At 30.0% G+C, this 61,519-nt stretch overlaps 1 protein-coding gene across 1 annotated transcript; it reads left to right on the top strand.

Moving 5' to 3' along the window:
- Window positions 1-10,414: 10,414 nt before the first annotated feature.
- On the top strand, window positions 10,415-52,807 carry LOC129918163 (sialin). Its single transcript, XM_055998540.1, has 9 exons — window positions 10,415-10,915; window positions 18,046-18,096; window positions 39,710-40,141; window positions 40,208-40,291; window positions 40,366-40,452; window positions 44,858-45,141; window positions 46,035-46,167; window positions 51,735-51,976; window positions 52,040-52,807. Exons 2-9 carry the CDS (start codon window positions 18,057-18,059, stop codon window positions 52,223-52,225), a joined length of 1,488 nt encoding a protein of 495 aa, XP_055854515.1. The 5' UTR covers window positions 10,415-10,915; window positions 18,046-18,056; the 3' UTR covers window positions 52,226-52,807.
- Window positions 52,808-61,519: the final 8,712 nt, after the last annotated feature.

Raw genomic sequence — 61,519 nt, 5'->3', positions numbered from 1 at the left:
GTTATGACGTACCTAACAAACAAAAAAAAAAAATACAAATCATACCATTAAAATACTTTCTATCTATGTTTTCCGCTAGACAAATCACTGCAATCCAATTCAGGTCGGGAGACTTATTAATTCAACACATCAACACCACCAAAACAGCGATACATTCATTCATATATATTTGCAATTGATACTTACAATTAACTGTTCAGTGCTATTCTAGTGTAAACAGGTTAGTTTCCACAAACAATTATCAACCAAAGAACATATAAATCAATATTTATTTGAATCTTGTTCTAACTAAATTATTGCAGTTGTAATTTTCTTCATTTCAGTTATTATATTTAAATAAAGTATTTAAATTAAGAAAAAATTTATTTACCACCATTTTCGTGTCGTGTCAATAACATTTTCCTTGAAGAAAAAGTCACACCCAAAAATTTTGATTTCATTTTCAATGGTTTAAATATGGGCGTACATTAATTTAATCACGTAGGTATGTAATTTATAAAAAGAGAAAATTACTGTGTGAGTTCTTAAGACACTTTATTTAATTTTCACTTTCCATATAATTTCAATTTCTGAAAACACAAGTGGGCACAGTGTTTATTACGTTGAAGGATATTTAAATTTGTTTTCATTATCAATAATGCCATTCGAATGTTAATTTAGTTTATTTACATTTTAAATTGTCAGAATAAGGACAATCACTGCCAGGTTAATTCGTAATGTAAAGTGCTTACAGTTATACAGTTACAATGTAAGTGGAACATGATATTTCTTTTGTCATAAAGGTATTAATTGGATAGGTGTAATTCCATGACAATTACATATATGAAGGTTAAATTTTCGAATTCTTACTTATTATTAACAATTTATGTAAAAATATCGTCAAGTGCCATAATATAATAGTACGGTAAATAAATATATCACAACAAATATAAAATTATAAAATGATAAATTTTGGTAATTTTTTTTTTTTGTAGGTTGATTGAAGAATTCAATTATGTACCTTTAAGTTCTTAAGAACTAAGTTGAATATTATTTCTCTCTTATGAGATTTTAATGTTTTTGTAGCCCTCTCTACATACAGAAATAGTTAATTTTATTTGATTTTTTGTTTTACTTTTTTCTAAGCTAAAGCCCTAAAGCCTCTAAAGCCCTTTTTTTCTCCTAATTCATATTTTGTAGGTATCTATTGTAATTAACTTGTAATGTTTTAATTTCAACCGGTTTAACTTTTCTGCATTAATTCAAAAATTAACAAAAAAAAAGTTACGTATACACCCCGGTGACCACTTTCAAATGGTCAATATTCTCAATGGGGAAAAAATGAAATATGGTTACATAATCCAGTTACTTTTTGCTGCATTGTATGCCCAAAACAGTGATATTAAGAACAAATAAAAAAAAAGTTCATTGATTAGTGCGTACAAATCCAACGATTTTTTTTTAGACTAATATTGTATTTTTATTTTCTCAAAATTTTATTTATTTTTGGGAATGAAATTAACGGTACCTACTTTACTTATTACATATATGACTGAAATGGAAAAGGCTCTGACGATTTTGTTTTAAAAAATACATGTACTTTGGCAAACAAAGCTCTTCTTTTGAAATAAAAAAATTTGTTGAGGATTTATTAAATGTAGATACCTGGCCATAGAACAGTTTTCTGGATTTTTTTAACTCTTTCATAAACGACTTACCCGATTTCAATGAAACATTTTATGTAAAAGCGTGTAATTAGCCTTATTATTGAAATATCAAAAAAAAACTTCAATTTTTTGAAAACGAGTTGATAATATTTTTTTTTTTTAATTTTCATTTTGAACGTCAAATAATAATTTGTTAAGAATAGCATGCTAAATTTCTATAAAATTGTTTATAAAAAAAAACAAAATTTTCAAAAAAGCTGTCTATACAATGTTTGCAAAAAAAAATCCAAAATTTGTTTGTTAACAAGAAATTTATTAGCATACTCAGTTTTTAGATTTAAACCATCTAAAAGAGTTTTTTCAATTGTGCAGCCCATACATTTCCTCACAGAATAATTTTGTTTTTTGTGTTTCCTGAACAATTTTAGAAATGTTGCTTAATATATTCTTACGGGAAGGTATCGATTTTATTTTAAATCGATTTATTTAATTTTCTATAGATGATAGATATACAAAATGCGAAAGCCAAAAATATAAAAATAAAATAAAATTTAGATAGTACTTTGTACTGATTTTAAATTGTGCTTGTCAGAAAGTGAAGTTGCTTATAGTACAGGTAAAATAAGCATTTAAAAAAAAAATTGTTATACAAAAAAGTTGGGTGGAAGGGTGTTTTTTCGCGGACAAGTGAGGGAGTGGGTGAAGGTAAAAAATAAAGTGAACAAAATTGTTTATAGAAAATCATCATATGACACATTAAGGTATTTTTTTATGCATCAAATGACATAAAAGTAAAGTCAATACGATTGCTCTAAGAAAAGTTATAGCCGATTAAAAACAAGGGTGCTTGTTTTTTGACTTCAACAACAGCTAAAACATAACCGAAACCCATGTGAAATACATGCTCCACTGATGAAACTCGAGATAAAGGTTTAAGATAAAGTAGGGACAAAGAATTCATAAAGTTCTTAAAAATATTTTTGGTGAAAGGGTGTTTTTTTGATGGCTTGAGTTGTGTGTGAGAAAGATGTTTTTTTTTAAATTCTTTAAACTTGGTGAAAAAGTTATGTATGTCTGTTTTAAGAACTTAGAATCAACAGAATCTACAAAATTATCTTGAGTGAAAGGGTGTTTTTTTTTTAATAAATGATAAAATTTGGAATTAGTACCACAAAAACTGGGACAAAATTGTTACACCAATGAAAATTGGTACAAATCTTTCATTTATAACAGAAACCAAGAATCTAAGTAGTCTATAAAAATATTTTAGGTGAAAGGGTGTTTTTTTTTTGTTAAATATGGAAATCCGCGATAAGTCCGATAACATCAAAGGTATAAAAGTTACCCGTACGAAATCTATTAAAAATGTAGTCTTTCCCATGGGAATCACCAATAAAATGAAACTAAACATTTTTTTCATGTGAAAGGGTGTTTTTTTTAGGTGAAGAGAAAATATGAGTATATTTGAAAAAGCGTGTAATACTAGAGTAATAATAGCGGTACCCTATTGAAATTCAGCAATTATGTTACTTTTGAGATAAGAAACAAGAATCTAAAGTCTCTATAAGAATATCATTGTCAAAAGTGTTTTTTTGAGTGAAAAAAAAAAATGATGGACCACCCTAATGGACTCTGCTGAAAACATTCAATTTGGGATATAAAGTGGGAACAAAGAGTTTTCATAAAAAAAAATTTAGTTGAAAGGTGTTTTTTCGAAGAGACAGTAAAATATGTAGGTAATGGGAGAAATCAAGAGAACCCTGTCAAAAAGGCAATAATTTTAGGATAAAAAATAGTTTTATTATTTTAAACACTGTCTTAGATTGCTCAAAAAACCTAAGATTAAAATGTATGATATTATGCTAATCTAAACTCTTTACAAATACAATCTCAAGTAGCACACTGGTGTATAAATTGGTGTAAATTCATTAATTTTGGTGTAAATTGAGAAAATTGAAAAAATATGGTGTATTTGTCAAATTAAGTGGTATAAAAATTATACCACTGTGTTTTTTTGTACAAAATTTTAACATTTTTTCAAGATTCTGTGCAAAAAATACACCGATACTCGGTTGTTTTTATAATATACCATTAATGGTGCATAAAATTAATCGATTCTGAAATCAACCAAAAAGGTATATTTTGTACTCTCTATGGTGTAGGAAGTTCACCCTGTGGACATAAAATTCACCAGACTGCATAAGTGGGAGACACCATATTTTTCAATGGCCGCCATTTAAAAAAATTTTTAAAAATGAAGACAGCGATTAATTATTTTACTATAATGGACCTAATAACCCCGCATTCTTAGTTTTTTCGATTCGTTTATATGTATTATATTATAAAAGAACTCTTCAAAAAATGTAAAACGAAAAAAAATTAAAATTTTTGAAAAACTGATTTTTTAAATCGAAAAAAAAAAATCAATTCATTGAAATTTTTTAGGCGCTCGATTTTTAGACGGGGTAGTATCTAAAATCATTAGACAAAATATGTTACGTTCTTAAATTAGGCACTCAAATTCATATTTAATCATTAGTTTCTTATTATTGTGATGGTGAATAAGAATTAATTTTCACTTCAAACTGTTTGAGGCAGAAAAATAAACTTTGGTTCAAATTATAAATCAGAATAATTTAAATGGTGTATTTTATCCATAGATTTATTGTGTATTTTTTCAATTTCAAAGAAATAATAATCACCAAAAACCAGATCATTTTTTATACCACTAGCGCTATTTATATACCATAATTGGTGTAATTTTTTAACCAGTGGTGTTTTTTATATACGAGAAAATGGTATATTTTGTATATTCAAAATGTATATCACGAAAGTGCAAAAAATACTCCAAATATTTTGGTGTATTTTAGACTTTTGTGCTACTTGAGATAACAAACTCCATAATAATAGCAAAGAACATATACAAAATTTATCAGCTGAAATTTAATCATATTCATATCGTAGGTAATATACTATAGGTCTGGTATTATTTGAATATAAATTTTTAAACCAGCCATAACGACAACAGCTTACCCCAATCTACAAATAAGTTCACAGAAAACATGTGCTTTTAATTGACATCGCACCTAGGTGTAAAGTAATCTCTTAATTAATCCCAATATCTTAAGTCAAGCCAATTTAGTAAAATGGCATATAAGATAAGATAAAATATTTTTACGCAGCAAATATTAAAAAAAAATGTAATCCACACACAAAGCTGTCTGTAATAGATAAGCCAGCCAACACCGACTAAAGATTATTTTATAGAACACGCTTATAGCTGGTTTGATTCATTAAAAAAATAAAAAAAACTATAATAACCATGTTCAAACTGTCTAGGTTTTTTTTTTGGATTTAAGACTTGACGTAAAGTTTGATAAGAAAACAAATACAATTATGTTTATTTGAAAAACAAAACAATACTGTAATGGTCAAGTTCAGGAAATGGACTTTGTCTGGCAAACCAGCTGTTTTGTAAAAATCTGAATAATAGATTCAAAGTACTTTCCTGCTAACTATTTTTAGATCTTTTTTTTCTTAAACCTATTAAATAAACTGATAAACAAATAAATAACTTCAATCATTGACGAGTATAAACTAAACTCAATGTAATTTTTATTTAATGATGCAAATAAAATGTATATATTTTCGCTTTTGCTGATGAAATTGATATCGTGCCTCCTTTATGCAGTTTCCAGTTTTATATATCTTTAATGTAACTTGCAAAATCTACTAAAATGGGCAATATAAAAAACTTTAATAACTCTCATATATATTTTTTGTTTAAACTGAGTTTATTTATTTTGTAGCAAAGACAAAAAAAGGAAACTCAATTGACAGAGAGCGACACCCACAAATTGTGCCACACCACAGAAAATTATTATGACTCACAATCACAACGACCGTCATATTATTATTGACGTTGCGTTGCGTTGCCTTTAATACCTAGTTCCAATCCAAACCCACTCAAAAATCGGTTTATACCGGTATCTCTGTGATGAATATGCACAAGTCAAGCCCCATGTGTATAAATAAATACACGCAGACTCCACTCAACATTATTACTATGTAATCCAGTCAAATAAGGGTTTAACCTCGGAATGAATGTTAGTAGACATTTTTTTTGCTCAATATCTTCCTTTTGCCATTCTATAACATATCTCAAAAGTCTAGAAAAATCTCATGTCCGCTTGTCGCGATTTCAAGGTCAAATCGCGAAATGGAGATTTTCAAAATTAGCAAAAATAGGCTATGGTATTATATACACATATGATACATAATTTCAAGGTATTTTTTAATGCTGATTCCAAAAAATCTAAAATCAAGACAATCTGACGTCTCTGGAAAAAGTTATACCTGTTTTTCATCTGTCAACTCATATTATTATAACAGTTGCAAACTTACTGCCGAAAAACCCTTAAAAGTTATGGTAGATGAACCAAATTTGGCATGAAGATTTTAGAATCCATCATAATTAAAAATCAAAACAATCCATTACAAAAAATATATATACCTACGAAATAATCGTATTTTTTGATGGAGGGGCAAATTTTAGGATATGCACTAAAGAAGATTCTTGTTCATCTTAGGAATTAAAACTAATAGGCTAATTGGCTCATTTTAATCTTTGTTTGGATATTCTTTAACTACCCTCAAAAATCTAAAAAAATCTCATGTCCGCAAGTCCTAATTTTCTTAGTTTGAAGATAAGGTACAGATTTAAAAAAATTGAAAAACTACACTTCAGATATTTGTGTCAGATCAACATGAATAAGGTGCATTACTTTTCAGGGATGGTCAGGTTAACTTGTTTGTGAGTTTTGTTGCAATAAGTGTTAAAAAATACCTTTAAATCATGTCGCTTATGTTGGTATACATAGAAAAATTTAAACTTTTCTTATTAATTTTTTAAAATCTGCATCTTATTTTCAAACCAAGAAAATTAGGACTTGCGGACATGAGATTTTTTTAGATTTTTGAGGGTAGTTAAAGAATATCCAAACAAAGATTAAAATGAAAAAATTAGCCTATTAGCACTTATTCCTTAGATGAACAAGAATCTTCTTTATTGCATATCCTAAAATTTGCCGCTCCATCAAAAAATACCATTATTTCGTAGGTGTATATATTTTTTGTAATGGATTGTTTTGATTTTTAATAATGATGAATTCTAAAATCTTCATGCAAAATTTGTTTCATCTACCATAACTTTTAAGGGTTTTTCGGCAGTAAGTTTGCAACTGTTATAATAATATGAGTTGACAGATGAAAAACAGGTATAACTTTTTCCAGAGACGTCAGATTGTCTTGATTTTAGATTTTTTGGAATCAGCATTAAAAAATACCTTGAAATCATGTATCATATGTGTATATAATACCATAGCCTATTTTTGCTAATTTTGAAAATCTCCATTTCGCGATTTGACCTTGAAATCGCGACAAGCGAACATGAGATTTTTCTAGACTTTTGAGATGTGTTATAGAATGGCAAAAGGAAGATATTGAGCAAAAAAAATTTCTACTAACATTCATTCCGAGATTTACCCCTTTTTTCTCCTTATTTTACTGTATTAATGCCCCAAGTCCCCAATCTATAGAATAACAATCAGACAAACAGAAAACCAATACAATTTCAAATTGAAAAGTATCACACAACACAACTAACAAGACTCACAAGTACTACTTGCAATAAAAATTCATTTAGCATCTTACGTTTTCATCGAATAGAAATTCAAACTTCGATATATACAAAATTTAAAACCGTCAATAAAATCATAAAAACAGGGTTACCAATGGGAAGTGTTCATAGTGGGTTCCATTAAAAAAAGTTTGAACTTTTAAAGCTTTTTTGACATTATATACATAATTGGAGATATATTTTTTCCTTTCAAGGTTTTCAAAGGCCTTACTTAAGCTGTCCGTCTCCAGGAAGCTGTCTCGATACGAAGGTTCTGCTTCCTACAATTCTCCGAAAGATTCCTTATCTGGTGTAAGGGATTTCAAAGGTCTCTTCTTTAATTTTTTTAAGAGCTTTCTGGATATACACATACACAGTTTCGAAGATTGAGTTCTGAAAGGTTCGTTCCTGAGGTGATGAGCAGTACAAAAAATTAAAAAAATCCAGTTGAACGTAATTTTAGGTATAGTATATTCGAGTCAGTATTATTCGAAAATAGAGTTTTTCAATTTAATCACTAGTTTTGTATCTTTGACTTGCTTGACGCCGACAACAAGTTTTGAGTAAGGATTTTGCCTGAAAACTAAATAAATGGTTTTTATAAAACTTATCCAGTTTTTGCTAATTAAACCGCTTCGTTTCAAGAAAATTCTAAGAATGTTTTTAAAGCCATTTTTTAAATTTAAGTGTTTTATAAAGTAAAACCCGGATACGACAAACAAATTTAGAAAAAAGCATCTAACGGCTACGTTGTTGAAATGTGCGTTTACAGCTTGCCGAAGCCCTAGCTTAGTCTAAATCCGATGTAATAGACATCCAGAATTTTTGATGACATGAAAGGGACGTAAAGACTTCAACTTGTACTATGGAAAATATCAACTCATTATGAAGGATGACATATACATATATGAGTTTGGATTTACGTCAATTAACAAAAAATTTGATCTCGCAGTTATAGTGAAAGATTTTCCCTAATCCAATCCCTAATACCACTTTCCATAAAAAGATGACGATTTAAACCATAGTTTTCTTAAAGCGAGGTTTGCAAAAAGAATAAATGCAGCTCATTAAGCTAATTTTCAATAACTTTGAAAATTTTTAATTGCTTTGCAGCGACAAAATAAAAACCAAGTGATAAACTTTTTTCTTTCTTGATTGTGCTGAACGAAAACGTAAGATGATGAAATTAAGAATAGGTACGAAAACGTAAGATGGTGAAATTAAAAACCCTCCGAATCTCCGTTTTTTTGTATATTCTATTAGCATCAAAGTAAACGGATGCAAAATTAGTCCCTCTTTCTAGTCTAAACGTTCTTTACGCTTGTACGGTAAATGATTTAATTTATCATTTTTTAACCTTTAGGAAAACTCCTACTTTCTTAACTGGGATTTATAAAAATTTTAAATGAATTAGTGTTTGTAGGAAAATGTCCGAGAAAACAAAACAACCGAGTTAAATTCAACGAGATTTTTAATTAGGAAAAAAAGATAATGTTATAAAGTAATATTTCTAATAACTGAACATCAAAATGATTTAAGTATGAGCTTTAATAGGATTGACATTATGTATGCATTGTTAAAGATTATGTAATTGAATTAAATATTCAAGTATGTAAGTATTAATGAGAGAAAGAAAAAAGAAATATGTTTACATAATATAAGAGAATAGACAGTTAATTTTCAACAGTGTTAAATGGTTGAATAGAATGAAAATTCGCTTTTAGCAAAGAAAAACGCGGTGGTACAAGATGTCAAATAAAATCGCTAAAAATGTAGAAAAGATGAACAGAATGGGTACGTTGAGACACCTATCGAATAGGCTATTTGGGATACCCGTATCTGAAATATCTTTTTAAACAAAGAGCTATCCAGATAGCTTGCCCAAGCAGCTACTAAAAAAATATGTAAAATATTTCTTTTGAGCAAATTACATTTTTTTTATTGTTGAATTGTACTTGCACAATAGCTTTGACTTTATTTCTTGCACTTTTTTTTTATTTTCAAGCTGAATGATCACCCGATAAGTAATAAAATTTAAAAAAAGGCCAAATGTCTATCAGCTGATCACTCGGATACCTGAGGTATACCAGAAATTTTCGGATACCTTCAGATTATTTTTTGACAGAAAATGGTTCGTTTCCTTCCTAATTTTTAACATTGTTTACAACAGCAAAAAGCTATCCGATAGCTTTATGTTAGCTCTTTGAACGTGCCCAATATGTGGCGCACTTTCATACTTTTTAACTTTGACAGCGCCACAACCCTACTAACAATGTGGCTTCTATAATGCTTTACAGAAGCAACCATATTGCATCTATAGAGCTTCATAGAACCAAAATTGTTTGTCGGGAAGACACGGCCACAGCTACATCATTCTGTTCCACCAGTTAATGCAAATTCTCTGTAAATAGGTACAAAAACATATAAAGTTGACACGTGCTAGTATAATAGCAGTGGTTATCCCCGATAAGCACAATAATGTAATAAAAAATCACTTTTTGAAAGAACTCGACTTGTCATGTTTTGAAAGATTCAACTAATTTTGTTATTATGTTGAAAATACAGTCTAATCTAATGAATTCCTTTCAAGTCAAACTTTCATGGTTCGAATTACATTCAAGGAAATTCGAGTTAGAGAGGTGGTGCGAGCAGCGGTAGTGCGGCGAAATACGTTTTTACTCGGGATATTTAAAATATCTTAAAACTATATAAACTAATATAAACTATAGAGTTCAATAAAGAATTCAAGAAGAAGGAATTTCATATAAATTATAAAATTCGTATTCTTTGTATTTGCAAAAATATCTGAAATTTAACTATGTCACACGCATTTTCTAACTTCTGAAAAACTCTTAATTTTTTTCTTCAAAACTCGTGTATTACAAAAAAATTTATTTTCAACCCTTAATTAAATCAGCACAACGACAACCCTATTTTAAAAATTGATTATAACAAACAACACAATTCTATCATGAGATACATTTAATACCCTCAAAAGTCACAAAAGTATGACGGTAGCAACTATCACACTTCTTTCAAGCAATTTCATGATAGAAAAAGGCAAAGCAACGTTGGTAAAAGATTCAGTTGAATTCGTGGTTTCGTGGCGGCTACAACATCACTTCCTAAAAATAGTGTTTTCCGTCAATTTTATATATGAAAAAAGAGAAATATAACGAAGGAATACATAATTTAAAATTTTTTATAACCGTTTTATGGTGTTTTGTATTTTATATCAAATAATATTTAATTTTTGAATATTTTTTGTGCAACAAATATCAGAAAAGTGATATAAAACGTGCCAAGTGTTTGCCAAAATAAAGAACAAATTTGGCATTTGTTTAACAATTTTTTTTAAGATTTGAAAAAAAAAAAATCAGTATTCTAATATTTAGAATAAAATTAAATAGTAATTTAATTATAGTTTAAATAAAACTATAATTTATTCTAGCCGGTTTTGGTTAGAATTTAATTTAAAAAAAAGAGGTTAATAAACTTAGCAACATTGTGTCTAAACATTCACCTAAAAGAATAATCAAATTTAAATAAAATTAAATTTATTCTTTTTTTGTGTTCGATAAGAGTGTAAAAGGTATATAAATTAATAATAATCAAAAATAAATCAAGATTTATTAGTGCGAATTTATTTTGCACTTAAAATTAATTTTTTTTTGAAATTCGTTTGTGATTTTATCTTGTAGCAAAAAAAAATTACCCGCCACATGGCGACTTTTGGTTTTGGTCTATTTTCGTACTTTTTTTTCGGTGTTTCTTGTGTTTCTCTACTGAGGAGAGGGGTTTCGATAAATTAATTCTTAGAAGTGCTCGAGTCGATTCGAATACCTCTTCTAGTCGCTAAGTTGAAAAAAAAAAAAATATTTAGACCCTGACGAAGTGCAAGCACCACATGACAACAGCGAGTACTACCAACTATGTTTGTGGCGGCAAATAGTCATCCAAGACAACAACCACGTGTTTGAATAGTATTTTTTTATATGTTCGGCAGTTGTTGTTTTCTTCTTCTTTTTTTTTGAATTTTTATTCGTCTGGTTTGATTGTTGTTGTTTTTTTTTTCAAAGTGTTTAGAAGTTCATTGATAAACTTAAGGTGTTTCTTGTTGAATGGGAAGAATTTCTCGTTACTATTAAATAATTCAAGTGGTTGTAGTGGAAATCGATGAAGTGTATTTTAAAAAGTGCAAGGTGCTTCATGGTACAGTCGACTCCGGTTAAATGAAAAAAGTAATTTGAAGCATTTCTACCAACTCAAATGAAATATTAACAAATTGTAAAAAATGTTGAAATTAGTTAAATTTGACAAGTAAAAAAAAATTGTATGTCAACTGAAGTGAATATGACGTTTTTAAATTTTTCAGTTAATTGAAATTTTCATTTAAGCGGATTTGATTGTAGTTAGAAAGTGTTGGTGGATAGTTGAAGTGAAAAGATTATGATTACAAATTCAAGTCTCAAAGTTTATGAAGAGGTTGAAAAATGCAAATATGCCAGACTGGGACAGGTGTTGAATAAACTAATTAAAAAATTAAATATTGCAGTTTATGCGAAGAACATAACATCGATAGAAATTAGCTTAAGAATTTTTTTCAAGAAATTGTTTTATAGTTATGCGATGGTAATGATAATGATATGTTATTTAGGTGTTTGTTATGACTGTGATAATGATAACAATAGTAAAAATTACTTCAGTTGATTTTAATAACAAAATAATTTGAACTTTTACTAGGAAATGCTTTGTAAAAATATGTTAGTACCTATTTGATTTTTTTTTTAAGAAGTCTGTATCAACATTTGCATTGTGATGTGATCGTAGTGTGGTAGGATTGTTGTGATTCGAGCAATGATCCACTGCTACCTGTCCCTTGATAGGCAAATTTCCTGGAATGGTTGCGCTCAAAAAATTGTTTTTTAAATGATTTAATTAATTTTTAGAGAAGGTATATCTAATATAAGACATTAGAAAAAAAAAACAAAAATATTATTATTTTTTTGCTGCAGTAAACAAATAGATTTGTATAAAAGTTTTTAAAGGGGTTTTTGAGAAAATTTAGCTTGTTATATCACAGGTAAATAGTTTAATGTCCATTTTTAGTTATTGTCGTTAGATATTTTTTCAATTAAGATGCAATTTTTAAAGAAAATTTTCGTTTTAATTTCGAGTTATTTTCGTTTTCCAAAAAACAATAACGAGGTTAAATTTTTTCCTTTATTTTTTTAAAGATTAGTACAAAATCAGTCTATTACTGATAAATACTAGTTGATTTTGATGATTTTAAACTGCTTAAATCCGTATCAATGTTCGCATTTCCTAGATATTGTTTAACTATTGTTTTTTTTTCAAAAAAATATTTTATTAGCTTAAAGATAATGTATATTTAATTACCTCTTAAATTGCTTGTCAGAGCTAAACGTCTTGTGAAGTGTCAAGGCCTTTCATTTTTCAAATTTTTAAGAAATGGTTTTATTAAAATTCTCCTACAGCCACAACCACTTTTTTACTACACTTGGTTTATAATTTTGTACATTATATTCTTATGATTTATATGATGTTTAATTTCAAAAGAATATCGAAAACCAAAATATCGGTTTTTTCCTATTATATTTCCCAAAGTGCTTATGAGTGGTTACTAAAATTTTGTAGATTATATCCTTATCATTAAAAATAATATTTACTTTTCATTTGGTCAGAACTCAAAAACTAGGTTTTTTATTTTTCTCCAAAAAAATTAACTATTTTGTTGAATAATTTGAATTCGGTTTGTAGGCTATCATAAATGTCTGTTAATAAAGTAGAAATATGTATTCCAGTTGAAATAGCTAGGCTGAAAATTGGCACATGCCTTTGAATCGTCATTAAAAACAGATTGCGAAAAGTCTCCCTCGATCTGTCAAAACTTATTCAATGTCGAATATTTCGGTGTTTCGTATATTAAAGCAGTTTAAATAGCGTTTAAAGCTCATGTGATTCTTTTAAAAAGAGTCAAACATTGCAGTTAATTTTTAATCTTACTCCAAAAACCTGAAGTTTAAGAAAAATATTTTTGTTAAACTTTAGTAGACTGACATTTTTTTTTTTGAAAATAAGCTCCGGGTTCATACATTGTATTAGCTATTGTTTCGAAGGTATTACATTTCAAAGAAGATTGGGAACCGTAAATATTGTAATACACTGGCTTTTTCAATGTTAGTTTTTTTGTCTTATTATTCCAATTTGGAGTTACTTTTTCCCAATGTGAATTTTGAAAATTATCTAGACGTAGCTCTAGGATTTCATTACGGGTGGGGTTACCTCAGACCGAACAACATTTTTCTTAGGAATCACAATACTTTGTATCAACTTTATTTAACTGCAGCGTCAGCGAGGAAGATTTTTTTAAATAAATAAATTTGAACCATTCTTAGGCTTTATACAAAAAATTTGTTCGTACAATTTTATATATAAAAACATTGAAAAATGGAATATTTCTCGCACTGAAATTTTTTAGCAAAAATTTGATATATTCTATTATATCAATTAAGTTCTAAATTAAATCGGGAATTCTTAAAACTAAATATTTTAAATAATCCAAGTTGTTTGGCATAAACTAAGTACTTCACGTTGCAATTAAACTATAAATTATAATTGTTAATTTTTTAATTTGAAACAATTTTAAATAAAAAGCTTAAAATATAACGAAATGTTTTACATATGTACTACACTCTCTGAATAAATGAATACATTTATTTTCGTTTATACACTGGATTTAAGCTTCACATAGAACAAAAGTGGGTAACAAGCAACTGAAGATATCTCGGACAGTAGAAAAGATATCGGAAAGATTTAAATAGATTTAATGGTAATATTTCAAAAACGAGATGTGATTGAATATTTCTGTCTTCGGATTCGAGTTCAGCAACCCTTGGGAAAAGTATAGTTTTGTCTCTGCACCAAAAACCTTGTAGAAATACTTGTGTTATTTAAAGGGTTCTTAAAAGAACATTAACATGATGCTTTAGGAAATGAACAATGAGGTAAAAACTAGTTTTTTTTTTTGAAAAATCCCTTAAAAAACGTTGTAATGGACCAAAACATTTTTGTTTTTCCTTATAAAAACTTCATTGACAGCTTCTTTAACGATACAAATTGGTAGAGACTTTAAGGGAGATTTTCAGATAGGTAATTGAATTACTAAAATACACAAACAAAAGATTTAGTGCTGCACATATTAGACTTCTATTTGTTTATAATATATCTTTTGATTTTCTGAAAAAAAAATTTCGGGGGGGGAGTTAAACCCCATAACCCCTCCCCTAAATACAGCTATGATCTGTATTACACGTCTAGTAACACAAGGCGTGGAAATATTTTAACTCATCAATAAACTATTTCAACAATGTATAGATACAAGCACTAACATCACATTTTTTACAATGAAAAAGGTGTATTAGATTAAACTAGGTGATGTGACTGATGACTGATGAATGCAATATAAGCGCCATTTTATCTTGTACCTGTTGTAGTTACCTCAATCTTTTTTTTCATGTTTTTTTTTTAAATAAATATCAGAAAAAAAAGATAAGTAATACAAATGTGAAAATAAATAGATAGAATTGTTCATTTGATTTAGCTTCTAACGTGCTATGAATATGAAATGCAAATTTTTATATTTTTGACGAACGTGACACTGGCACGAGACAAATCGTGTGACAGCATTTACCCTACGTCTTGATGAGACCAATGACATTATTACTTGTCAAATAATAAAATTGTGACAAACACCAAAATTAGTCATCATTCATCACTCTATGAATGAACAACAAGTGATGATGAAAAATGAATGTATTCATAAATTATCAAAGAATTAGCTGAATTACTGAATATTAAATTAAAAATATGATAAAAAGGTGTGGTACAGTTGGCACGAAACATCATAAGCACGTGATGAAGTTTTTTTTTAATCATTAAAAATGCATCATCAGTGAAGTGAAATCGTCCTTTAAGTGGTGAAAGTATCTTCAATTTTATTTTGTTTCCGAAGATACTAATATAATTGCAAGTGATTTTTAATAGTTTCCAAGTAAAAGGTAAACAGCTTTAGGATTATTATTTTACTTTTTCAAGAAAAGATCGTAAAACACAAATTACCATAAATATTAGTGCATTTTGCATGCGAAGATGCGTGGGCATATCGGTGATGGTATGTGAAAGCAATGCAAATGCAAATCTACCTACACACGTTAAGTTTATCGAAGATACAATATCTAAGTTTGAAGGAAACCATTTGATCGGTGGAAAAATGAAAATTTTAATAAAACAGGAAATAGGCATAAATAAAAACCGGACATATTTGTTTTTGTCTGTATTATAACGATGCCGGTCAAGTATGCCGGTAGAGAAACTATAGAAAAGGAAATAACAAAAAAAAGAAAAAAAATTAAAAGAAAGTGAGAGAGAACAAATGCGAAAAAAGATAAATTATTAGTTTTTTTGTATGTCTTTCTGTGGCTCAGAAAAGATCTGTTGGATTAATGCCAATAATGCCAAATGAAGGTGTATGTTAGTTTTCCGTTTGTCGATTTGGCTGAATAAATGAAAATGTCTGAAAGTCTGTTTAGACTGACGTCATTTTCACATTTTATTCTATACATGTAGATATGTGTAGATCATTAATTTTATTCCAAAGCCCAAAAAAAAAAAAACAAAAATTTCGATTTCTGATTTTCTTCCATTTTTTTTTTAATTTATCGGCAAAAGAGAATAAATGAAAAACAGACAATTTTTAATGAATTCAAAAAGTACAAAAATATGTTTACAAGTGAATATAAAATGCTTGAAACATTTGTTCATTTGTTTTGCATTCATCGCCATTTGTTTACTTATTTTTATAATTTTTTTTTTATTCAAAGAAATACAAAAGTATTGTTTACCTTGAACAAATATATCTATACTTATATTAAGAGAAAATAAAAAAAAAAATTTTTACACAATTTTTGCAACAGACAAAGAGCGAAAAATATGTTTATCATCAACACTCCCATTGAACTGCATCATTAAATATCGATTGTAAAGCATTTTGCGCTTGCTTGTTGTAAATGTCGGTGTCGGTAATCGGTGTTTTTGTTGTTGTCATGTAGATCATCAGTTTATAATTAAAACAAAATTATGCTCTTGAAATTGTACTGCATGAAGCGAAAGATCTTTTTCTTTATAAAACAGATGCATATCGTATCGATGTATTTAGTAATTAAGCTTTTATATAGCAACCAGTTTTATATAGTTGGTGCACTCTATAATTAGTGCAAAGTCATGATCTTTGGTGACGCACAATATTTTATTTATAATTTTAAATAGATATACGAGGTGTGGGATGGATATTTTTAAATTGAATTTATAAATGTTAATTAAGATAGGTAAGACGTTAAATTTTGACAAAATTATTTTGTAAAATTTTGATTTGTTTTTTGAAAATGAAGGTTAGACTATGGGACTTAGTTAAAAAAGCGTGGATTCTCTTTACCCTTTTTTCAGTTTTTGCTAATTTTTTCCCTGAAGAACTGGTTAATAGCTTAATAATTTTTGTGGCAAAGCCTTATGTCCAAAATAAGAACTAAAAAAAATCATCATATGAAACTAATATAAAATGCAAATAATGGTAGGTTTAATAATAGAACTTTGTGTGGAAAATCAAGAAAAGAGTTCGTGCGGATTTCCATAATTGTTCAGTGTGCAGCAAAATGTATGACACAGTGAATATTTTTTTTATTTACATTTGAAAGAGTTTAACATCAAGCTCTCTTTTCAAAAATGTATGCTTATGGTTTAAACGATTCTTTGGTGAAATGGATTAGAAATTATCCTTGGAACGTATCAATACAAGTTGTATTTAATGGATTCGAATCAAATATCCACGAAATCAATGCTGGCGTTCCTCAAGGCTCCGTTTTATCACCCATCCTTTTTCTTGTTTTCATCATTGACAAGGTTTTCAGTGGTCGGTATGTGCTTTACCGACCACATACTTGAGTTTGAAATGGCTAAAACTACTGCCGCTAAGCGCTTTGGGTACCTCGGTCGTCGGTCGTTGTGCGTGAGACCAAATACTCTATTTTTAGACCTAAAGATTAACTAACGCCAGAAACGTTTCTTGCAGTATTCACTTTATTTTTGTTGTTATGATTTTTCTCCCAAGAAGATTATCAAAAAACAAAACCAACTTCCATGGCTAAAACTGGGTTTTATGGTTTTTCTAATAGTTCCTATGGCCCGAACTGAACGAAATTGGCAGCCAGCTTTCCAATACAAAAAGAATTATCAAAATTGGTTCACTCAGTCCAAAGTTATGAGGTAACAAACACAAAAAAAAAATACAGTCGAATTGAATACCTCCTCCTTTTTGGAAGTCGGTAAAAATCACCAAAAACTGAAAATGTGTTGTACCGAAAACTTAGAATTTTCATTGGCTGGATCTAACAGTCTACTTCTTCTTCAGATCTTCAGACAGGCTTATAAGGAGATTTAATTAGAAGGATGCATTAAAGCTACAAAAGACCAGACAGTCAGTATTGCTGAAAATATGTATTTCCGTAGTCAGTCCAGTAGGGAATATTGACATCTCTTTGAATTTAAAAAATTAATTGAACAAAATCAAACCTCATACTTTTCTTATATTCAATTCTTTTATTAGAATATCAATTTATAAATTTTTCTTGTATTTTTTTTTTGCAGGTGCACAAGGAATGTCTAACCCGGATAAAAAAGGACTCAGTAAAATAAGCAGTAAGTACTATAAAATTCCAGAAAATTCACACAAAAGCTAGTAAACAAAAATTTGTGTTCTCAATAAAATTAATAACACTTTTGATGAAGAAGATAGTTCTTTGATCATCATCTTCGTCATCACTCTTAATTGTTTTGTGTGTCCTCGATGTTTGAATATTTTATGTCATTGTTTGATTAAGTGAAAACAAATAAGATCAATAAAAAAAAGAGAATCTTCTTCTGAAAAAAAAAAAAAAATAAATAAATTGTATTTTTATCATACATGTGTATTTATATTGAATCAATTGAGAGACAAATTGATTAGTGACATGTTTAAGGTTTATAGGTTATGGTGACATCTTAATTAAAATGTCAATGCATAGTTCAATGAAAGCAAATGTTTTTTCTTTCAATTTTACAATTTCATTAAATTTCTGTGAGAAAAAAAATTAATAGTTTTTCGTGTTTTTTTTTGGAAATACCCACTAAAACAAAACAACTGTTGGTATGTCTACTAACTTATCTAAGTTAATACATGTTGTCAAAATACACACTCTCTGCTAAGCAAATTTGTTGTATGGCGTCATATTCTTTTAACAAAAAAAAAAAAAAAAAAACTACAAGAGGGGGTAGAATAAATTTTTTGCGTTGTTTCATTATCAGTTGCTATGCTACGCAATGTTTAACAAAGTTTACCCAATTGGTCGATACCAACCAACAACCACCTCCTTTCACAATTATATTTGAGAATAACAAAATTTTTTATTATTATTTATTCGATAACAATACCAGGCGTATTGATAAGATGGAAATTTGCGGTGGCGTTCAAGATATTCAACTGTTCTAACAATATTAGTGGCGGTGATTCCTTGTTTTTTTTTTAGAGAAAGAATTGGAATTGAACAAATTGACAATCGTTCCCAAATGAATATTTATTTTATTTCAAGAGTAACACAAGTGTCTTTGGATGTAGGAATAAACATTAAAGATAGATACAAAAAAATTGGCGAACAAATTTTTGGCACGATTTATTGATTAAACTTGACGTCAGCATTGAACTGGATTGAATCGATTTGATTGAAAAAATATACTAAATTGCTTCAATGACCCTGCGTCAGTATTTATTTTTTTTTTTTTTTACCAAATTATTTTAAAATCATAAATGTTACCACACGTTTGTAAAAAAAGGTTGAGAAAATAGCCTCTTGGCACGTTTTCGAAAATAATATTGAATGATAACTTCAGCTAAGAAGACACAACAAGGAAACAATGACCTCCGGTCCGAATTTCGATAATTGAGCTGGTGCATTTCATGTTTCGAGATATTTAAAGCTTTGCCTTAGTTAAATGTTAAGAAATTCAGGTGATCCATTTTGGATTATTAACATGTTAAATTTTTAAACGCATTTAAATTTATTAAAATTCATCAAGGAAAGTTAACGGTTTTTTTGTTGTCTCCAAATAGACTTTTACCTATTTTATTAGGTAATAATAAAAATTATGAAAAATTAAAAACAAACATAAATAATATAAGTCCATATTTTTTTATAGAAGTTTATTTTTTAGGTGTTAAGAGTAAAAATAAATTAAAAACAACTTATTTTCATGATAAATTAAATACATTAAGGTCCAATTTATTCACACTCCATTAAATTTAAAGTCGCCATTAAAAAAGGGAAATTTTAAAATTTGTATGCGATTTGACAGTTTTATAATTTTTAATGGAGCCTTTAAAAATAATGGAGAGTGAATAAATTGGGCCTAAGAACAACTTATTTTCATTAAAATAAATAATAAAGTTTATTAGGAACTGATTTATATTTATTTAGTTAATAAACTTAAATAAAAATTTAAAATAATATAGTCTAAGAGCCAGGAGCAGATTTCTTGCGTGAGAGGTAACCGATTCATATGAATGTCAGAGGTAGCGTGGGTCATGGTGATGACGATTACCTTAGTCTGCCTGTATTTATTTGGGGCGTTGCCGTTGTCGAGAAAAAACGCATCAAAAGTACAATTTTTCTGAAAATCAATTAAGTGAGGGTAACCACTTAAAATTTATAGATATAACCAACGCCACATACTCACTGATAACAAATATACCAATGGCAGACATTTTAAGTGGGGCCAAACCCCCGGCAGACTGTCCCGAAAATGCGTTTTTTTTTGGCGTTTTTAGACCAAACCCTCGGCAGACGGTTTCGAAAATGCAGTTCTTCTGAAAATTGATTCATTTAGGGTAACCACTTGAAATCAGTCGCATCCTGTAGCGGTGGGCGCCCTGATGACAAAAATACCCATGGCAGACATTTTGAGTGGGGCCAAACCCCCGGCAGACGGTCCCGAAAATGCAGTTTTTCTGAAAATTTATTTATTTTACTTTTTCACATAACTCGCGTATTATTGGACCTAGCAGAAAAAAATGTATAGCAATCTTGAAGATAATTTAATTTCCTACAGAGTTTAGAGTTTAAGAGTTAGGGTGGTTTTTTTTTTAAGCAAGTCAAAGGGTGATTTTCTTATTTTCGTCATATCTCTTTTATTTGAGCTTTTTTAAAAATTAATTTGAAGTAAAAGTTGTAGATCTTTTTATTACCTTCATTAATTAGATTAACGGTTTTTCGATTTGACAGACCGTTTTCGATCTGTAGGAAAAAAACGTCAAAAAGATTGCAATTTTTTATATAGGAAAAAGGTTCTACATAGTACAGGGTTATTTGCAATAGATGTAACAAAAAACCTAGGCGTGTAGGTTGCACTCAGGCAAGAAAAAAAATCGTATAGTTTTAGGTGGGGATGGACAAAGAGATTGCAATTTTTTATATAGGAAAAAGCTAAAAAAAAAAAAGTACAGGCATTGCTTTGTCCCGACAAAAACTCGATACGTCATTTAAAATTTGTTATTACCGTTATATCATAACTTTGAAATAATATTGAGATGTCATTCAAATAAAAGCTGTGTAAGTTCTGTATTTGAGATTTCATTGGAGAAAGAATGTCAAAAAATCAAACAGCCAAGAATTTAATTCTACTTTGACCCTGATTAGGTTTCTTCAAATGGGTATCAAAATGGAAGGTGATGATTAATTTTTGTAAGACCCATGACAGAATCTTCCACAAAAAAATATGACTTAATGGATTAAAAAGTTATTTATCCATCTTTTTGTGATGACACATGTTGGTTTAAGTTCTAAAAGAAAACTATATCAAATTTCTTATTAAATTAGAGTAAACTATACTCGTTTCCTTTGTTTTTCTATGATATCAATTGAAAGGAAAAAACTTTCCTCGATGTTCTCCATCGATTACGATATTATTTTTTTTTTTTCTATCTAAATGAGATTGTTTCTAAAAATAAATAAATACATCACAGAATATATTCCTTTTGGTATCAAATTGAAAATAATTAAATAATTTCCCATCACTAACTTGGTGCGTGATTTATGTAGTTGCATTTTTTTCCTTTTCCTATTTATAGATATAGTACATCTTTTTTTTTTGTGATTATCTTTGGCAAATTTATGGCATTTAAAAAAGACTTAAAGTCCACTTGCGTCATTAATCCTCTTTAACTTAAAAAATATTAGTTCAATGACATTGCACCTCTAATAACTTGTTCAATTTAACAATGCTGTCTACTCGCCTTTATTAAAAGTTCATTAGTACAAAACACGTTGAAAGGAGTGTCATTGAAATAAAAACCGCATTAAATGAGGATACCTGTCTGTTTTGCACGTTTCCTTTAATCCACTATCCTAATAATAAATTAAAGTAATTAAAACATAAATTACGCAGTGACATGATGTCAGTTTAAGTCTACTATCTTTTGACATGTGTCAGTTTTTCTATATGTTTATTATTTGCACATTCGATGACATTGTTTGTTTGTTTTAACAGTTACACCCACAGGAAATTATTCGTCGTCGTTCGTAAATCGTAACGTCCATGACCTCAATTAAATAAAACAAAATCAAAAGAATATTAAAGAGAATTTTATTTTTAGTTAATTTCAGTCAAAATAACAAAAAAAAAAAAACTGTTTTGTTCATTTATGTGAATAGAATGGATGGAATTTAATTAGGTGCTTGACCGAAATATCTCGTGTTAATGAGCAATCAATATTGACTACGTATTGTGTCTGCTTCACGTTAATATCACGCGATGTTATTTTGTGTAGACTTGGTGGAACTAAGAAATTTGTGGCGTTTTAGACCGGAACGTAGGTACATTATTATAATAACGAGAGATGATTGAATAGCTTTATGAAGGGTGGTCTGGTCAGTGATGACTGATGAGGATGTTTCTAATGAGTTAAGTAGTTTTTTTTACTCATTGACTTAATATATATGGACTGCTAGAAGCATATTCAGGTTGGTTCCACTTGTTTCTTCGCGATACTAGCGCCCTAAAAAAAAGCGGAGAATAAGTGCAACATTTTTGACGAAGTGCGAAAGGAACAAATATAGAAAAACAGAGAAAGCACTATCTTTTAACGACAGATGTCATTCACTAAAAGTTTCCTCTTTTCGCCGCCTAAGGTTATACCTTAATTTTTGTATGGAAAAGTCAAACGACTAGTAGTCCATATATAGTAGGTCAATGTTTTTACTTATAAATTTTATTGACTTATTCATTTTTTGACAATCAAGTTGAAAAAATTGTTGAAATTGAAGTCATAAATAGATCTCTTTAGAAATAAAAAAAATCGGTTATTACACGGTGTTACAAAAATGAGGTTTCAAAATATACGCGGGCGGAGACCTATCAGGTTTTGTAGAGCTAGTCGCACTGATTACGAAACGGTATTTGAAAATCCCCTAACACTCCCAAAATCTGGAGTTACGGGCAAAAAACGGTTTTTTTGACCTTCACCCATTGAAAAAATTCTAGCTTCGTCAATTTTTTACCGTTTCTGATAGAAGATAAATAATACCTTTTCAACAATGTATAAAACATGTAACTCGGTTAAACCACTTAGAATTTATAAGCTGTCAAAGTTCAAAAATTACATTTTTTTCGTCATTTGCCCAACTTCTTCATCAATTTAAAGTATATGTTTTCAAAACAACATGCTATTTAAAAAATATATTATAAAACTATATCTATTTCCCAATCAATCGAGGTATTTTTTATGACAATCACTTCAAATTGGCTTAGAAAAAAATTTTTCGATACAGAAATTCGAACTTTTAGGTATAAAACGAAAATGTTGTTTCGGCACGTAGTAGGATAACTTGGGCGCCAGGATTTGATAACGGGTTTTTGTAGAAGAGCTCAATACAAACATTTTTTTCTTTGGGAAGGGGGTCTATCTCTCCCCGTTTAGGTGGAAGGGCATTTTTCTAAAAAAAATTATCAAAATAAAAAAAAATTATTAAAAAACTACGGCAACACTTACAGTAATAAATTATACCATTTCCGAAAGGCAAAATTGTACATTTGATTCTTATTTTTAAATCAATATAATATAACCAATACTTTTTGAAATAATCGATTACAAAGTTAAAAATAGGCGAAAAAACTCATTTAAAACTCATTTTATACTATTTTTGTCCATACTGTGAATTTTAGTAAAAAATATTACTCACACAGAAAACTGCCTCAATTGTAGGGCTGTAAAAGTAACGACAAAATGAGTACCCGCATGTATACGTTACTTTTGATACTAGTACCCGCATCAATAATATCGTTAATCGTTACTTTCGTATGTTTCGCATTTTTCGTATGTTTCGTGTATTTCGCATGTTTCGTTACTTTCGTTACTTTCGCATGCTTCGTGTGTTTCGTACATTTCGTATATTTCATGTATTTGATACGTTTCGTATGTTTGGTATTTTAAGTATGTTTTGTACATTGGTATAAGGGTGTACAATTTTTTTTTGAAAAAAACTAAAAACAATTTCTATAATCTAAGCTACATTTTAAGGTCATAAACATTAAAATTAGTTGCGGCATTCTCATGTAATAATATTCTTTCAGTAATCTTATCACAATTCTTTAGAGACCTTTATTTCAAAATTACAACGCGCAGATCTCGAAATATTAACACTTCAATACAACCATGTCGAACAATTTTTCATTTATTTTTTCTGTTGAGAGTGATTTTCAAACCTCGTTTTCTCTGCTTTTTTTTGTGTTGAAAATTTTGCACCGAAAATAAACTAATTTTTTGAAAAACCAAAAAACTTTTGTACAAAGCTAAATATCAATACCATTAACACCAAGGCCAAGTAAACTCCAGATAATTATCTGCAGTTAGCATTCTGACTATGGTTACGATACCGACACGAGATGCGAAATGCGACAAATTGAGTGTATCACTTCATTTCGTATCTCTTACATCGGATTTAGTATTGAAACTGGAATCGCGTCGTTACTCGTATGTTTCGTATCTCGTACGTTTCGTATGCTTTGTTACTTCAGTCCCCAGTAACGAAACATACGAGTAACGATATTGTTTAGAAAGTAACGTTTCGTTACTCGTTACTGAAGTGAATACCCGCATTTTAGTAACGAATACATACGATTTGCTACAGCTCTAGTCCCTGGGCTGCTATCGACGACGAAAAATTTGTTGCAGTAACCAATTATTTGGCTTTAAAATAACAAACTTATTTTGGACAGTTTTCATCAAAATGTTCTTATGTAATTTAGTAAGTTGCAATGTTTAGTTTGTTGACACAAATGGTGGTGACAACAATTTCTGAAGTATATATTGGATATGGTGTTCCACTTTAAGCAGAACAAAAACTGTTCCCTATATCTGTCTGTTCTTAGTACCGGGCAATTGGCTTCGATTCTACTGGTTTATTAACTTTTCAAGTTATTACAATTATTCAATGCAGTTATGTCCTTTGACATTAATTTTTATAGTTACGGAAAGATGCTAGAAATAACCTACAGCAAGCATAAAAATTCTGGTATTCAACAAAACCTGAAACTTTACACCTGTTGCTTAGCTGGGCATTTGCTAATGGTAACAAATAACAAGCCATTCATGGAAATAGTCTACAATCAAAACCAATTAACCAGTCTTAACCCTCTGTTGGCACACGGGTGCGAATTTGGCAGGACAATAATAAAAAAAATTACGATTTTTCAAAAAAGTGGTCACAAAAAGGTCTCGTTATAAGGATGAAAATATTTTTTTTTCGGAATTGTGAATACAATATTCGAATTCCTCGGAATATTCTACATCAATTTCATACTTGATTCTCTATAAAATATTGTGACCCAAAAAAGTTCTAGCGACATGAAAAAGTATAAACCAAATTCGCACCCGTGTGCCTATCACGTCACAAAAAAGAGGTGTGCCTACAGAGGGTTAATAAACTAGGATATGTAATTAAATAGCATGATTTTTTCCATTTTTACAAGGTTAAATAACACAATGTAACCTTTTTTAAGTACAAAAATGGAGAAATATTCCAATAAAATATCACGAACATTTTATCAATATTTAAAGGTAACGAGAAAATAACTTGAGATTAATATTTTATTTCTCCGAATCAATTGAACTCATTAATGGTTTTAATATCATCTAAAATCTTAAAAAGTTACATATCTTAATAATAATTTATTAATTAAATAATCAAAAGACAATAAAAAAAAAAACTCTGTTTACAAAAATCATGATTTCCTAGAAAGTCCAAGGTAAATTGTCTAGTCACCATCAAGCATCAAGTCACGCAGTTAGTATAACTCTCAGAATTGTTTATATATTTTTTTTGTTTTCTTTTGCAAATACAAGTGGGAGTTTTGCAATAATTTATGTAAACCGGCAAAATGGTGACCTTAGATAAAAAAGTCGTAATCTTGATGTTTGAATACAATCAACATAAATTATTTTAAATGAACTTGAAACTTATACCTACATACATGTTGTTAAGTTTTTGTTTTAATATTTTATCTTCTGACAAAATTAATGTGTGATTCCTATTATTATATGTACATAGGTGTCGCATATCAATCATTTATAATACAACATTTATCAATATTTATGCATTGTTCTAGCTTACCATATTTAAGTATCTATTTATTCACAAGCACAGTAAGAAAATATTATAAATTCAAGAATAAAAGTTTGAAGGAAAAAATAAAAAAAATTAAAAAAGAGGGTTGGACCTGACAGATCGACCTACTTATATTGCGCCTGATTTATTATCACTTAACCTTGAGATTTTGTATGTATAACGGTGAGAGAAATCGTAGCAGAATTTATAAAAAGCTTCATACGTAATGAAATGAGCAAAGTTGGTAGGAATTTATGGTATTGTCAAATTTGAATTAAATTTTGTTTATTTATAGGCTATGTAACAAGAAGTTGGTCCCAAATGATCTAAACTGATTTTCGAAAGATGGAATTCTTTGTTATTTATCAACAAAATTTCCAAAACTGTGAAAAACTTAAGATTTTTCTAACTTAAAATGTTTGCTAAATTTTTGCAGTTTCAGTTGTCAAGACTTTTTTTTGCATATACATAACCGAATACCAAAGACTAACAAAATGTAGGACTTTAGATTTTTATGAATAAATATTAGCTTTGGAATACAAAAAGGTCTTTTCTTCTTCCAAAAAGTATTTAACCAAACAACACAATTTGTTAAATAAAATATGATGATACCCTCTTAAAGGAATACGATTTCCGCTTAAAATAAGTGGAATCCGCTTCAATTCTGTTAAATTTAAGGTGAACTTCATTTCATTTAATAATAATTTTTATATTTAAAACATCGATCCCCAGTGGCTGCCATTTTTTTGCTTCCACTGTCTCCACATACAAATAAGAGGATTTTCCGCTTAAATTAAGTGGATTTTTCTTAAAATAGCGCATTCAAAAAATTAAGAAGATTTATCCGCATTATTTGAGACAAAAGTCATCTTGGCAAAAAACCATGCAGAAATCCGCTTAATTTAAAGTGGAATCCGCTTGTTTTTTTGGTTGTGTTTTTTCTCCGTGTATAGTAGTTTCTAATCTATTCAGAAATTAATAGAAAACTTTAAGATGACTCAAACTTGATAAATTAGTTTTCTGTATTTTGTGTTTTGTTACATTAATTAATTCCGTAGTTGATAAATTCTTGCTGATCATTGTCTCGGGGATCACCAATCATCATTAATTCTAAATAAATGATCTATTTGTTCCCTGAAGATTTCGAGTAAACAAAATTTCCCATCATAGACTTAGTTTAAAAGTCACTAATTCAGCAGTTCATTGACACAAAATTCAAAACCAATTTCCAACAACCCACATCATCCATTAAAACTTGTAGCTTTTTTGTTTTAATTATCATCAGTAGGTCATTAAAGTTAATCGTTTTATTCAAATGAATTTGTTTAAATTAACAAAACAAACTAAATAAATAATTCATTAATTCTATTGAAAATGATGCAACTTTATTTCCTTGTTGCATATGCATTGTAAGTTGTTGTTTACAAAAAATTTACAAAAAATATTTAGACCAAATCACTGTTTGTGTGGGCTTAGTGTAAACTTACATGCAAAACTTAAACACCCAAATTCCAAGCCATAAACTAGCAACTTAAACTGGATCTAACTAAAATTGCACGTATTAAACTAGTTTACTAGACATAGAGTGACTTTCTATTGTCGATTTGCGTTGAACATTTTGAAATCTTTTGATTTGATTAATGAATAATAATATATTTCTGAGAAATGAATATTATCACTAAAGCTATTTGTGTGCGACACCATCAACAGCGCCGCCACTAGCCGCCATATAACCATATCTGAACTCAATGTCCTAGTTCAGCTTTGTGTGAAGGAGAATGAATGACAAGCAGAATATAAAAATTCCACTGCGAAGTTTTTCCGAGAGATTAGCTAGCAATAATACGAAATAGGGTAAATTCGTCAATTATTGGCAGTTTAAAAATAATTTGTAGAAAATTAGTAAAATTTGATTATTAATTTGAAAATAAGCAGATGCCTTGAATAGTTATTCAACTGTTTTTCAGAAAGATATATTCAAAGTAGATTTTTTGACCGAAATTAACTTTGACAGCTGTCAAAAAAAAAAATTATTTTCAGACGAATTGAAGTAATATTTCTTTTTTCGTTCTTGTTTTGTTTACTTAATCGAAGTTAAGTTCGTTTCAAAAGACTCCAAGCCCCAATTCACCGAAAATAACCAGTGTAAACAAGTTAAAATTACCAATAACAAGTTTATTTACCCTATAATTAGCAAAAAATGTTGCCTAGAGGCAATAATGACAATACTATATTCCTATTTGCTATTGAGATAGTGGCCATAAGCAACAACTTGTGTACATACATACATTTTATTAAGTACATTTCTATATAAACATGCGGATAGCTATTATATTTTTTACTATGCGAACAAAGTTATAGGTGTAAGATGGAAGGCGAGCCCCCTTTTCAAATTGGCCTGTTCATGTATTTGTGCTTGCGTCATGCAAGATGTCTGAAAATAAAATCAACAACACTTAAATAAACAATATATTAATTGCAATAAAATTCTATTTTTATGATGTTTAATTTTTTGTTTTTGTATTTTACTCTGCAACTTAAATGTTGTGGTTTTGGTTTTCTTATCAATTAAAATTGTGGAATTCGGACTTTGGGCTGGTTTTTGCGTGCGTATTTTTTTTTTTTTTTTGCTTTTGTACCTTAAACGACTTATTTACTGTGTACATCGCAAAACTTAGGTCAATGTCAGTCTGATGACCCTTAATTTTCTTGAAACATGGATTAGTATTTATTAATGAAAAAGTGGGTTTCTTTGTTGCCAGGACAAACCCCAATTTTATTGAAGTCCCCATTCTTATCACATTTTTGTTTATCAGTTTGGAAAATTTGAGTACCTATGTCATATAAAGTGCATTAACTTTTTTACAGACTGCAGTTTGATAAACTTGAAATCTTTTTTGACACGAAAAAGCACTAAACTTTCAGCAAAATGATATCATTCATTTGTGTAAATTTTGCAATTGAAAGTCAAATAAACACCTAAGATTTAATGGAAATTTAATGGCAGCGTGTTATTTTGTGGTTTTATGATGTATTTTTAAGAAAGATAGAAATTATTTCTTATTTTTCGTTCAAACTTCTTCAAGCATCATTTTAACGTAGTACAACTGCAAGTCTTCATGACGTTATTGAGTATGTTTGTCGATTCAATGTCCGGGTATTATGCAATCTTTTTAAAGAGATAGCAAACACTTAAGTCCAGCATTAACCAGATCCGTTTTATCAATACTTGAAGAGTTGAGAAACAAAACCAGATAAATCCAATTTTAATTTTTTTTAAAGGAAACTGATTGAAACTTGAAAGAAACATTGCATTTTTGTTTTACTTTGTAAAAATAAGTGTCAAAATTATAAAAAAAAACTCTCTGGGGGGGTTTTGGAATTAATTTTTTTGGACCAAAAATAACGGTCATATAAAAATTTCGGCTCCAACGATTTTGTTAAAATAACTCAAATGTTAGTTTTTAGGCAAGGTCTATCTTTTCTAAGAAACATTTTTTTTTCGAAAATCACTATTAACGGTAGGTACCTGCCATAGAACCGTTTTTTTTTTTAATCTGATTTTCTGCTAAACTACTAATGCAATTGCAACGAATTTATGATTCTTAACCAAGGGCATTTATATTATTTTAATATACCTAATTCAGAAATAAAATTTTGAAACAAGTAATTTTTGGATTAAAAAAAAATTTGAATTTTTTGTTTTTAAATCAAATTTTCGAAAACGGAACATTGAATTTTTTTTAAATTTTAGTTTTAGATGTTGATTAGTAATTTCTACAAAGTTGCATACCAATTTTATTTTTTAATTTTTTTTAAAATCATTTAAAAAATAGCTCGACCGATTTTGAAAATTTCTTTCCAAAAATACATTTTAATAAAAGAAATCAAATTGCATACTTCTCTAGGAGCTCAATTTGCTTTTAGGTGTTGTTATGCACCTTTGAAAAACGAATTTGTTGTTTTTTTTTTCATATACATTTTCGAAATTTCTATTTAAAAACTATTCATTTTAGCAACTTTAAGTTTTTTCGACCCAGTCATGCATTTTTTTTTTCCAATAAAAAGAGTAATTAAACTACTGAGTTGTAGAATAAATTTAGCTCAACTTTAAAAATGTCCTTTTCTGCTTACTCATTCTTTTATTTGGAAAGTGCTGATGCATTTGGACATTCCAAGAAAAAAAAAAAACTTGAATGATTGAGCGTATCTAATAATTTTATTAAAAACAAATCAATTTAAATCTCCTTACCAAGAAACCATACACATACAATTATTTACAAATTAATAGGACAAAATTATAATCAAACAGCAACAGGTTCTAAAAGAACAAGTAAACATCAATATGAGTCATTTTAAAGTTTCATGGAATAAAATCAGGTTTTTAAAAGTTTTTATGGTTCGTAAATCAGTTTTTTTTAAATAAACAGTCAATGAATGATTTAGAAGCCTTTTTTTTATATTTAAAATGTCAATTTTAATTTCTACACAAATCCCCTTAACACCAGTTTAAAAACTTGTGTTTAAATAAACACTCAAACAAAATGCAACAAAAAAAAGAAAAGAAATTAAAATGTTGTTTTTTGAAATAATGATTAGGTTTTTTTTGTTGCTTGTTTTCTTTTTTTTTAATTTTTTAATTGTTTGAAAAGATCAAAGTCTAATGTACTTATTATAACAATTGAGAATCTTTACATTTTTTTTTTTTTATTATTTTAGCAGACAAAACAGTTCAGGGTCAATATGGTCACATGGCAGTTTGATAGAGTTTGTTTACCAAAAAATTAAAAACTAATTTAATATAATAATCCTGAAATTCGAGTTATCAGATGATTAAAATTTCTAACTAGACAGAGACATCTGATCTGAACCTTTATTTGTATTACTTTTCTAGGCGATAGAAAATTAGGTATAGACAAAATTAAATTTTTGTTTACCAATTTTTTTTTATTAAATTCTTTAATGACAAAAAGAACTTTTAAAATGAGTACTTAAATGTGCTAAATTTCACAGCTATAATATTTATTAGCACATTTTTTTAGCCAGAAAATTTTTTTGATGGAAATTTTTTAACAATTTGAATAAATCATCAAATTTGTTTAATATTGGTTAAAGAAATTTTTCGATTTCAGTTGTTAACAAAATACAGACATTTAGGTAAAGTTTACATTGTTATAATTATACCTACATCAGTTTTTTTTTTTTTTATCTTAAAGTCAGCAAACAATTTGAAATGTGTTTTTGAAAAGCTGGAATTCTTTTATTAAAGTGATAGCTTCAAAAAAATGTCGCATTTTATGAATTCGATCTAAAACGGACATCTCTCGAATAATTTCATAAGAAACTATTGATGTTGTCATTGTAATTATGTAAATTTACTTTACCAAAATTAACAACAGATATTGTATCTACAAATGTATCCCAGCTTGTTCTTTATAGAAAACGCTATAAAAACAACATTGGCTAAAGTACACATAAATGTCTGTATATCTTGTCAACATAATGTGATATCTCTCAGATACGTATCTACGTACAATTGATCTTTTTTCTTAACAAACCCGCAAACTAATGACACGCTTCGTTAATTCTTTTGATCAACAACAATACCTACTCGTATCGTAATTTTGACCGTGAGATACACGCGCTGTTTATTTTTCATTTTATTTATTTTTTTTTAATGCGTCGATCGGCCCGGTGTTTGATATAATCTTGTTTGCCGGCTCGTTTTAGGAAAAATTTGTTTGTGGTTTAGATCTTATTAGGTTTAAATAAATAGCATATTAATGGATTTAATTAAATATATCTATAAAAATATTTAATTAGCAAATTTTTTTTATCATACCTTCATAGATTCATTTAAAATCTGTATATGTATGTGTATAAAGAATTTGTTTTGTCATCGTAACGCCGAAATATCAGAGGAGACACTCGAAATTGGACAAATTTGATTAGGCCCAATTTTTTCACTCGCCATTAATGTCGCCATTAAAAATGATAAATTTGTGAAATCGTATAGAAATTTTAAAATCTCCCGCTTTGAATGACGACTTTAATTTTAATGGAGCGTGAATAAATTGGTCCTTAGTGTTAAATTTTTAATGGAACTTAGAAAAACATCATTTTGTTCTAATAATATTAAAATTAATATTAATTTATAAAATAAATTAATAAAATTAATTTTATTTTTCGTAATACCGTTTAAGTTTTTCAGCATAATATAAATATTAGGGTGAGTCCAAGCAGGGGCGGATCCAGGATTTTTTTCTGGGGGGGGCACAAGGGACGGATTGGCAAAAAAAAACAGCAATAACAGTTAGAAATAAAGTGAAGTACCATACGACTGACTAACAAGCAGAAAATTTTAACGACCCACAGTGGTCTAAAACCTGGCCAAAAATATTTAGGCACATTTCCCACATCAAATAGGTACCAAATGACCAAAAAGTTATTCGGAAGGAAAAATTTTCATTTTCTTGTTACAGTAAAAGCCACTTAAGTGCTAACCCTCTTACTCCTGGATTAGCCGGAAGAAAAAAAATATAAAAAACCAGAAAATGCACGTACAATTCTGTGCTATATTAAAGTTAGTAATCTATTCTTTATTTAATTTTTTGACTTAAGTTGTTTCACCAAATAGTTTTTGAGAAATTAAGTTTTAAAGATGAAATTTTGAAAAAAAAAATGTTTACGTTTTTTGCAATATTATGGACATAATTATACCATAAGTTAATGACCTAGTAGTTTTTAGTCAAATACTAAAGACTTCATTCTAATAAATATTAAAGTTCCTAAGAATAACAAAAAACACTGAGGGCCAATTTTTCAATAGTCAGTTAAACAGTCAGTTAGTACTTATTCCCCTGATAGAGAAAAAATCATTTTTTCAACAGGCAGATATAGCTTATTCCTATGAATAAAACTATCTGCTTCTTTCAGAGCCGAATAAAAATTATTCTAAGAAATAATTTCAATAAAAATACTGTGTCAATTGTCAAAGCTGCTTTGAAATAATTTTGACAAAAATACAGAGGAACCCAAGAAAACAAAAACAATTAGAAATAAAAACGACGTTTAGTTTGGAATATTTCTGAATTTGACAATTTTTTTGTTGTTATTCTGTAGAATAAATTATTCTTGATTGAAAAATTTAATGTTGTTATCCGATTGTTTATGAGCCTAATAAATTTATTCATCGAACAGTTAACTGACTGTTTATTAGAAGATTGAAAAATCGGCTCTGAATCATACTTTTTTGCCGGGAAACCCAGTTTTGTTTTTTTTTATTTGCATTAACCTTTTGTAACCCAAGGTCGTAAATTTAAAAATTAATAAGTCAATCGATTGGCCTTTATCTTTAATAAAACACGTATTTTTTTAAAAATTCAATAAAGTCATTATTTACTTAGTTATTTCGATATTTTGGGAGTAAAAAAAAAGTTTAAATAATTTATTTTTATATAAAAATGCAAAAATTCAAGTAAAAAACTATCTAATATTAATTTTTAGGCACTTTCCTAAAATCCAAAAATAAAACCCCGTTTGGTTTACTAACAAAAACTATTTTTTTTCTGAATTTCGTAGTTTTTACACAAATTTGCTTATTTTCAAAAAAAAACCCAACTTTCAACATTAACTGTCAATTAAAAACTATTGGTTAGAAAAAACTATTTATTAGAAATTTGAAGTACTATTTCGATAAAGCAATACTTAAAGATTATAATATTAGAAGCTTCAAAAGAAAAAAAAATAGTTTGTAGAGCTTTTATGCAATCTTTTTCGGTTTGTTACAGAAATGTCACATGGGGCTACAAGGGGTTAAATTGTTTTATACCTCAAGAATGTTGTGTTCAAATTGTAGGTCTCTTGGAGCCAAATTGACCAAGTTATGAGTATTTTAATACTTCCCTTAGGAACGTTTTAGTCTTTTAGTCCAGAGTTCAAAACTTTAAATCGTTATCCCCACAACTAATGTTTTCAACGCCGGTGCTCCTCATAACTTCAAAACTACTGCACCGATTCTTTTGAAATTTGGAACACTATTTTTTTTACATATTTTTAGAGGTATCCCTGGAGAAATTTTCTCAATAAAATAATATTTATAAAAATCTATAAGTAAGGGTCGCTTTTGAGGAGTTTTTTTTCAAGGGGTCTTTATTTTCGGGGTGCAAACTTGGGCAAACTTCTGAAATGCAAGTTTGTTCTACATATCCAGCAGTTCTATAATATATAGTTTATGCAATTTTGTGACGTGTTCCGCTATTTTAAAAACACTAATGTTAAAAAAAAAAACAACGAAAAAAGTGCAAATTTTTTAACCACTCTGTATGAAATAGAGTTGCATATACAATTATTTTTTATATCATTCAATGTCATTCGATGTCCATATCAAAATTTTTCACCAAAATCACTTTGAAAATTCACTTTTTTTTAAATCGAAAAAAAAAAAATTCGTGTGTACCCAACAAATAGCCGTTTATTTATTTGTGAGGTGGAGCTTTTCATGGGAAAATGATGCAACAATCAACAAAATTCGCATTTTCAGCCAGAAATAGACAAGAGTTTCACTCAAGTTCTTTCTGTTATTATTCATATATTTTTAAAACTCTTATAGTTTGATTTCCTTTAAGTATGAACTTTAAGTTCTGGGGGGGGGCACGTGCCCCCGTGCCCCCCCCCTGGATCCGCCTATGAGTCCAAGAAAATGGATTACGTTTTTTTTTAGTTTAGACACAGAAAAATGTATAGCTTGTTACCTTTTAAACTACGTTCCAAGTAAAAACCCTTATTAATCCTCATTGAAGGAAACTGAACGCTCTACAAAAATTAATTTTCTATAATTTCTTTAAAATTTTTATTTGAAAAATATTCGAGGTCAGAGTTTTAAAAATTCATGAACATTTTTAATTTTTTTCTTAATTTTCTTATTTGCTTAGAATTAAATCGAATTATTTAAACCTTAATTCGTATCAAAATTTTTTTACGAATTTTCCAAACTTTAACCCCGAATATCATTCAAACGGTTAAGTTTTTTAGAAAAATGTGTAAAAGAAATTGTTTTCTATTTCCTACAAAAATATGTGTCGGAACTAAGAAAAAAATATAATAGAATAAAATCATAAAAAAGATAACCCTTTACTATTGCCGAAGTACTGATATTGTATTTATTGAATTTTTCTTATAGTAAAGTACTTAAGCTAAAGATTAGGACCTTACATATTTATATTTTTGAATGCTATCATAATTTACAAGAAAAAATACCTTTTTTTTTTCTTTTCTCATTATATCAATTTTTTTAGTTATAAATAAAAATCTTCCAAAAAACTTACACAATTAAAAAGTTTAATATTTCTTGTAAAGAATAAAGCCATATATAAATTTTGTCAATGCGTAAAAGGTATAAAAATAATTTATTAAAAACAATCATTTTTCATGACAAAAAGTAAAAAAAAAAAATCAAACTTTTCTTCTTCTAACACCATTAAATCGATTTTTTTATATGAAAACAAAAAATTTTATAACATCTGAAAGCCTGTTATTTTGGCTCAAAATATTCATATCATTCATGTCTGCACGACCTCTACAAAAAGAGTTAAAGTTTTTTGAACCCAATCAACTTTCATCAAAAAAAGCAAACAAAAATCAATCTTTCTTATCTTCTAAAACCATCAAAACCATTTTATTTTATTTTTTTTTTAACTAAGAGATTTATTTTGTTGTCATCCATAAGGAAGTAATTTAATTGAACAGCTATCTAGACAAATTAACAATAACGTCAACAATATTAATTTACATGAATAGGCCATATTCACTTGTTTTTAGACCACAAAAATACGCCTATTTACATATTCGATGAACCTACTTAAAAAAATTATATATATGTGGTTTGTCTGATATCGTTTTCTTTAATCTCAATGATACTCATAAAAATGCACTTATTTCTTTGCCGCATAAACCACAAAGAAATTAGTTTCCTTATTCATATCAGCAATACAAAAATATAAATATAAATTCTTTGAGCATTATATTTGCACTTGTAAATTAATATCTTCAAAACATTTAATTGCCATTATTTTCTTTGTTTACTTTTTTTGTCTAAGAAACACTCGTAATTTTATGAGTGATAAAAATATGCAATATTAGAACATTCTTTCCTAAAACAATAACAGATTTATAAATAATTGTATATCGAGTCGAAGAATTTTTGAATATCTGAGAATTTAAGGCTAGACATTTGACTGTAAAAAAAATATTATCATTTGATCCAATTAAAATTTACTCATATCGATGTACCAGATACATTATAAAATTCTCTTTTATATTAGTCATTAACTCAAATGTGCCATTGCCCTATGTTGCCTTAATTAATATTAATTAATTCGAAAAACACTACTTCTCAGAAACGCGATATTCAAATTAATGTTGACAATATGGACCATTTCGTCTTAATGGATGATCAAATTCCAGCAACAAACTATGTATAATCTGGAGACGATAAAATCTCTTAATTAATTGTTCAAAGCAAAATGATATCCCCCTAAAACTTGAAACATTAAACACATTTAATGAAAAGACTCATTGGAGATTTAGAGCAGCAAAACAAGTGTTAATTAAATGAATATAACATCAAGTTAATTTTAGAACGATTTTTATAAGTACAGATTCGTCAAAACACAATTGTCTCGTGTCTCCTAGTTTCTAGATACCAATTTTAAATCTTTCTTCTACTAAAAAGGATGAGTTAATTATTGTTTATATGCGACTAATTCATAATTATATATATATTTTTTTTTTTTCAATTTTTGTTAAAAACAAATTTTTGAAAAATAATCTATGTAAGTCAAAAACGCAATTTCTGTTAATTACCCATAAGGTAACAAATTAAAAGTCAATATTATTATTGTCTGGAATTTTTAAAATTTATTAAATTAGTCTTTGAAGGTGTGTCTTGTTAAATGTGTACTAAATAAATGCATACAATACACATAGTTAGTAGATTTTTAATTTGGCAGATGTTCAAGAATTTATTTTTAATTTTGTTTGAAATTTCAAAAAAAAAAAAAACAAAACATAAGTCAAAATAAAATTTCATGACCTTCAAAAATAAGCACGCGCCCGCCATCTATATGAATATTCAAAGGGTAATTGTCAAAAAAATGTTCGATAATATAGAAAGATATAAATCTAATTAAACGCACACGCAAAAGATGGCAAAAGTTATTTTTAGATACTTTCTTTTGTTAATTTTGTTTTCTATTTTTTTTTTGCTTTGTTCTATTTTCGATAGCAGGAAATTGTTTTGAAATCTTGAAAGTTTTGTTTACCTACTCTAGCCTTAGAGTATTTTATAGTGGGTGGGTATAAGAAGACTACAAATATATTTTTAGATAAATTTATGCAAATAGAATAAGTCTTTTGGATTCATTTTAGTTAAGAAACTAAGGTCCATTTTCTTCACTCGGAGTTGAACATAACTTGAGAATTTTTAATATAAAAATTCTCAAGTTTTGTTCAACTCCGAGTGAAGAAAATGGACCTAAGAGTACTGAACGCTCAAAGAAAAAACTTTTATTAAAAATGTTATCAAATTAAAAAAATCTCTAATTTAGGTAAACTTGTAGAAAAATATGACAAGCATTGTTATTTTTAGTGAAATTTTTTGCTAAATTTTTTATAAAAAAGTAAGTTCAGAACACTTTTTTAAAATTTAAAAAAAATCCACAAAAAATAAGCAAAATCCAGATATCAGTGTACATGTTTACCAGTGAAGCTCTAAGGTCGACACTCGACAACTTTCACGACAAACTTCTTATATTCAGATTCAGACCCCTCGATTTATTAGGCAAACCACATACAGAAGTGGAGGCATATTTTTTCTATCGTCCACCTTTTTTGTATATTTGTCCACCCCAAATTTTCGTTTACCCACCCATACAAATTTTTTTAGAGCAATCTTATTTTTTTGTACGAAGTCTGAAAAATAAAAAATTGTCTTAAACGTATTAAAAAAGACGTATTAAACCAATTGCAATCGTTTGTCCACATCGAGTTCTAAATTTATACCAAAAATCATCGTTTGTCCACCCTACGTTTAAGAGATATTCAAAAATTATGCTGAAAAATTCAAAAGTCCTCAAAATTCCCAAAGGAATTTTTGCGTATGAAAAAGAAAAAAAATGCCAAAATTTTGACTCTACAACAGTGATAAAATTAAAGGAAAATAAGAAAGTCACTGTGGCGTTTGCGTAACTTTTATTTATGTTACAATCTTAAGCAAATATTTTTACATTTACACTGGCCAATACTGTCAAAAGAGATTCAATCTAAGCTTTTTAACAAAGCGAGTAAATTGATATTCTGTTTTTTAGAAATCCTGAAAACTTTCTTTCAAAACTGTTGTCTGAGACAATTATCGGAAATATGTCCTTTTTAATAATGCCTGTTATTTGTGGAAATATTAAGGCCAAATTTAGGGCACTATTATGACTCGAGAATCTCTAGAAAAATATCTCGAATCAAAATTATTGATCCTATAATAAGTCATTAAGCGTTTGAAAAATTTATATTTCCACATCGTTTTCTTTATTTTTACTGCATTGTGGGCTGATTGTCGTAGTTTTATAATCAGAATACTACGATATGAGTGTTTCCCAAATCGTTGGACTTCAGTGGAACATTTGACTCGCGAGTCATAACAGGGCCCTTAATCATACTCCATTAAATTTAAAGTCGTCATTTAAAAAGGGAAATTAAAAATTGTTTTTTGCTATTTTACAGATTTTTTCAAAACGGTTTTTAAAGTTTACTCTGGCCGATTTCATAGACATTTAACAGGCTTTCAATCTTTAAAGTGACGTGCTTTGGTATGGAACAAACGTCATTTAAGTATGTAAAATCCTGAAGAATATTTAAAAATGGTTTTAAAAAATTTACCTTAATTTTTTTTTAATTTTACTTTTTGGTAGAAATAACTGACCTAAAAAATGTATGCTAAACAAATTGTTTTCATGTGGTTTAACACAAAAAACCACTAAAATCATTTTATAATGAATTTAAAATGTGGTTTTATGTAAAAAAACAAAAGTAAATATTCAGTAAATATTTGCAATTCAACCTTCGATGACACACAAAAGCGTTTTTATTCAACAAATAAAAAATAATAAAAACATACATCAAGCTGTCAAATAACTGTCAGAGAGCTGTCACGATATTGTTGAATTTAATCATGAAAAATAATTCTAAATGACTGCGCCCACAATAGGTACGTTAGTAACATAGATTCATGTTCTTTTTCTACTAGATTCATTACTTTATACCGACTTTTTTTTATATATACTCGTTGTATAGGTCGTACGAATTTGCTTAGTTTTTTGATCGAAATTGAAAGAGAAGCTTTATTAGATTAGGGCTGTTTCTGATATTCCTTAAAATAAAAAATAAAGATTTAGTAACCTATCTTACTTTTTTAAAATTTTATATTAAAGACGTTTGATTAAGCTCGATCTTGATTTTTTTACGAATCCTTTACATGTCCCTTTACTAAAAATTTGTTAACATATTTCTAGAAAAATTGCTGACTCATTCAGATTAATATTTTTAATTCTGTTTATTTTTTCTTTTAGATTTCCTATCATGTCGTCAAGTACTAAATCTAATGACAATGTTGGGCTTCATGCTGAACTATGCCCTGCGAGTAAATCTAACCATTGCCATTGTGGCAATGGTCAAAACCAATACCACCGGCTTGCCAGTTTTAAATGGCACTAGTACGTCAAATCTTACAACACCTGCCTCAAACGTTAGTCCTGCTGAAGTGGAAGATGAAAAATTCGCCTGGGATTCATACCAACAAAACTTTGTACTGGGCAGTTTCTTTTGGGGCTATATTCTGACAGAATTGCCCGGTGGTCGATTGGCTGAATTGATTGGTGGTCGAAGGGTATTTGGACATTCTATGCTTTGGGCGTCTCTGTTGACCTTATTCACACCGATTGCAGCTCACATTGATTATGTAGCTTTGATTGTTGTCAGAGTTGTTTTGGGCTTTATGTTGGGTAAGTTGTTGTAACTTTGTTGGCAAATTGAAGGTTTGTTAATTGATTTGTTGTTGGACTTTTAAGGTGCGTCATGGCCAGCAATTCACCCAGTTGCAGCAGTTTGGATTCCCCCAATGGATCGTTCAAAATTCATGTCCAATATGATGGGTAAGTTCAATTTTGTTGATGTATATTTTTAAAATTCTAAACAATTTGTTCTGTCTTTTTTCAAACCAATACAGCTTCATCTCTTGGTGCTGCAATAACTATGCCAATTTGTGGATTCTTTATTTCATCATTTGGCTGGGCTAGTGTATTCTATCTTACCGGTAAGTTGAATAAAAATGCATTTAATTTGTTTATTTCGAATTTCTGAGAATTTATTATTATTTTGTTGTAAACAATTTTGTTGAATTTGCCAAACGAAGCGTGATCAAAAAGCACAGATATTTGATTTCACAGAACAGTGCATTTATGTGGTGCTTATAATTCTCATGCCAATCGTCTCTAGTAGTCATTTCAAAGTCTTTGTGTGACTCATTTGATTACTATATACTTTAATGGCCAATGCAAAAATTGTATAAGGCCATTGATTATGATGTGTGTAAATTAAATAGAAAAAATGTTGTTTGTCGTGTATAATTTTCATTGCAACCAATACACACAATTTATAAGAAGATTTTTTTTTATAGTTTTCTTTATGAATGAAAAATATTGCAAATTAAGTTTTGTTTTTTTTTTCTTCTTTTTAATTAATTTTCTTTCAATTGTGATTGTGCGAATTTGTGTCAACTATTTATAGGCGTTTAACGTATAAAGCGTATATAGACACACAATGCATCATCTTGGACTTTTGGAACTTAGTTCAAAGTTTTCAAAATGAAAGGCTTTATGCGTGGTATTGAATGATTAAGAGCGAATGTTAGATTAACAATTAGATGAGTTTATAATGTTTTTGTTTGATTTTTATTACTGAAGCAGCAAGCAGTAGATTTGGGCAATTGAAAAAACAGTCCTGTTTGGCTTCAAAGAAGTGATTAAAGGAGAGTTTTCAACAAAGCATATGTTTTGTGGATTACTAAAGATTTCTTATAGTACCTACCTAAGACAGGCAGTATAGTAACGTTATCTGGAATTGTTTGAAGGATTAGTATGCACAATTTATTGAAACGTAGACGTAATAACTTAACACTTTTATAAGGCTTTTATAATGCGAACTGCATGGTACCTATACAAATATAATCCAATTATGTTGTGATCCAATAGTTTTTTAATTTAAAACTAATTTTCAAAGCCACAAGCATCCAAACCCAGAATTCCAGTTTGGATAACCGTGATTCGCACTCAGAGAAAACAATACTTAAAATCGGGATAGTTATTTTAAAAAAGTTAAAAATGGCTATCGAAGTTATCTGTAAATTAACTATTAAATAGTCAATTTTAATAAATTATACCTATGTTTTAACAGTTAAAATTGAATATTTAATAGTTAATTTGCAGAATACTTTTCTAACCATTTTTAACTACACGATACGATACGAACATTTCGAAATATCGAATTTTGAACGGAATCTTTTTATCTTTAATAATCAATATCTCAGCAAATGCTGATTCCACAAGAAAATTACGGAGTGTTTTGAAATCTTGAATAAATTTCCCACAAAAATATAGTACGGGTTTTTGAAAGAAATTTTTTTTTTTTTTTGCAATAATTTGAAAAATCAAGAAAATACGGTCTTTTTGTGGCTTTTGGGATAGTCAGAAGTTGGAACTATCGATAAAACGAGTAATGTTCAACAGATTTTAATTCAATGCATAAAGCCGTTGTTTTGTTTTATTCAGTCGCATTTTTGCAAAATAATTAAAGTATCACAATTTTGACTTTAAATGATATGTTATAATCTTTACCAAAAAAAAAAACGCTTTTTTAATTTTTATATATTGATAAAAATTTTTGAATTTTTCATTATAATTTCTCAAAACTATAGAAAGTTTGAGCTTTAGGTCCTCTTTTTGAAATTTCAGTACGACCGTTTTTAAGACAAATACAGTCACTTGAAAAAAAAACCCAAAAAACTTGGAATATTTTTTTGATCCCTTAATTTTTTCCGCCAGTTTATTTAAAAGTACTATTTCGATTTTAACTATTTTTTCTCTGAGTGTACATCAAATCCAATAGTGAGCACAAACACAAAGGTTGCGAGGGGCAGTATCGCAGCATTCTTCCTTAACGATTCTCACTGTGTTCTCGTGGCCAAAATTTAACGCTAAGGTACGCCTGTTATGAGAAATTTATTTCTTGAAACTGGACTTAGTGTCCCTCTACCAAAATAAAAAGAAGGGCTTCACTGCTTAAGTTAAAGTTTTTGTTAAATGTTTAATCTCATTTTTCATTAACAAAAAAAAAAAAATAAGGCCTGTTGCAGAGCTTACTACATCAACTACATTAGCAACCTCAAAAATCAATAGTTGAGTCCGATTGAACGTTGGGAAATACTTGTGAAGGTCAATAAAATACTTCGAGATGTCCCACAGACCGCAGCAATTTAAGTGCAAAGTCGTTGATGTAGCTGATGTATTAAGCTGTGAAATAGGCTCCTCCATGCAATACTCGTGTTGTAGGTTAATATTTCCTCAAAATTTTACATTTCGTATATGAACCAATGCTATAGACATTATTATAGGTAACCATGAAAAAATATTATTTTCCTAAAAGTTTCTCCTAAAATTTGAAAAATCATTAAAAACGGTATCTTCCAAATTTTCAAAAAAAAAAAAAAATATGGATTCTTAAAAAGTACCTATATGTATTTAATTTTGTTGTTAGGTGTTGAATACTAAAAATAACTTAAAAACGGTATACCTACCAAGAAAGTGAATTTGAAACATTGTTTTTTTTTTAAAGCATCGTATTTGCAGAAAGCATACAGTTTTTTAACTCAAATTCGTAAATTAGAAACTTCTCTCAAAACAGCGAAATAGAATTTATTGTAAAAAGTGAAAGCAGATTTCCAAATTGTGTGACCGGTTTGCAACAAATATACAAGTAAAAAAAAAGTGATAATTCATTGTAGCAATTTCAAAACTCTAATTTTGAACGTATGAACTAGAAAGTGTTTTCAAAAAAATTAAAAACAAAATTCGCAATGGCAGTTTCGTGGATAAACTATATTAAACCCAATCAAATTTCTTGACAAAAATTCAATCACCTACCCAATTTGATTTTAATCATATCATCCGTCGTCTTTTTAATCAATTATATTTACTGGGAATTCCAAAAATATATTTATTAACAGTCGTAATAAAATAATAAAAGAATTTTCATTGATTTATTATCATTTAGAGATTAACTAAAGAATTGCGGATATTGTTTTATGGTGACTTTCAAATTGATACAAATAACTGATAATAAATACCTATTAGAAGTCAGCAAATTTTGTAAAAGCCTTTTTTACAATGTGTAGAAATATTATGTAGGTAGAAATTTGTGTGTACCTATTCTCCTAGAAGCACTCTTTAATGTACCTATACCTAAATTTAATTTTTTCTAGTTTATCAATTGCAAACTAGTTTTTATTGGATTAAAATCTAGAGATTTGTTCAGAATTTCAAGCCTATTGATTACCAAATCTCATTAAAAGTTAATTTAAATTCGATTTAAAAATTAATTTTTTTAAGACAATAAAACTATTTAATGAATAGGTAAATAATGCTCAAGATATAAAATGAAATTAAAATTTGTATCTGATGTTGATCGTTTTTTTGTTCTTAAATTTCAAAAATTGTTTCGAATATTTTTGATTGACAATAAATAGATAAATCAGCACATCAATAATTTGAAACGAAAGCAATTTAATCAATTCGCGCATTGTTTCTTTTTAGAAGATAAGATAAAACACATTATTCGCGAAGTCATTTGGCTTGTGTTAAAGTGATTTTTTAATCTTTTTGAATTAAGATATGGTTTATATAGTTATTTTAAATTAAGTTGAAATTAAAGCACTTATCAATTAAAGATTTAAATAATTATATTATTTAACCATCTGTCATTTTTATCAAATCATTTCCTTCAATTTGCTTATTTGAATTTGTTTATAAATAAATAAACAATTTGATTTGGAAATGATAATTTAGTTACTTACATATGTACCTATACAAAAATACTAAACTGATGTATTGTTGAATTAACCAGGGAATCCTGTATTGATAAAAATGAAAACCATTTGCTTCTTCTTCTTCCTTTTTCTCGGCGCTGTTATGATCTCGATGTCGAGTGGATCATAACTATCCCACGTAACTGCTTCACACTAGTGATCCGCCTGTGGGGTTCGCCGGGTTGACCTCAGAAATCGGCGGCAAGCCTCCCGGTTTTGTATTGTTCCATTTCTAAGGCCAACTGAATGCTGGTGGTTTTGCATTTGCTTGTACCAGGAGTTTTTAGGCCTACCTTTCTTTCTATTGAAAACCATTTGCTGATCAGAAAAAAATCGTGGAGATATTTTTCTGTAGAAAATATTTAACAAATGATTATCTTGTTAACCAATTTATACTTATTTTGAAGTGATCTTGGTGAACCCGTGGTTTGACTAAGTAAATTTCGATCTATGAAAAACATAATGTACTTTCTTCTGAACTTTAAAAATCACCAAAATCTATTGCTACAAAATCATATTATTTTTATTTTACAAAAGAAGTTTGAATTTAAATGTTTATTTGAATCTGTGTTTCTTTCAGGTGCTGTTGGTTTAATTTGGTCAATTTGTTGGTTCCTCTTTGTCTTCGACACACCAGCCACCCATCCAAGAATCTCCCCCGAAGAACGTCGTGAAATTGAAGAAGCTATTGGTTCATCAACATCAAAAAAACGTCCTAGCCATGTACCATGGGGCCAATTGTTGACATCATCTGCCGTCTGGGCAATTATCATAACTCACGGATTGTCAGTATTTGGATTCTTTACTGTGATCAACCAATTGCCAACTTATATGCATGACATATTAAATTTCAATATCAAAAAGGTTAGATTTTTATTTATTTGAAAACAAAATCATTTAGAAATTTAACCAATCTGACTTTGGAAAAAATATTTCATTAATTAATGATTAAATAACAGAAACTGTGTTATGTAGAATACGATTTATTTATCTAACGCCCCCATAATATTATATTACATATATATTATATTGCCAATTGTATACTTTCAAAAGTCATTCATTTTGTTCAGTTCAATTAAATGATTTATAAGAATTAAATTGATTGTCCTTCGTTGTTCTGAGTTGGATACACAACCGTACAACCAAACCAAACCCAATCCAATTTAATTGACTGCCGTGTGCTCATTTGAATTTTATTTAGAGTTCTAATCTCTATATGCGATTAATTATTATCGTAACTTTTCACCCGTATCTTTGACATACACTGAACAAAAAAAAAAAAGAACACTTGTTACATCGGTGGATGGAAAAATAAAAAAAAATCGTTACTTGGTTTAACAAATTACAATTTACAGAATAATTTTTTTTAACTGGACGTTCTATACACCATTCTTTCAATTCTATAAAATCGATTCGAATGATAACTTTTTAGTCAAAAACGATTTTTTCGTGTATACTTTTTAACGATTAATTTTAAAAATAAAGTAGAAATGTCCCAATTCAAATTCAAAAACTTCCAAAAAGTGTTTCAATACAACTTGCAGCTCTTAGAATAAATGAAACCAATTTTGTAGTCCTTAACATACCTACTTAAGTACTAAAATAATTGAAACAAAACATTGCTTGATTCTTTCATCTTAATTTAATGAATTTTCAAATGACCAAAGTATAAGGACTAGTTAGTTGTTAGTTCATTTAAATTTTGTAAATTCTTATTAAAATTGTTGACCAACATATTTTTTTTTTGACTTTTATAGAATGGACTTTTCTCATCACTTCCGTACCTGGGTAAATACGTTATGGCTGTAGGCTCATCATATTTAGCTGATTTCCTTAGACAGAAGGGAACACTATCCACAACTGCTACACGAAAAGTGTTCACCGTTTTCGGTAAGTTTAATTTAAAATTTTATTCATATTTTGGCACTTAAATTCAAGTGTGGCTAAAAAAGGACGATTTATACATGTTTTTGTTTAAAGCTTTTGACCCTTAAAAATGCTAAAATCCAGTTTCACCTACATAAATCTAGATTTAGGATGATTTACGCTAAATCTCGTTAAAACCATTGACATTTAACATAAATTTCATCTTAATCTTAAGAGCAAGTGACTTTGTATTTTTTTCGGTGCTGAATGCACTCTTTTGGAAAAATTTTATTCAAATTTCTCTCGATTTCGTTAATTTAAAAAAATTTTTTGCATTAAATATCCTTAATCGAGTCTTAATACGAATGGTAAATAATTTTAGTGCTTTTTGTTGCAAGATTATTCGGAGAGTTTTCCAAAATTCTGTACATGCATCAAAATTTCTGTGTGTACAAAATTATTATTATATTCAGTAATGTTTCAAAGTACTGTTAATTCAGGATTTTACGTTTCAAAGTTCTGTAAATCTAAAATTCTGTGTTTCAAAATTTTGTACAACCACAGTTCTGCTTTTCAAAATGCTGTACAAGCTTCTGGGGGTCAATTCCCTATACATATGTGAAACTGTGAAGTGATAAGTTTTATCAAGGGGCACGGTAGTGCCCAGCCAAGTTCTCTAGCAACTTTGGCACTACACCCTTATTTACAGGAAACAACTCAGGCCATTTTCGACCCCCCTCTAACTTCCACACCAAAGATGCTAGAAATTTCAAACTCACTACATTTGTTGAGCTCGTAAAAACCAAACTCCTCACAAAATTTCAGCCTCCTACGATGAGTAGTTTCTGAGATATAGGGCTTCAAAAATCGCAAAAACCGTAACTGACTCACTGACTCACTGACAGATCATCAAAATTATGGAGAACTTCCCGATATCGTAGAAACTTGAAATTTTACACGGTGATAGGACTTGTGGTGTATACAAAGGAAAAAATCGAAAATTTGAGATTTTCAATTCAGGGGGCGTGGCATCCGCCCATTTCCGCTGAATTTTCATCATATATTATAGAGCACTTCTGATTATCGTAGAATCTTGAAATTTGGTAGAATAGTAGAGCTGGTAGTTAATACAAAGGAAAAATTTAAAATTTGAGAATTTCAGCCAGGGGGCGTGGCAACCGGCATTCCCGCTGAATTTTCATAAATTATTATAGAGCACTTTTGATTGTCGTAGAATCTTGAAATTTGGTAGAATGGTAGAGCTGGTAGTTTATACAAAGGAAAAAATTTAAAACTTGAGAATTTCAGCCAGGGGGCGTGGCAACCGCCCATTTCCGCTGAATTTTCATAAATTATTATAGAGCACTTCTGATTGTCGTAGAATCTTGAAATTTGGTAGATTGGTGGAGCTGGTAGTTTACACAAAGGAAAACATTTAAAGTTTGAGAATTTCAGGCAGGGGGCGTAGCAACCGCCCATTTCCGCTGAATTTTCATAAATTATTATAGAGCACTTCTGATTGTCGTAGAATCTTGAAATTTGGTAGAATGGTAGAGCTGGTAGTTTATACAAAGGAAAAAATTTTAAATTTGAGAATTTCAGCCAGGGGGCGTGGCAACCGGCATTCCCGCTGAATTTTCATAAATTATTATAGAGCACTTCTGATTGTCGTAGAATCTTGAAATTTGGTAGAATGGTAGAGCTGGTAGTTTATACAAAGGAAAAAATTTAAAATTTGAGAATTTCAGCCAGGGGGCGTGGCAACCGCCCATTTCCGCTGAATTTTCATAAATTATTATAGAGCACTTCTGATTGTCGTAGAATCTTGAAAGGAGATGGCACATTTTTCTATGGAGCTTGGGCCCAGTGTGTTCACTAACGAAATTGGTATCAAATGAAAGGTGACGGTAAGCACATTACGTGGGTAAAATATTTTCAAATTCGTTAGTGGGGTTTTGGAGATATTTGAGTTTGAAGTTTCGGATTTCACAATCAAGATTTCAGCTAATTTTTCGAACAATTAATCGTAGAATGCGTAATAATGGGTGTACAGAAATAATATTGGTATAAAATAAAAGGTATTTCTCTTGTCTATAAATCTGTATCAAAAGTTTTTTCTTTGTTAAAAAAAAATAATACATATTAGGTATTTACTTCTCAAAAGGTGATTTTTTTAAGCGAGGCATTTGGCACATCGAAATATCAAAATATTCACTGGTGACATGCACTTTTTTTTTGTAATTTTTCGATAGCTTAATGTGTTACCTTTAATTCTATATATAAAATAGTTCTATAAAACATACAAAAACCTTATAATAAGCAAAATACACAAAAACCCGCTGAAATATGCCTATTAAATAATAAGAATAGAAACTATAGTTCAGTCAATGGGGAAAAATCTGGAAAAAGCTATGACTTGAGCTAAGTTTGAATGCAGTATTGAAGAGGGGTTTATCCCAAGTACAAATCTCAGATTGCGTATTGTTTGGTCTTGTGGGGCGACCGCCATTTTGAAAAACGCATTTGTCTCAATATCTCGAGAACGACTGGTCGGACAGAAAACTAGAGAGGATTTTTTAGATTGGAAATTAGTTAATCTTTCTTTTTCTAGTACATCATTTTTCTCTAGGAGTTATAATTTCAGAGTTACACTACCGAAAATTGTGTGTTTTTTGATATTTTAAATATTTTAAACAACCCTTAGAGTTAAGTGCGGAATTACTGAGAATGAGATACTTTGCGGTTCTGTTACTCTGAAAGTATAACGCCTAGAGAAAAATGATGTACTAGAAAAAGAAAGATTAACTAATTTCCAATATAAAAAGTCCTTTCTACGCATTCTACGATTAATTGATCGCAAAAATAGCTGAAATCTTGATTTTGAAATCCGAAACTTCAAACTCAAATATCTCCAAAACCCCACTAACGAATTTGAAAATATTTTACCCACGTAATGTGCTTACCGTCACCTTTCATTTGATACCAATTTCGTTAGTGAACACACTGGGCCCAAAAATGTGCCATCTCCTTTGGTAGAATAGTAGAGCTAATAGTTTATACAAAGGAATAAATTTAAAATTTGAGAATTTCAGCCAGGGGGCGTGGCAACCGCCCATTTCCGCTGAATTTTCATAAATTATTATAGAGCACTTCTGATTGTCGTAGAATCTTGAAATTTGGTAGAATGGTGGAGCTGGTAGTTTACACAAAGGAAAAAATTTAAAGTTTGAGAATTTCAGGCAGGGGGCGTGGCAACCACCCATTTTCACTGAATTTTCATCAAAAATAGAGATTTTATATTCTACAGCCATACCTTGCAAAAAGTAGTGAAATCACAACAAAAACATTACTGTTAAAAAAAGAGCCAAGTTCTCCTATGTTGAAATTATGCTGGCACAAAAAGTACTGAGATGTAAAAGTGTACCAAGTTCTAAAGTTTGGGTTCAAATTCGTATCAATAAAATTTTGATTGTTTACTTGGCAATTTTTGAAATAACTTTAAAAATCGATAATTAAGAAAAATTGTCAAGAGAACAATCAAAATTTTATTGATACGAATTTGAACCCAAACCTTAGAACTTGGTACACTTTTACATCTCAGTACTTTTTGTGCCAGCATAATTTCAACATAGGAGAACTTGGCTCTTTTTTTAACAGTAATGTTTTTGTTGTGATCACGTTTTCATAATAAATTCGATTCTGGATTTATAAAAAAATTAAAACAAACTTCAAAAGTTAGATACAAAAAATTAAAACAAACTACAAAAATTTTTCATAATTATTAAAACTGAAATGATAAATTTACTATCACTTGACAGTTTCACAGATCGGGAATTGACCCCTTCTTCTTCTCCTTCTTCTGTATTAAAAAATTATGTTTTGTGAAAAATGAAAAATTGTTCTGATATAATAATGAAAAAATGGCACACTTTTTTCTAAGGTCTCACTCACCGGAAAGGTTAATTTTGAAAACCTAATTTTGCCAAAATTATGATCCCAACCCACAATATTCAGTGTTTGAAACATTTAACATTCGAAGATTCTTTGAAAAACAAAAAAAAAAACAAATTTTAAAGCCTAATTCGCATTTTAAGCGAAATGAAATTTTTTCTAAATAATCTTTTGCTTTTCGATTCACGTGAAACTCTTAAAAACCAAACTGTCAAAATTAGGTAAATTAGGTAAATTGAAACAAATGTTTTTCTTGAAATTTTCAAAAACTAAAAAATGGTTTGCCATTGATCTATTGATTTACGTGATTTTTACACATTTTTTGCTCAAAGTTTACTCTCCTGGACATTTTTCTTGTCGTTTTTTTTTTTAATTTTTTGTTTGATTAATTTTATTTGTATTCAATGGTTTTTTCGTTTAAGATTATTTTTTTAATTTTTGAATTTTCAGGGTAGGTTAAGAATTCTTAAGAATAGTCGAATTTTGAAAACGACTTAACCGATTTCAACGAACACACAAAAATTTTCCAGACCGATGCTTATCATTTCTTACTAATTTTGGGGTGCTGATTCCGAAAACAACATTCGTTTTTTTTTCTAGCAGCTCTATTTTTAAATTAAATTACATGAAAATGCATAGAAATTCATACAGTTTTTTTTGTTAAATTTTTATTATTTAAAAAAAAAATTTTTTTTCCAGCAAAACTTGAAAAACGCTTGTAATAATAAAATTAAAAAAAAAAAATAGTATGAAATTACCCCCAAGATGTGATAAATGAAAATTTCTAAAAAATAGAGCTCCTAGGAAGCAACCAGTGTGATTTTTAGGCTTAGTGAACCCAAATGCATTAGGCTCGACAAAAATTTTTCTGGAAAATGTTTACAAACCGTTTAAATAAACATAACTTTAAAATTATTACGATATTACTCCCAAATATTTCAAAAACTAGAGCTACTAAAAGGAAACCAATATTATTTTTGAGCTTACTGAACCCAAATCTATAAAATTAGATACAAATCTTTCTGGAAAATTTTAAAAAGTTGAAAATTGTTGACCAGTGTTATTTGTTTTCGTTTTAGATTTTTTTAATTAATTTTAGTTGAAAATGCTGCCGATTGGAAAGCAAAAAGCTTATCGGCCTGCGAACACTTCAGGAGTATTTCTGGCAACGAAATTTCCATTTGTAGATTATCTTCTAACAAAATTGGATTTATGTAGTTATGCAGATCATATTGCAAAAAAAAAAAAATTCTTCGAAAAATCCGAAACTGACAAAAAGTTTAAAGACGAAAAACTTCTATAATTAAAAATTTCAAAATTTTTTTTCATATTTAAAAAAACTTTAAAAACTTTTCTTAGTTTAATTTTTGAGGTTTGAAAAAAATATGCTTCAGCCAATGAAATTATGCCTTAAAGACGTAGGTAATTTCGATTCAGTAAAGCATCGCTGACGTTAACTCAACAAATTAAAGAAAGTACCTTCAGTTAATGTCCCTCAAGTGTCAGTCTTGGGGCCTGCTACATTTCTAATTTTGTATATCAACCTACTCACACTCAACAAATTTTGATTAAATCTAACATAAAAAGATATTTTTAATTGTTGATTGGAAACTTATTTACCTTTTATTTATTCTTTACAGCCCTTTTCACACCTGGACTATTGATGGTATTTCAAGTATACCTTGGTGATGTAGCTGGATGGTCAGTTGCTATCTTTACATTGGCCCTGTTCTTCCATGGTGCTGTGACAGCTGGTTACTTAGGAAACGGTCTCGATATTGCTCCCAATTTCAGTGGAACAATCTTCGGAATGGCTAATACACTCTCATCGTTTGGTGGTTTCCTATCGACGTGGATGGTTGGTGCTCTAACCTATCATGATGTAAGTTGTAAATTTGAAAGTTTGTAAAAATAAAATATTAATTTTTTTTTTATTGAATTTTAGAAAACTTACCACCAATGGCAAATTGTGTTCTGGGTTTTGGCAGCTACATACATGTCTGGAGCTATTGTCTTTGTTGTAATGGGAACTGGAGAACTTCAATCCTGGAACAATCCACCAGAAGATAAAAATGAAACTGACCAAGAAGAAGGCCTGCCATTAAAGACAAAAGTTGCAAATGGAAATTAATGCAAATGCAAACTTAAAGAACTAATTTTTCTATTAATTTAAAAATTTTATTTATTTTTCCTTATATTTTCGTTTTTGTGTCATAGTTTTTGAAAGAGAAATTGAGAGACGAACTAAAAATGTGAATGAATGTTTTCGAGTGCCTTCGTCTCGTACTCAATTAAAACAAAAAAAATTCCTACTCATTTTATTTTGTATCGAAATACGAAATTATAATTTTTTCTCAAAAACTTTGAAAAGTTAAAACTTTTCAATTAAATTGAACTATGTAAGGAAACCCATGTGAAATAATATTTGACTTATTTTTTTAAGTGTATGTAAAATTTTTTAGTTTTTTTTTATATAATTTCTTTTGTTAAAAAAGACGATAAAGACAAAAAAAAAACAAAATTTAAGATGTTGGAAGCGATAATTGTGTGACACTGATAGTATTCAATGTTAACTATAAATAAAAATTATATTTTAAATAAGATTTTAGATTTTATAATTAAGTTAAAATTAATTTAGCAAAAAAAAAACAAACAAGATTTATACTTAAAATATTTTTTATAAGAACTCTTTCCAAGTATAAACGATTATGTATTTTCTAAATGAAACTAAACAAATAAGGTCAAAATTAATTGTTAATTAAGACATTTTTAGAAAATACATCAGAATACTTTTTAGTTCGTACATATTTTTATGTATACAAATAAAATGTAATAAGTTAATAAATTAATTAATAAAATATTATACAAAAATGAAATTTTATTTGAAGTATTTATTGGCTTTGTTCGCCTTGTCGACATGTCGCCTTGTCGCCATGTCGCCTTCTCACCATGTCGCTATGTCGCCTTGTCGCCATGTCGCCTTGTCACCATGTCGCCTTGTCACCATGTCGCCATGTCGCTTTGTCGCCTTGTCGCCATGTCGCCTTGTCGCCATGTCGCCTTGTCGCCATGTCGCCTTGTCGCCATTTCGCCTTGTCGCCATGTCGCCATGTCGCCTTGTCGCCATGTCGCCTTGTCGCCTTGTCGCCATGTCGCCTTGTCGCCATGTCGCCTTGTCGCCATGTCGCCTTGTCGCCATGTCGCCTTGTCGCCATGTCGCCTTGTCGCCATGTCGCCTTGTCGCCTTGTCGCCATGTCGCCTTGTCGCCATGTCGCCTTGTCGCCTTGTCGCCATGTCGCCTTGTCGCCATGTCGCCTTGTCGCCTTGTCGCCATGTCGCCTTGTCGCCATGTCGCCTTGTCGCCTTGTCGCCATGTCGCCTTGTCGCCATGTCGCCTTGTCGCCTTATCGCCATGTCGCCTTGTCGCCTTGTCGCCATGTCGCTTTGTCGCCTTGTCGCCATGTCGCCTTGTCGCCATGTCGCCTTGTCGCCTTTTCGCCATGTCGCCTTGTCGCCTTGTCGCCATGTCGCTTTGTCGCCTTGTCGCCATGTCGCCTTGTCGCCATGTCGCCTTGTCGCCATGTCGCCTTGTCGCCATGTCGCCTTGTCGCCTTGTCGCCATGTCGCCTTGTCGCCTTATCGCCATGTCGCCTTGTCGCCTTGTCGCCATGTCGCTTTGTCGCCTTGTCACCATGTCGCCTTGTCGCCATGTCACCTTGTCGCCTTGTCGCCATGTCGCCTTGTTGCCATGTCGCCTTGTCGCCATGTCGCCTTGTCGCCATGTCGCCTTGTCGCCATGTCGCCTTGTCGCCATGTCGCCATGTCGCCTTGTCGCCATGTCGCCTTGTCGCCATGTCGCCTTGTCGTCATGTTGCCTTGTCGCCATGTCGCCTTGTCGCCATGTCGCCTTGTCGCCATGTCGCCTTGTCGCCATGTCGCCTTGTCGCCATGTCGCCTTGTCGCCATGTCGCCTTGTCGCCATGTCGCCTTGTCGCCATGTCGCCTTGTCGCCTTGTCGCCTTATCGCCATGTCGCCTTGTCGCCTTGTCGCCATGTCGCTTTGTCGCCTTGTCGCCATGTCGCCTTGTCGCCATGTCGCCTTGTCGCCTTATCGCCATGTCGCCTTGTCGCCTTGTCGCCATGTCGCTTTGTCGCCTTGTCGCCATGTCGCCTTGTCGCCATGTCGCCTTGTCGCCATGTCGCCTTGTCGCCATGTCGCCTTGTCGCCTTGTCGCCATGTCGCCTTGTCGCCTTATCGCCATGTCGCCTTGTCGCCTTGTCGCCATGTCGCTTTGTCGCCTTGTCACCATGTCGCCTTGTCGCCATGTCACCTTGTCGCCTTGTCGCCATGTCGCCTAGTTGCCATGTCGCCTTGTCGCCATGTCGCCTTGTCGCCATGTCGCCTTGTCGCCATGTCGCCTTGTCGCCATGTCGCCATGTCGCCATGTCGCCTTGTCGCCATGTCGCCTTGTCGCCATGTCGCCTTGTCGCCATGTCGCCTTGTCGCCATGTCGCCTTGTCGCCATGTCGCCTTGTCGCCATGTCGCCTTGTCGCCATGTCGCCTTGTCGCCTTGTCGCCATGTCGCCTTGTCGCCATGTCGCCTTGTCGCCATGTCGCCTTGTCGCCTTATCACCATGTCGCCTTGTCGCCTTGTCGCCATGTCGCCATTTCACCTCGTCACCTTGTCATCATGTCGCCTTGTTGCCAATTCCTTCTTCTCTTTTTTCTAACATAAATATAATAAATATAATAAAATAAAACAATAATGAAGCAACTTTCCAATTAAAACTACTATTTCACTGAGTTAACACATTAATAACTTTAATAAAACGAGAGCAAAACAATCATTGTGAATTATGCTTCTGTTCTATTCACAATAAGATTTTTAGTTTTTGTCTTATCTGGTTTGTGTATTAGCTTTCGGAACAATAATAATATCAAATCCTTCAACCCATCTTAGTATAAATTAAATTGTTGTGAATACGTACCGATACGTGAATAAAAATGAGATGGTTGAGTTTTTAACTAAGTCAAGACGTCATAATACTGGGAATAATAAAACACATTTAATTTCTTCATAAGGTGATTCTGGGTGTTTTCATAAACGTCGGAAATCTGCGTCAGTCCAATCGTCTTTCTGCTTTGCTGCATTAATGAACACACCAATTCTGCAGAATGTTCGCAGGCCTGCGTTGGTACAATTTTCAGCAGTCACTGAGTGTTCATAAACGTCAGAAAAATATAATAAAATTACCACAGAATGAGTTTTGTTTAAGCAAAAAAATATTTCTTTTTCAGTTCCCGAAAATATTGATTGTAATAACACGAAAAATTTGTAAACCGTATTACATTAGGGTGGCTAAAAAAAAAATACTTTCTTCTAAAAAAAAATAATAAAAACACCGAGTAGTTCACATTTAAAACAAATTATCTATGGAAAAAATATTTTTAATTAGGGTGTCCAAGAAAGTTTTTTTATGCGTTTGAAAAAAAAAAAATGATTTTTAGTCCACAGAAGGTTTTCTAAGTGCGTTTTTATTAAATTCATGCCAAATTAATTAAATTGATTTTGGTTGAATTCCAAGCGTAAATGTTAAATATACCATTTTTCTGAGCCCCCTAATTCGAAAATACGTATCCAATTTTACATTATATTTCATAAACCATGTTTTACAAACTTTCTCTGCAGTGACAAATAATTTTTTTTGTAATTAATAAAAAAAAAAAATTTTAACCACCCTAATGGAAATTTTTCTTTTCTTCGATAATTTGGTCAAAACAATATCCACGTTGATTTTTTTGGAATTCTTCAAGCAACTGTAGAAGATAACATTTTTTAGAGCCACCCTAATACGAAAAAAATTAATATAAACTCACTATCTCAAAAAACACGATTTCGAAATTTTCTGTGTCATTAAAATTTAAATTTTTCGAAAAATGAAAAAAGAAACATTTTTTGCACCACCCTAATCAATATGTTTGCTTTTCATTTTTTTTTTAACAATATTTACATTTATTAACAAAAAAAAAATCTAATCAAGAGTCAAATAAATTTCTTCTTGAGTTCTGCAGCAATAAAATTTTGGCTGCGCAATCTGCCCGATGTTGACGACATACTGACGTTTATGAACAGCAGAACTGCAGTTGGACTAAGTTAGTCCGATCGCAGATCTGACTTTATGAACACGACTAACGCAGGCCTAAGTTAGGCAGACGTTTATGAAAACACCCTCTCTAAAAGGGTGTATCTAAAAAAAACTACTGCTGTTGTTTTTGAATAATTGTACCATTTGCTGCTTTAAAACTGCAAATAAAATTATTTTAATTTCTTATTTCTGTTCCCTGTGGTGAAGGTGAACTCAAACCTTAAAACCAAAACTTGTGATATCTCCGAATGTAAGAAAACAATGTTTGAATGCAAATAACTCAGCAACCAAACCTCCAAGAAACTTTTAGTTTTCATTAATGAATAGAATTTAAAGAGACCTTTCTGTTGATGTCTCACTCGATAAATTTGGAGAAAATCTTTAAAAATTATTTTTTTTTTCGACAATCCTGCATTTTTTTCGAAAATCTGAAAAAATAAATTTTTTAACTTTCTTACTTAAATGCGTATGCCTATGAACTCATAACTGAAAAGCAAAACTTGTTTTGAGACTTTGATCTCCAAATTTAAGAAAACAATGTTTGGATGCAAATAACTCTGCAACTAGACCTCCAAGAAACTCTTGGTTTTCAGTGACTGGATCAGGGATGGTCAGGTTGACTTATTGTGAGTTTTTTTTTGGAATAAGTGTTAAAAAATACCCTTAAATCATGTCGCTTATGTTGGTATATACATATACAATTTTAAACTTTTCTTGCTAATTTTGTTAAGTCTGCACCTAACTTAGTTTAACATCCAAAATTAGGACTTGCGGACATGAGATTTTTTTTAGATTTTTGACATAAGAAATTAGCCTATTAGCTCTAATTCCAAGAATGTACCAGGATGTTTTTTAGTGCATATCCCAAAATTTCCTCTTTTTTCAAAAAATACCAATTTTGAATTGAAAAGATATGAATGTTTTTTTCATTGCATTTTTATGAAAACCTTCATGCAAAATTTGGTTCCTCTACCATAACTTTTAAGGGTTTCTCGGTAGTAAGTTTGCAATTGTTATAATAATATGGGTTGACAGATGAAAAACTGGTATAACTTTTTTCAGAGACGTCAGATGGTCTTGATTTTAGATTTTTGGGCATCAGCATTAAAAAATACCTTGAAGACATGTATCATATGTTTATATAATACCATTGTCTATTATTGCTAATTTTGAAAATCTCCTTTCCCGCTTTGACCTTGAAAATCGCGACTCGCGGACATTAGATTTTTCTAGACTTTTGAGATATGTTATAGAATGCCAAAACGAAGATATTGAGCTAAAAAAAATTCTATTAGCATTCATTCCGAGATTTACCCCTTTTTTCACCTTATTTTACTGTATTATTACTCGATTTTTTAAAATATCATTAATGTAATTATATGTCGCAAAATGTTGAAATCTTTGTTGTATTATCAATAATTTCGCAATTTTATGCAGCTAATGACCTCTCAAAATAATTGCTGACGAACTTCTATCAGTAAGTATAATTCTTTTGTATATCAAATTTCCATTTCTAATTTTCATCTTTTGATATGTGTTCTTTTATACACACACATTTTTACATTAAGCTGGGGAAGGACAATTTTTTTTTTCTTTACAAAAACCATATCAAACGAATGCAGCCCCAAGCAATTCTCTCCAGCCCTTTCTGCGACACATTCCCTTAATTCCTTTCTTACCCTTAATTGTAGTTCGTGCAGACCTATTCGGATATTTTTGCATAAGATATGGAAATAAACTTTCACCCACGCTCATGGACGTACGCTCAATACCAACACTAAGTCCTGTCAGTACACACTTGAGTGAACAGAAAAACTATATCCTTTGTACGTCCAAACATTAAAAAGGGAGCGTCTATTAGTTTCTACAAAAAATAAAAGAAGAAACACTCTTAAAAGGTAGCATTTATTCAGAGCAAAGCAAAATAATTCCTCACATCCTAAATTTGAATAGTAAATCATTTAATTCGGCCAGACGTCCTTAATTGTGATCCTAGACACGTTTACGTTTTCTCGTTTGGCAGTTCTTCGTCCATGTTCCTGTTTTTCTTTGGATTTTGGATAGAAAGGACTCTCGACTTGACCAAACGCCATCGTACATCAACCCCTATTTATTCATCTCAAACATATTAACAGTTACAATACAATTTATCCTGGACATTGGATCATTAGTGTGTTGGGCTTCGGGCCGGCCGCCTAGGAATGGATTTAAGGAATGGTGAAAATAGTCGTTCAAAGACCATCCCTCATTATTATTATTTTTGACCATTCTTTGTTTAGGTACTGGTTGTGTTTTTGTTGTTGTTGCTGGTGAAAGTTGATACACCTTTTCTTTTTCAAAAAGGATTTTACTTTGGGATGTTGCATGAATTCAGTCGGATTACAATTAACAATTATTGCAAGGACAATGCAGCCCTAACCCTTAATGAAACTTACGTAAATTCAGGAGAAAAGAAGACATACATTCCAGCAAAGTTAAAACGTGCAAAGAAAGGCTTTTGTTTTGTAAATGTTTGACCAAGTTCATGGATTGCCACTAAAAGTTCAATTGTATTGTTGACTTCTACATACTAGTAATCGAAATCATTGTTCTCCATCTGATACAGATATGAGACTTTGAACTCTGGACAAAATTATGACACATATGGGTGTTGAAATTGATTCCTTGTAGTTATTCGTCATCCATTTTAGATATAGGTGTCATAATAGCAGGTACAAGCTTAATTTTTCAACAAGTAAAAAGTTAAAAAAAACATCGCATCTCAATTTTCTTGCACTAATATGTAAAAATGGTAAAACTTTCAATAACTGAAGCCCTTTTATGGCCTTTTCTTTTTGTCTATCCACAAATGTCTATCCACAAATGTTTATCGACAAATGTCTATCGACAAATGTCTATCCACAAATGTCTATCCACAAATGTCTATCCACAAATGTCTATCGGTAAATGTCTATCGACAAATGTCTATCCACAAATGTCTATCCACAAATGTCTATCCACAAATGTTTATCGACAAATGTCTATCCACAAATGTCTATCCACAAATGTCTATCCACAAATGTCTATCGACAAATGTCTATCGGTAAATGTCTATCGACAAATGTCTATCCACAAATGTCTATCCACAAATGTCTATCCACAAATGTCTATCGGTAAATGTCTATCGACAAATGTCTATCCACAAATGTCTATCCACAAATGTCTATCGACAAATGTCTATCCACAAATGTCTATCCACAAATGTCTATCCACAAATGTCTATCGGTAAATGTCTATCGACAAATGTCTATCCACAAATGTCTATCCACAAATGTCTATCCACAAATGTTTATCGACAAATGTCTATCCACAAATGTCTATCCACAAATGTCTATCGGTAAATGTCTATCGACAAATGTCTATCCACAAATGTCTATCCACAAATGTCTATCCACAAATGTTTATCGACAAATGTCTATCCACAAATGTCTATCCACAAATGTCTATCGACAAATGTCTATCGGTAAATGTCTATCGACAAATGTCTATCCACAAATGTCTATCCACAAATGTCTATCGACAAATGTCTATCGACAAATGTCTATCGACAAGTGTCTATCCACAAATGTCTATCCACAAATGTCTATTGACAAATGTCTATCGACAAATGTCTATCGACAAATGTCTATCCACAAATGTCTATCCACAAATGTCTATCCACAAATGTCTAAGAATAATAGAATTTAATTTTGTGTTGACAATTTATTTCTGGTTTTATTTTTCACAAGGTTTTGACCAGTGCTGTTATATAATGAAAATAGTATTTACGTTTCACAACTCAGAAATGCTTGGCTTCAAAAGTCGCTAGAAAAGTCGCTAAAAATAATCTAGCGACATCAAAATATTTTTTGTCGCGGAAGAAGTTGAAATGTCGCTAGATCTAGCGACAAAGTCGCTAGAATGGCATCCCTGGTCATAAATACATATTTCTCATTTCAGTTGGTCAATGTCATTACACTTTATGACCCTGTGATTGAATCGTTACATGTTGTTAGAAAAGGTCAATGTGATTCAATATCTTATGGTGAATTATATTGATCGATTTTATTTTCATACAAAGGTTCATATAAACATGCAGTATTTTCAAGGCAAATTGTGCATTAATGATTTCAAATGAATTTGATAGGTCGCTGTTATCTAGTAGAAATGGTAATCCATTACGTTGTTTAGTGGAAATTTTGCCTAGATACGAGATGTCTCTCCTTGCTTTAGTGGAAATTTGACTAAGTTCGTCTGTTTACTCGTATTGCTAATTTAGGCACATTCATATGAGTATTATTCACCACGCCATCATCCCAAGTTTAATGCGTTTTTGCCGAAGCTTCAAACGCCAGTGATGGGATAGACCATAGACTTGATAAGGAGCTTTTATATTCAACTGTGACATGTCTGCTTTAAAGTATAGCAAAGGTAACAAAGAAGTTTTCAATAGCCCTGTTTCATTGGAGGTATTAGTTTACTCGTGAGTAGAAATCTACTACAACAACTACACTTTCGTATCTCCTCGAGTAGAAGATCGTGTGTTATCTGTAGTACTAGATCTACTTATGAGTAAACTACCACCTCCAATGGAACAGGGCTAATGTTGTAAAAAGTGTAGTAAACGCGAAATACTGAGATAGGCCAGTCGAATTAAACATTTCAAATGGAAAAAAATTGATCGTGCATTTTTTTTTATTCATAGGACGGTAGAGGGGATCACTGAGAGCTTAAAACCAGTTTTTCTGGAAAATCGAGCTTGAGCCAAAGACGCCATCTTGGATTTAAGGAAAAACAAGTTTAAGTGAATAACTCGGCCATTTTTGATTTTTGGCAAAAATGATATGTGTAAAACATGTAGAAAATTTTCGAATATTTTTCGAGTTAAGTTGAAAAAACTATTCCCTTACTCAGCTTAAATGTTATACCCGTTTTGAGCATGGATTTTAAGATCAACGTAATATGGGAGTGTTTTTATATGTTTTTATTGATGAGAAATCTAACTGCAATGTTAGTTTTTGCAAATTAATGAAATTCTATAAAGAAAGGGAACTATCTCAAAATCAGTAAGTGTCATTTTTCTTAAGGTAACTGATTTAAATCAGCCAAAAACCTGATATTATCGATGAGTCCGTTAAAGAGTAAAAATGCTTTCTATACTTACTAAATATTGAGTTTGTATCAGAGAAACCACAGTGACAGAGCTTGAAACCGAAATGAAATTTACAGCCTATGAAGAAACATCCATATACTAAGAG

Source organism: Episyrphus balteatus, chromosome 1 (genome assembly GCF_945859705.1).
Source record: "Episyrphus balteatus chromosome 1, idEpiBalt1.1, whole genome shotgun sequence".
NCBI lineage: Eukaryota > Metazoa > Arthropoda > Insecta > Diptera > Syrphidae > Episyrphus > Episyrphus balteatus.
Note: the sequence above shows the minus strand (reverse complement) of the source record. Positions and strands in the feature narration are given on the sequence as shown.

Excerpts from the sequence above, each read along its gene's own strand:
- LOC129918163 (XM_055998540.1), top strand. The coding sequence starts at position 18,057 with ATGTCTAACCCGGATAAAAAAGGACTCAGTAAAATAAGCA. Across the intron at positions 46,168-51,734 it reads AAAAGTGTTCACCGTTTTCG|CCCTTTTCACACCTGGACTA; the intron begins GTAAGTTTAATT and ends TATTCTTTACAG. Across the intron at positions 51,977-52,039 it reads GTGCTCTAACCTATCATGAT|AAAACTTACCACCAATGGCA; the intron begins GTAAGTTGTAAA and ends ATTGAATTTTAG.